Source organism: Rattus norvegicus, chromosome 15 (assembly GCF_021556685.1).
Source record: "Rattus norvegicus strain SHRSP/BbbUtx chromosome 15, alternate assembly SHRSP_T2T, whole genome shotgun sequence".
Taxonomy (NCBI): Eukaryota; Metazoa; Chordata; class Mammalia; order Rodentia; family Muridae; genus Rattus; species Rattus norvegicus.
Genome location: NC_141548.1, coordinates 33,685,279 through 33,757,367, shown reverse-complemented (window position 1 = coordinate 33,757,367; position 72,089 = coordinate 33,685,279). Strand labels below are relative to the sequence as shown.

The window sequence follows — 72,089 nt, the reverse complement described above, 5'->3', positions numbered from 1 at the left end:
CCCAAGAGAGGTATAGCTGGGTCCTCAGGTAGTTCAATGTCCAATTTTCTGAGGAATCTTCAGACTGATTTACAGAGTGGTTGTACCATTCTGCAATCCCACCAATGATGCAGTAGTGTTCCTCTTTCTCCACATCCTAACCAGCATTTGCTGTCAGCTGAGTTTTTGATCTTAGCCATTCTCACTGGTGTGAGGTGAAATCTCAGGGTTGTTTTGATTTTCATTTCCCTTATGACTAAATATGTTCAACATTTCTTTAGGTGTTTCTCAGCTATTTGACATTTCTCAGCTGTGAATTCCTTGTTTAGCTCTGAACCCCATTTTTAATAGGGTTATTTTGCTCCCTGCGGTCTATCTTCTTCAGTTCTTTGTATATTTTGGATATAAGCCCTCTATCTGTTGTAGGATTGGTAAAGGTCTTTTCCCATTCTGTTCATTGCCATTTTGTCCTAACCACAGTGTCCTTTGCCTTACAGAAGCTTTGCAGTTTGATGAGATCCAATTTGTCGATTCTTGATCTTAGAGCAGAAGCAATTAGTGTTTTGTTCATGAAATTTTCTCCAGTGCCCATGTGTTCGAGATGCTGTCCTAGTTTTTCTTCTATTAGTTTGAGTGTATCTGGTGTGATGTGGAGGTCCTTGATCCACTTGGACTTAAGCTTTGTACAGGGTGATAAGAATGGATCGATCTGCATTCTTCTAAATGTTGACCTTCAGTTGAACTAGCACCATTTGCTGAAAATGCTATCTTTTTCCCATTGGATGGTTTTGGCTCCTTTGTCAAAAATCAAGTGACCATAGGTATGTGGGTTCATTTCTGGGTCTTCAATTCTATTCCATTGGTCTATCTGTCTGTCTCTGTACCAATACCATGCAGTTTTTTTCACTCTTACTCTGTAATACTGCTTGAGTTCAGGGATAGTGATTCCCCCTGAAGTCCTTTTATTGTTGAGGATAGTTTTAGCTATCCTGGGTTTTTTGTTATTCCAGATGAACTTGCAAATTGTTCTGGCTAACTCTTTGAATAATTGGATTGGTATTTTGATGGGGATTGCATTGAATCTGTAGATTGCTATTGGTAAAATGAGCATTTTTAATATTTTAATCTTGCCAATCCATGAGCATGGGAGATCTTTCCATCTTCTGAGGTCTTCTTCAATTTCTTTCTTCAGAGGCTTGAAGTTCTTGTTGTACAGAATTTTTATTTTTTGGGTAAAGTCAGACCGAGGTATTTTATATTATTTGGGAGTATTGTAAATATAGGGAATGGCATGGTAAAACAAAGATGGCACCGACATCCGGTCCTGTCTGGTGGTAAACAACAATACTGCGCATGTGCGGGTTCGCCCCTGGAGCCAATGTACATGCCCAGGTTTGCCCCTGGTGCCAATCCGGCCGGGGTGGTACCATGCTAATGATGTGATTCCTGCTCTGCCAATCCCTGAAGGACAAGTAGCACGACCACAGCCTGTTGTGTATATAAGGCAAGCGCCTTTGCCGCTTGAGGTCCCCAGTATCAGCAATGAAGTGGTCCTGCAATAAAGGCTATTGAGAAGAATCCAACCGTGTTGTGTCTTCCTTGCTGGCCGAGGTGGGCTCGACAACTGGTGGTCCATACGGTGACCCGAGGACATCGTCATGGATTCAGAACGCTTCAGTTCCAGGACCGCGAAGTGGGTAAGTTCCCGGGTAAGGGTCGATAAAGTTCTCTGAAGGAAAGCAGAGACTATGAAAGCCTTGGTATAGAGACTATAATGTCTGTGAACTAAAGCAATGTTGTTTTTCTCCAATTGATCCCTTGTGGGTAGGACTTGTAATTTTGTTTCTTTTCTTCTTTGTGTGGTGGATTTGTTTTCTTTTGAATTGCCACCGTCCCGGATGTGAGTTCATTTGCTGGGAATAGCCAGCTAGTGCCAGGCTACGAAGTCGTGTGTAAACAAACAGGCCAGCCCACCCTGCTCATAAAACCGCTCATAAATAAGTGCATTAAGTATGGGAAACTCACATTCCAGCCCACTCCTGACAGCTCTCCAGGAACTCCTCAGTCGGTGTAAGCTCAAAATCAAAAGGAAAATCCTGTCGAGCTTTCTTGATGAATGCGACCATTGTGCTCCATGGTTTATACTATCGTGATCTCTTACCTTGCAAGCATGGGGCAAATTAGGAAAATATCTGGATAAAGAAGCCACAGAGGGCCAGCTTAAGTCCGGATCAAAACCTCTTTGGCGAATGATCCGTGCCTGCTTAGAGGATAGATGATGTGAGGAAGCCATTAGGACAGGTCAGAAAATCCTTGCAGAGCAACAAGAAAGTATGTCAGAGGGAGAAAAGGTCCAGAAGGAAGAAAAGAAAAGAAAAGGAGCCAAAAGGAACAGAGAGAAGGCAGAGATAAAAAACAGGGCATAATCAGGACCAGGAAACAAGATATATCCCTCTTTAAAAGCCTTGACCTTAGGAATATCAGATGATTCAGAGCTTAGTGAGGTTGATGAGGCTGATCTCGAGGAAGAGGCTGCTCAGTATGAGAGAGAGATATATGATCCAGGCTGGCCACACGCTAACGCCACGTGGCAACGAGGCAGACAATTAGTCAAGGAAGGAGTTATACCAACAGCACCTCTGTATAACCCTCAACATAAAAGCATGGTGAAGCCTGCAAAAGGTACTTCCTTTTGCCCAGAGGTGTGGGAAGAGATGGAATTAAGTTTTCTAGTATTTCTGGATGCTAACGGGTATCAATATCATGAACTCATTGATTTTAAGACTATAAAGCAATTGGCAGAATCTGTCAGAACCTATGGTGTCAGTGCAGCTTTTGTTGTGGCTCAAGTTGAGGGTATTGCTAGATATTGCCTCACCCCTGGGGATTGGGGGATTCTGGCTAAAGCCTGCCTATCCTCAGGTCAATACTTGGATTGGAAATCTTACCTTTATGAATATGCTAATACACAGGCCGCCATTAATCTGGCCTCAGGAGTAGACCCTCAGAGATATTGGGACGCTGACATGCTATTGGGTCTAGGGAGATTCGCTCTGGACCAGTCTGGTTATACAGAACAAGTCTATAGCCAAATTAATGAAATAGTCAGGGCATGGAAAGCACTGCCTAATAGGGGCGCAGTCTCCGGGAACCTTACCAAGGTTCTGCAAGAGCCCACAGACCCTTTTTCAGACTTTGTAGCCCGCATGGTAGAGGCTGCTACCAAAATCTTCGGAGACCCTGATACAGCCATGTCTCTCATTAAACAGCTAGTGTATGAGCAATATACAAAAGAATGTAGGACTGCTATAACACCATACAAACATAAAGGTTTAGAAATTTGGATGAAAGTCTGCAGGGAAATGGGAGGGCCATTGACTAATTCTGGCCTAGCGGCAGCTATGGTGCAATTAGGAAAAACCGCCACCACGGATACCTGTTTCAAATGTGGCCATAAAGGTCATTATCGAAGACAGTGTCCTGAAAGGAGTAAGGGGAAAATTAGCGATAGATCCAAGCAGCCTGGACTATGTCCACGGTGTAAGAAGGGAAACCACTGGGCAAATGAGTGTCGATCTGTAAAGGACTTGGATGGCCGACACCTATCAACAGGATTTGGTGGTGCACGGCCAAAAAAACGGACAACGGGGCCCACGTCCCCAGGGCCCTCAAATATATGGGGCTCTGCAGGGTGACAGACAGGGACAGGACAAACAGAGTTCTTGGCCTTTCCTTCGCCACCCGAAGGACCGAGGAGAGCCACTAAAGGCTCCACAGGACTGGACCTTCACTCCACCACCAGACTCGTACTGACCCCCCAAATGGGAGTGCAGCCTGTAGACACAGATTTTAGAGGACCCCTCCCTAAAGATACAGTTGGGCTATTGTTGGGATGCTCCTCCTCTGCCCTGAAAGGTTTACAGATTGTGCCTGGAGTAATTGACCCTGATTATTTAGGCACAGTAAAAGTCCTGGTAGCCTCACCCCAGGGAATCACTGCCATTTCCCCTGGAGACAGAATTGCTCAAATGCTGCTTCTGCCTAGCTTGCATAAGCGCTTTCCTGCTGAAAATAGAATCAGAGGGGACAGGGGCTTAGGATCTACAGGCTCCCGATTTGCCTTTATCTCATTGAAACTGGGTGATCGTCCAATGTTAACATTGACTGTGGAGGGACGATCATTCCTTGGCCTGTTGGATCATAGTATTATCTCTGCTCATGACTGGCCACCTAGGTGGCCTATGTAAACATCATCTCAGGCCCTATGTGGTCTAGGGTACGAAATGGCTCCTTTAATAAGCTCCAAAGAATTGACATGGAAGGATACAGAAGGGAGATCAGGAAAGATTACTCCCTATGTTATAGACATTCCTGTGACACTGTAGGGCAGAGATGTTTTGATAAATCTAGACATGAGACTGACTAATGATTACTCCCCGCAAATCAAGGATATGATGGCAAAAATGGGCTACGTGCCTCGAAAGGGTCTGGGAAAAAACTTACAAGGACGAGTTGACCCAGTACTGTCTAAACAAAAACAACACAGGACAAGTCTAGATTTTTCCTAGGGGCCATTGAGGGGGAATACCCATTACGTGGAAAACAGAGGAGCCTGTATGGGTTCCTCAATGGCCTCTATCCTCTGAAAAATTAATTGCTGCTGCCGAATTAGTATTCGAACAATTACAATTAGGACATATTAAACCATCCAGATCACCTTGGAATACACCCATATTTGTTGTTAAGAAAAAATCAGGAAAATGGCGATTATTACATGATTTAAGAGTTATCAATTCTCAGATGCAAATAATGGGTCCCATACAGAGAGGTTTACCATTACTCTCCAGCATCCCTGCTGATTGGCCTATTATTATTGATATTAAAGATTGTTTTTAGGGTTGGGGATTTAGCTCAGTGGTAGAGCGCTTGCCTAGGAAGCGCAAGGCCCTGGGTTCGGTCCCCAGCTCCGAGAAAAAAAAAAAAGATTGTTTTTTTTCCATCCCTCTTGCTCCACAAGATAGCGTGCGATTTGCATTTACTTTGCCCTCTATGAATAATGAAGACCCTGATAAGCGCTATCAGTTGGTGGTCTTGCCTCAAGGTATGGCTAATAGCCCTACTATATGTCAGCTTTATGTAGGAAAAGCCCTACAGCCTGTACGTGACCAATTCCCAAAATTAAGAATAATACATTATATGGATGATATTTTGCTCTCAGCTAAAGATTGTGGCACTCTAGAAGTGGCCTATGTGAAAGTGGTTAAGGTGCTTGAAAACAATCAATTGTTCATAGCACCTGAAAAGGTTCAAATGGGCCAAATAGGGGAGTATCTAGGAACTAAAATCACTCCTCATAGTATTTCCCCTTAGAAAATAGAATTATTAAAAGATCATTTAAAAACATTAAATGACTTTCAGAAATTACTAGGAAACATAAATTGGATTTGACCCTATATTAAAATGCCCAATGTAGATTTGCAACCACTCTATGAGATCCTGAAAGGGGATCCTCAACTTACTTCACCCCGTGCTTTAACCAAGGAAGCATGATTATCCTTGAGGAAAGTAGAAGAAAGACTGGAAAAGGCAATGCTAAGAACGTACAAGGAAAAGGAGGATCTCCTTTTGTGTTTACTGAGAACTTTTCGTCAGCCTACAGGAGTGCTGTGGCAACAAGGACCGCTTCTTTGGATTTATCCCCATATTTCTCCTAATAAGACCCTTGAATATTACCCTTCTGCCATTGCACAGCTTGCTGTGTTAGGCGTTAAATCTTGCATTCAGCATTTTGGTATTTTACCCAAGAAAATTATTATACCGAATACTACGGCTCAGATGGAAACATTGTGTCCCTTGATAGATGATTGGGCCATGTTATGCTGTAGTTTTGATGGAGAGTTTGACAATCATTATCCTAAGGATCCTTTGCTACAATTTTTTATTGAACATCCAGTGATTTTTCCTAAGGTCACTGCCTCAGAGCCTTTGTCTGGAGTGTTAGATATTTATACAGATGGCTCCAAAACAGGTGTAGGTGCCTATATGGTTGATTCTCAAGAACCAGTATTAATTCAATACAGTCCAGGCACCCCCCCAAATTACGAAATGTAAAATTGTATTGGACGTTTTTAAAAGATTTCATGATTCTTTTAATTTAATTTCTGACTCTGCTTATGTAGTTAATGCTGTGCGCTCACTTGAAATTGCAGGGCATTCGGTCGACTAGTACAGTATGTCAAATTCTTTTAGAATTACAAAAATTGATTTGGGCCAGAAAAAATAAATTTTTCATACAACATATTCAAGCCCATACTAATTTGCTTTGTCCTATGATGAGTAATAACGCCCTGGTAGATGCTAGTACTCGTAGAGAGTTTATTTTTCATGCCGCTCTGGTTGATCTCGCTAGAGAATTTCATCACAAGTTTCATGTTCCTGCCTTTACTCTTCAACAAAAATTTAACATCTCTAGGGCTACAGCCCATGATGTGGTGTTATGTTGCCAGAATTGTGTTCAATTTCACCACCCTCCTCATGTGGGGATTAACCCTCGTGGTCTGATCCCGCTAAACTTTGGCAGATGGATGTCACACACATATCTCAATTTGGAACTTTAAAATATGCTCATGTTTCTGTTGATACCTGTTCCAGTATTATACACGCCACTCTGATGACTGGTGAAAAGGCGCCTAATGCCATTAGTCATTGCTTAGAAGCATGGGTGGCCTGGGGAAAGTCTGATAGTCTCAAGACAGACAACAGTTCTGCCTACACAGCAAAGTCCTTTCAGACCTTTTGCCGGCAATGCAGGTTGGCCATGGCACAGGATTGCCATATAACCCCCAGAGCCAGGGCATGGTGGATAGAGCACATTGTACTTTAAAAGAGCTGATTCACAAATAAAAAGAGGGAATTGCTAGCGGACAGACACCAAAAGAACAACTTTCTTTAGCTCTTTTTACTTTAAATTTTTTAATTTTAGATGTGCATGCCCGCTCTGCCACGGACCGCCATACTGCCATTACCCATATGACTAATGCAGAAGTAAAGTGGAAGGATGTCTTAACTGGTGAATGGTGTGGCCCAGATCCCGTGATTTCAAGATCTAGGGGAGCTGTTTGTGTTTTTCCACAGAATCAAGAAAATCCAATTTGGGTACCTGAGCGCATGACTCGAAATTGCCTTCTGCTCTTCCTGAAGATGAGACTACGAACCCTACTATTACTGGGAATGGTAATCCAGGTTGATTCACTCACCCTGTGGGCTATTGCCAGATCCTGGCCAGTGCCCATGCCAGTTCATAGCAATTCTACTGTTTTGCCAACCTTTTTCTCCACCTCCTGTTTGCAAGATGTTCCCTGTATAGTGCCAAATGGATAATTGCCCCAATGGTATGCCGCCACTAACTTTTCTCTGTCGCATACCTTATGTTTTACTGTTAAGAACTCTTCCCTGCCCTGTGTTTGGTTGTGTAGGGCCACATTAGCTAATTGGTTGGGTCTTATGAGTGGCAGTGCAATGGGCACCAGGATCATCCTGGCTGCTTTGAGTCAAATTACCAAGGGGATCTCTTCAGCCAGCAGAAACATGTCAGTCAATACTTCTGCTGATTTGAACATTACAACACTGAATATGATGCATAATTGTAGCGTTCTATCACACCCGGGGCAAGGTAACTATACACAGGATAACTCTACCCATCGTAAAGTCTTACCCGCTTGCCCCTTGTATCAAGAGTTCCCACTTGATTTTACCCCATGTCAGAATCCATTTCATAGAGCAAAACAATTCTTGCCAGGATTTGAGTTTTCCCCACCTCTTGGCAAAACACAATTTAATTGGAAACAGAATAAGTCTGGCATGGAAAATCTCTGGCCTTGGTTTCAATGGGTGTTGTCCAATGAGCAAGGGGCATATACATCCCTGACCCCCTTTGCTAGGTTGATGGGTGAGAACTTTACACTGCGTAATGTTTCAGCTACCAGAAAAAATGATACCAGGTTGATCAATATTCAATATAATAACCTCTTGGCAAATGATACTGCCACTAATACTTCAGTATGTGTTAGATCACCTTTTTATCTTTCTCATAAGCACTAATGTAAGCAATGATGTTTTAAATTGTAATAGCTCTGATGTAGTCTGCTATTTAGCTGAATGCTGGGATGGCACCAACGACACCGCAGTGATGGTTAAGATTCCCTCCTTTGTGCCAATCCCGGTGGAGGCAAACCCAGATAGCTTTCCTATTCTTAATTTGCTGAGAGCCAGAAGAGATTTTGGAATTACGGCAGCTATAATTTCAGCTATTGTGCTGTCTGCTGCCACAGCTACTACAACTGCAATAACCATGACTAATCAAGTACAGACGGCTGAGACTGTCAATCAGATTGTAGAAAGAACTGCAGTGGCCCTAGAGATACAAGAAGAATTTAATAACCATTTGGCATCTGGCCTTCTATTAGCTAATCAAAGGATAGATTTAATTCAAGAACAAATTGAAGCACTGTATCATATGACACAGCTGTCCTGCGTTTCCTCCCTTAGAGGTTTATGCATTACTCCTTTGCAAGATAACTTTTCTCAGCATTCTCAACAGAGCAAAGAATTCTTGAATTATCTGAAAGGAAACTGGTCCGTGAAAGCACAGCGACTATCAAGACAATTGCTGATGAAAATTGCTGTCCTTAACAGTACTAGGTTGGACCCCATCACAGTTGAAGATTTTACTTCATGGATCACCAATGCTTTCTCTTTTTTTAAGGAGTGGGATGTTTGCCTGGGGAGCTATCGTCCTCCTGGGATGCGGAGTATGTCTCTGGCTTATTGGCCGTTTAAAAAGAGAACATGCCAGACACAAAGCGGTTGTTTACGAGGCTGTGATCGCCATTGAAAATGGTGCTTCTCCCAACATATGGCTGGGCTCTTTGAAAGATTAAGAGTTCGCCCTAGATCATTTTTGTCACTGTCATGTGGAGTCATTGTATCCAGAGACGGGCAACTTTCCGTGAGCTTGGACCAAACTAAGACACGGGGCCCAGTGGCGATAGGGTAACCCAACGACAGGTAATACTAGGTCTTCGCAAGGAACGACCTAAGACAGGAGCAATGACATATTGGCGTGACACCCTGATCTAGACCAGTCATTTTATTAAACAAAAAAGGGGGAAATGTAGGGAGCGGCGTGGTAAAACAAAGATGGCGCCGATATCCGGTCCCATCTGGTGGTAAACAACAGTACTGCACATGGGCAGGTTTGCCCCTGGCACCAATCTGGCCAGGGTGGTAACATGCTAATGAGGTGGTCCGTGCTCCGCCAATCCCTGAAGAACAAGTAGCATGACCACAGCCTGTTGTGTATATAAGGCAAGCGCATTTGCCGCTTCAGGTCCCCAGTATCAGCAATGAGGTGGTCCTGCAATAAAGGCTGTTGAGAAGAATCTGACCGTGTTGTGTCTTCCTTGCTGGCCAAGGTGGGCACGACATATGAGGAGTGTCATTTCCCTACTTCTTTCTCGGCTTGTTTCTCCTTTCTGTAGAGGAAGGCTACTGATTTATTTGAGTTAATGTTATACCCAACCATTTTGCTGTTTATCAGCTTTAGTAGTACTCTGGTGGTACTTTTGGGATCACTTAAATATACTATCATATCATCTGCAAATATTGATATTTTGACTTCTACTTTTCCAATCTGTATCCCTTTGATCACCTTTTGTTGTCTGATTGCTCCGGCTAGAACTTCAAGAACTATATTTAATAAGTAGGGAGAGAGTGGGCAGCCAGCCTTGTCTAGTCCCTGTTTTAGTGGGATTGCTTCAAGTTTCTCTCCATTTAGTTTAATGTTAGCTACTGGGTTGCTGTACATAGCTTTTACTATGTTTAGGTATGGGCCTTGAATTCCTATTCTTTCCAGGACTTTTATCATGAAGGGGTGTTGAATTTTGTCAAATGGTTTCTTGGCATCTAATGATATGATCATGTGGTTTTGTTCTTCCACTTTGTTTACACAATGGATCACGTTGATGATTTTCTGTCTATTAAACCTGCAAGCCTGGGATGAAAGCTACTTGATCATGGTGGACAATTGATTTGATGTGCTCTTGGATTCGGTTTGCCAGAATTTTATTGAGTATTTTTGCGACTATATTCATAAGGGAAATTGGTCTGAAGTTCTCTTTCTTTGTTGGGTCTTTGTGTGGTTTCTGTATAAGAGTAATTGTGGTTTCATAGAAGGAATTCAATAGTGCTCCATCTGTTTCAATTTTGAGGAATAGTTTGGATAGTATTGGTACGAGGTCTTCTATGAAGGTCTGATAGAATTCTGCACTGAACCCATCTGGACCTGGGCTCTTTTTGGTTGGGAGACCTTTAATGAACGCTTCTATTACATTAGGAGTTATGGGGTTGTTTAAATGGTTTATCTGTTCCTGATTTAACTTTAGTACCTGGTATCTGTCTAGGAAATTGTCCATTTCCTGCAGATTTTCAAGTTTTGTTGAATATAGGCTTTTGTAGTAGGATATGATGATTTTTTGAATTTCCTCTGATTCTGTAGTTATGTCTCCCTTTTCATTTCTGATTTTGTTAATTTGGACACACTCTCTGTGTAATCTCGTTTGTCTAGCTAATGTTTTAATGTAGCTTGTTGATTTCCTCAAAGAACCAACTTTTGGTTCTGTTGATTCTTTCTATGGTCCTTTTTCTTTCTACTTGGTTGATTTCAGCTCTGAGTTTGATTATTTCCTGCCTTCTACTCCTCCTGGGTGTATTTGCTTCTTTATGTTCTAGGTCTTTTAGGTGTGCTGTCAAGCTGCTGATCTATGCTCTCTCCTGTTTCTTTCTGCAAACACTCAGAGCTATTAGTTTTCCTCTTAGCACAGCTTTCATTGTGTCCCATAAATTTGGGTATGTTGTACCATCATTTTCATTAAATTCTAAGAAGTCTTTAATTTCTTTCTTTATTTGTTCTTTCACCAGGTTATCATTGAATAGAGCATTGTTCAACTTCCATGTATATGTGGGCTTTCTTCTCTTTTTGTTATTGAAGACCAGCTTTAGCCCATGATGGTCTGATAGGATGCATGGGATTTTTCTATCTTTCTGTATCTGTTGAGGTCTGTTTTATGACGAATTATGTGGTCAATTTTGGAGAAAGTACCATGAGGTGGTGAGTAGAATGTATATCGTTTTGCTTTAGGATATACATGTTGTATAAATATCTGTTAAGTCCATTTGGTTCATGACTTCTCTTAGTCTGTCTATGTCTCTGTTTAATTTCTCTTTCAATGACCTGTCCATTGATGAGCGTGGGGTGTTGAAATCTCCTACTATTATTGTGTGAGGTGAAATGTGTGCTGTGAGCTTTAGTAAGGTTTCTTTATTTTATTTTTTAATTTTTTTTTTATTTTATTTTTTTTATTTTTGTTTATTTTTTATTTTTTTATTAACTTGAGTATTTCTTATATACATTTCAAGTGTTATTCCCTTTCCCGGTTTCCGGGCAAAATCCCCCTCCCCCCTCCCCTTCCTTATGGGTGTTCCCCTCCCAACCCTCCCCCCATTGCCGCCCTCCCCCCATAGTCTAGTTCACTGGGGGTTCAGTCTTAGCAGGACCCAGGGCTTCCCCTTCCACTGGTGCTCTTACTAGGATATTCATTGCTACCTATGGGGTCAGAGTCCAGGGTCAGTCCATATATAGTCTTTAGGTAGTGGCTTAGTCCCTGGAAGCTCTGGTTGCTTGACATTATTGTACTTTTGGGGTCTCGAGCCCCTTCAAGCTCTTCCAGTTCTTTCTCTGATTCCTTCAACGGGGGACCTATTCTCAGCTCAGTGGTTTGCTGCTGGCATTCGCCTCTGTATTTGCTGTATTCTGGCTGTGTCTCTCAGGAGCGATCTACATCCGGCTCCTGTCGGTCTGCACTTCTTTGCTTCATCCATCTTGTCCAATTGGGTGGCTGTATATGTATGGGCCACCTGTGGGGCAGGCTCTGAATGGGTGTTCCTTCAGTCTCTGTTTTAATCTTTGCCTCTCCCTTCCCAGCCAAGGGTATTCTTTTTCCTCATTTAAAGAAGGAGTGAAGCATTCACATTTTGATCATCCGTCTTGAGTTTCGTTTGTTCTAGGGATCTAGGGTAATTCAAGCATTTGGGCTAATAGCCACTTATCAATGAGTGCATACCATGTATGTCTTTCTGTGATTGGGTTAGTTCACTCAGGATGATATTTTCCAGTTCCAACCATTTGCCTACGAATTTCATAGACTCGTTGTTTTTGATAGCTGAGTAATATTCCATTGTGTAGATGTACCACATTTTCTGTATCCATTCCTCTGTTGAAGGGCATCTGGGTTCTTTCCAGCTTCTGGCTATTATAAATAACGCTGCGATGAACATAGTGGAGCACGTGTCTCTTTTATATGTTGAGGCATCTTTTGGGTATATGCCCAAGAGAGGTATAGCTGGATCCTCAGGCAGTTCAATGTCCAATTTTCTGAGGAACCTCCAGACTGATTTCCAGAATGGTTTTACCAGTCTGCAATCCCACCAACAATGGAGGAGTGTTCCTCTTTCTCCACATCCTCGCCAGCATCTGCTGTCACCTGAGTTTTTGATCTTAGCCATTCTCACTGGTGTGAGGTGAAATCTCAGGGTTGTTTTGATTTGCATTTCCCTTATGACTAAAGATGTTGAACATTTCTTTAGGTGTTTCTCAGCCATTCGGCATTCCTCAGCTGTGAATTCTTTGTTTAGCTCTGAACCCCATTTTTTAATAGGGTTATTTGTTTCCCTGCGGTCTAACTTCTTGAGTTCTTTGTATATTTTGGATATAAGGCCTCTATCTGTTGTAGGATTGGTAAAGATCTTTTCCCAATCTGTTGGTTGCCGTTTTGTCCTAACCACCGTGTCCTTTGCCTTACAGAAGCTTTGCAGTTTTATGAGATCCCATTTGTCGATTCTTGATCTTAGAGCATAAGCCATTGGTGTTTTGTTCAGGAAATTTTTTCCAGTGCCCATGTGTTCCAGATGCTTCCCTAGTTTTTCTTCTATTAGTTTGAGTGTGTCTGGTTTGATGTGGAGGTCCTTGATCCACTTGGACTTAAGCTTTGTACAGGGTGATAAGCATGGATCGATCTGCATTCTTCTACATGTTGCCCTCCAGTTGAACCAGCACCATTTGCTGAAAATGCTATCTTTTTTCCATTGGATGGTTTTGGCTCCTTTGTCAAAAATCAAGTGACCATAGGTGTGTGGGTTCATTTCTGGGTCTTCAATTCTATTCCATTGGTCTATCTGTCTGTCTCTGTACCAATACCATGCAGTTTTTATCACTATTGCTCTGTAATACTGCTTGAGTTCAGGGATAGTGATTCCCCCTGAAGTCCTTTTATTGTTGAGGATAGCTTTAGCTATCCTGGGTTTTTTGTTATTCCAGATGAATTTGCAAATTGTTCTGTCTAACTCTTTGAAGAATTGGATTGGTATTTTGATGGGGATTGCATTGAATCTGTAGATTGCTTTTGGTAAAATGGCCATTTTTACTATATTAATCCTGCCAATTCATGAGCATGGGAGATCTTTCCATCTTCTGAGGTCTTCTTCAATTTCTTTCCTCAGTGTCTTGAAGTTCTTATTGTACAGATCTTTTACTTGCTTGGTTAAAGTCACACCGAGGTACTTTATATTATTTGGGTCTATTATGAAGGGTGTCGTTTCCCTAATTTCTTTCTCGGCTTGTTTCTCTTTTGTATAGAGGAAGGCAACTGATTTATTTGAGTTAATTTTATACCCAGCCACTTTGCTGAAGTTGTTTATCAGCTTTAGTAGTTCGCTGGTGGAACTTTTGGGATCACTTAAATATACTATCATGTCATCTGCAAATAGTGATATTTTGACTTCTTCTTTTCCGATCTGTATCCCCTTGATCTCCTTTTGTTGTCTGATTGCTCTGGCTAGAACTTCAAGAACTATATTGAATAAGTAGGGAGAGAGTGGGCAGCCTTGTCTAGTCCCTGATTTTAGTGAGATTGCGTCGAGTTTCTCTCCATTTAGTTTAATGTTAGCAACTGGTTTGCTGTATATGGCTTTTACTATGTTTAGGTATGGGCCTTGAATTCCTATTCTTTCCAGGACTTTTATCATGAAGGGGTGTTGAATTTTGTCAAATGCTTTCTCAGCATCTAATGAAATGATCATGTGGTTTTGTTCTTTCAGTTTGTTTATATGATGGATCACGTTGATGGTTTTCCGTATATTAAACCATCCCTGCATGCCTGGGATGAAGCCTACTTGATCATGGTGGATGATTGTTTTGATGTGCTCTTGAATTCGGTTTGCCAGAATTTTATTGAGTATTTTTGCGTCGATATTCATAAGGGAAATTGGTCTGAAGTTCTCTTTCTTTGTTGTGTCTTTGTGTGGTTTAGGTATAAGAGTAATTGTGGCTTCGTAGAAGGAATTCGGTAGTGCTCCATCTGTTTCAATTTTGTGGAATAGTTTGGAAAATATTGGTATGAGGTCTTCTATGAAGGTTTGATAGAATTCTGCACTAAACCCGTCTGGACCTGGGCTCTTTTTGGTTGGGAGACCTTTAATGACTGCTTCTATTTCCTTAGGAGTTATGGGGTTGTTTAACTGGTTTATCTGTTCCTGATTTAACTTCGATACCTGGTATCTGTCTAGGAAATTGTCCATTTCCTGAAGATTTTCAAATTTTGTTGAATATAGGTTTTTATAGTAAGATCTGATGATTTTTTGAATTTCCTCTGAATCTGTAGTTATGTCTCCCTTTTCATTTCTAATTTTGTTAATTTGGACGCACTCTCTGTGTAATCTCGTTAGTCTGGCTAAGGGTTTATCTATCTTGTTGATTTTCTCAAAGAACCAACTTTTGGTTCTGTTGATTCTTTCTATGGTCCTTTTTGTTTCTACTTGGTTGATTTCAGCTCTGAGTTTGATTATTTCCTGCCTTCTACTCCTCCTGGGTGTATTTGCTTCTTTTTGTTCTAGAGCTTTTAGGTGTGCTGTCAAGCTGCTGACATATGCTCTTTCCTGTTTCTTTCTGCAGGCACTCAGCGCTATGAGTTTTCCTCTTAGCACAGCTTTCATTGTGTCCCATAAGTTTGGGTATGTTGTATCTTCATTTTCATTAAATTCTAAAAAGTTTTTAATTTCTTTCTTTATTTCTTCCTTGACCAGGTTATCATTGAGTAGAGCATTGTTCAATTTCCACGTATATGTGGGCATTCTTCCCTTATTGTTATTGAAGACCAGTTTTAGGCCGTGGTGGTCCGATAGCATGCATGGGATTATCTCTATCTTTCTGTACCTGTTGAGGCCCGTTTTTTGACCAATTATATGGTCAATTTTGGAGAAAGTACCATGAGGAGCTGAGAAGAAGGTATATCCTTTTGCTTTAGGATAGAATGTTCTATAAATATCCATTAAGTCCATTTGGCTCATGACTTCTCTTAGTCTGTCGACATCACTGTTTAATTTCTGTTTCCATGATCTGTCCATTGATGAGAGTGGGGTGTTGAAGTCTCCCACTATTATTGTGTGAGGTGCAATGTGTGTTTTGAGCTTTAGTAAGGTTTCTTTTACGTATGTAGGTGCCCTTGTATTTGGGGCATAGATATTTAGGATTGAGAGTTCATCTTGGTGGATTTTTCCTTTGATGAATATGAAGTGTCCTTCCTTATCTTTTTTGATGACTTTTAGTTGGAAATTGATTTTATTTGATATTAGAATGGCTACTCCAGCTTGCTTCTTCTGACCATTTGCTTGGAAAGTTGTTTTCCAGCCTTTCACTCTGAGGTAGTGTCTGTCTTTGTCTCTGAGGTGTGTTTCCTGTAGGCAGCAGAATGCAGGGTCCTCATTGCGTATCCAGTTTGTTAATCTATGTCTTTTTATTGGGGAGTTGAGGCCATTGATATTGAGAGATATTAAGGAATAGTGATTATTGTTTCCCTTTATATTCATATTTGGATGTGAGGTTATGTTTGTGTGCTTTCATTCTCTTTGTTTTGTTGCCAAGACGATTAGTTTCTTGCTTCTTCTAGGGTATAGCTTGCCTCCTTATGTTGGGCTTTACCATTTATTATCCTTTGTAGTGCTGGATTTGTAGAAAGATATTGTGTAAATTTGGTTTTGTCATGGAATATCTTGGTTTCTCCATCAATGTTAATTGAGAGTTTTGCTGGATACAGTAACCTGGGCTGGCATTTGTGTTCTCTTAGGGTCTGTATGACATCAGTCCAGGATCTTCTGGCCTTCATAGTTTCTGGCGAGAAGTCTGGTGTGATTCTGATAGGTCTCCCTTTATATGTTACTTGACCTTTTTCCCTTACTGCTTTTAATATTCTTTCTTTATTTTGTGCGTTTGGTGTTTTGACAATTATGTGACGGGAGGTGTTTCTTTTCTGGTCCAATCTATTTGGAGTTCTGTAAGCTTCTTGTATGTCTATGGGTATCTCTTTTTTTAGGTTAGGGAAGTTTTCTTCTATGATTTTGTTGAAGATATTTACTGGTCCTTTGACCTGGGAGTCTTCACTCTCTTCTATACCTATTATCCTTAGGTTTGATCTTCTCATTGAGTCCTGGATTTCCTGTATGTTTTGGACCAGTATCTTTTTCTGCTTTACATTATCTTTGACAGTTGAGTCAATGATTTCTATGGAATCTTCTGCTCCTGAGATTCTCTCTTCCATCTCTTGAATTCTGTTGGTGAGGCTTGTATCTACAGCTCCTTGTCTCTTCTTTTGGTTTTCTATATCCAGGGTTGTTTCCATGTGTTCTTTCTTGATTGCTTCTATTTCCATTTTTAATTCCTTCAACTGTTTGATTGTGTTTTCCTGGAATTCTTTCAGGGATTTTTGCGATTCCTCTCTGTAGGCTTTTACTTGTTTATTAATGTTTTCCTGTGCTTCCCTAAGTGTGTTCATGTCTTTCTTGAAGTCCTCCAGCATCATGATCAAATATGATTTTGTAACTAGATCTTGCTTTTCTGGTGTGTTTGGATATTCCATGTTTGTTTTGGTGGGAGAATTGGGCTCCGATGATGGCATGTAGTCTTGGTTTCTGTTGCTTGGGTTCCTGCGCTTGCCTCTCGCCATCAGATTATCTCTAGTGTTACTTTGTTCTGCTATTTCTGACAGTGGCTAGACTGTCCTATAAGCCTGTGTGACAGGAGTGCTGTAGACCTGTTTTCCTCTCTTTCAGTCAGTTATGGGGACAGAGTGTTCTGCTTTCTGGCGTGTAGTTTTTCCTCTCTACAGGTCTTCAGCTGTTCCTGTGGGCCTGTGTCTTGAGTTCACCAGGCAGCTTTCTTGCAGCAGAAAATTTGGTCTTACCTGTGGTCCCGAGGCTCAGGTTCGCTCGTGGGGTGCTGCCCACGGGCTCTCTGCAGCGGCAGCAACCAGGAAGACCTGTGCCGCCCCTTCCGGGAACTTCAGTGCACCAGGGTTCCAGATGGTCTTTGGCTTTTTCCTCTGGCGTCCGAGATGTGTGTGCAGGGAGCAGTCACTCCTGGTTTCCCAGGCTTGTCTGCCTCTCTGAAGGTTTAGCTCTCCCTCCCACGGGATTTGGGTGCAGAGAACTGTTTATCCGGTCTGTTTCTTTCAGGTTCCGGCGGTGTCTCAGGGACAGGGGTCCTGCCGCTCCTGGGCCCTTCCCCACGGGAGCCCAGAGGCCTTATACAGTTTCCTCTTGGGCCAGGGATGTGGGCAGGGGTGAGCAGAGTTGGTGGTCTCTTCCGCTCTGCAGCCTCAGGAGTGCCCACCTGACCAGGCGGTTGGGTCTCTCTCTCACCGGGTCTGGGAGCAGAGAGCTGCTGCGGGCCGGGATCCGCGGGTGTGGGACTTCCGGTAAACACAGAACGTGCCCGGTCCTAGAGAAATTCTGCTTTCCTGTGTCCCAAGCTCACCAGGCAGCTTTCTTGCAGCAGAAAATTTGGTCTTACCTGTGGTCCCGAGGCTCAGGTTCGCTCGTGGGGTGCTGCCCACGGGCTCTCTGCAGCGGCAGCAACCAGGAAGCGTAAGGTTTCTTTTATGTATGTAGATGCCCTTGTATTTGGAGCATAGATATTTAGGATTGAGAGTACATCTTGGTGGATTTTTCCTTTGATGAATATGAAGTGTCCTTCCTTATCTTTTTTGATGACTTAGTTGAAAATAGATTTAATTCGATATTAGAATGGCTACCCCAGCTTTCTTCTTCCAACCATTTGCTTTGAATGTTGTTTTCCAGCCTTTCACTCTGAGGTAGTCTCTGTCTTTGTCCCTGAGGTGTGTTTCCTGTAGGCAGTAGAATGCAGGGTCCTCATTGTGTATCCAGTTTGTTAATCTATGTCTTTTTATTGGGGAGTTGAGTCCATTGATGTTGAGAGATATTAAGGAATAGTGATTATTGCTTCCTGTTATATTCATATTTGTATGTGAGATTATGTTTGTGTGCTTTTCTTCTCTTTGTTTTGTTGCCAAGACGATTAGATTCTTGCTTTTTCTAGGGTGTAGCTTGCCTCCTTATGCTGGGTTTTAGCATTTATTATCCTTTGTAAGACTGGATTTGTAGAAAGAAATTGTGTAAATTTGGTTTTGTCATGGAATATCTTGGTTTCTCCATCTAAGTTAATTGAGAGTTTTGCAGGATACAGTAATCTGGGATGGCATCTGTGTTCTCTTGGGGTCTGTATGACATCTGTCCAGGATCTTCTGGCTTTCATAGTCTCTGGCGAGAAGTCTGGTGTGATTCTGATAGGTCTGCCTTTATATGTTACTTGACCATTTTCCCTTACTGCTTTTAATATTCTTTCTTTGTTTTGTGCATTTGGCATTTTGACTATTATGTGATAGGAGGAGTTTCTTTTCTGATCCAATCTATTTGGAGTTCTTTGGCTTCTTGTATGTTTATGGGCATCTCTTTCTTTAGGTTAGGGAAGTTTTCTTCTATGATTTTGTTGAAGAGATTTACTGGTCCTTTGATCTGGGAGTCTTCACTCTCTTCTATACCTATTATCTTTAGGTTTGATCCATTGAGTCCTGGATTTCCTGTATGTTTTGGACCAGTATCTTTTTCTGCTTTACATTATCTTTGACAGTTGAGTCAATGATTTCTATGGAATCTTCTGCTCCTGAGATTCTCTCTTCCATCTCTTGAATTCTGTTGGTGAGGCTTGTATCTACAGCTCCTTGTCTCTTCTTTTGGTTTTCTATATCCAGGGTTGTTTCCATGTGTTCTTTCTTGATTGCTTCTATTTCCATTTTTAATTCCTTCAACTGTTTGATTGTGTTTTCCTGGAATTCTTTCAGGGATTTTTGCGATTCCTCTCTGTAGGCTTTTACTTGTTTATTAATGTTTTCCTGTGCTTCCCTAAGTGTGTTCATGTCTTTCTTGAAGTCCTCCAGCATCATGATCAAATATGATTTTGTAACTAGATCTTGCTTTTCTGGTGTGTTTGGATATTCCATGTTTGTTTTGGTGGGAGAATTGGGCTCCGATGATGGCATGTAGTCTTGGTTTCTGTTGCTTGGGTTCCTGCGCTTGCCTCTCGCCATCAGATTATCTCTAGTGTTACTTTGTTCTGCTATTTCTGACAGTGGCTAGACTGCCCTATAAGCCTGTGTGACAGGAGTGCTGTAGACCTGTTTTCCTCTCTTTCAGTCAGTTATGGGGACAGAGTGTTCTGCTTTCTGGCGTGTAGTTTTTCCTCTCTACAGGTCTTCAGCTGTTCCTGTGGGCCTGTGTCTTGAGTTCACCAGGCAGCTTTCTTGCAGCAGAAAATTTGGTCTTACCTGTGGTCCCGAGGCTCAGGTTCGCTCGTGGGGTGCTGCCCACGGGCTCTCTGCAGCGGCAGCAACCAGGAAGACCTGTGCCGCCCCTTCCGGGAACTTCAGTGCACCAGGGTTCCAGATGGTCTTTGGCTTTTTCCTCTGGCGTCCGAGATGTGTGTGCAGGGAGCAGTCACTTCTGGTTTCCCAGGCTTGTCTGCCTCTCTGAAGGTTTAGCTCTCCCTCCCACGGGATTTGGGTGCAGAGAACTGTTTATCCGGTCTGTTTCTTTCAGGTTCCGGCGGTGTCTCAGGCACAGGGGTCCTGCCGCTCCTGGGCCCTTCCCCACGGGAGCCCAGAGGCCTTATACAGTTTCCTCTTGGGCCAGGGATGTGGGCAGGGGTGAGCAGAGTTGGTGGTCTCTTCCGCTCTGCAGCCTCAGGAGTGCCCACCTGACCAGGCGGTTGGGTCTCTCTCTCACCGGGTCTGGGAGCAGAGAGCTGCTGCGGGCCGGGATCCGCGGGTGTGGGACTTCCGGTAAACACAGAACGTGCCCGGTCCTAGAGAAATTCTGCTTTCCTGTGTCCCAAGCTCACCAGGCAGCTTTCTTGCAGCAGAAAATTTGGTCTTACCTGTGGTCCCGAGGCTCAGGTTCGCTCGTGGCGTGCTGCCCACGGGCTCTCTGCCGCGGCAGCAACCAGGAAGACCTGTGCCGCCCCTTCCGGGAACTTCAGTGCACCAGGGTTCCAGATGGTCTTTGGCTTTTTCCTCTGGCGTCCGAGATGTGTGTGCAGGGAGCAGTCACTTCTGGTTTCCCAGGCTTGTCTGCCTCTCTGAAGGTTTAGCTCTCCCTCCCACGGGATTTGGGTGCAGAGAACTGTTTATCCGGTCTGTTTCTTTCAGGTTCCGGCGGTGTCTCAGGGACAGGGGTCCTGCCGCTCCTGGGCCCTTCCCCACGGGAGCCCAGAGGCCTTATACAGTTTCCTCTTGGGCCAGGGATGTGGGCAGGGGTGAGCAGAGTTGGTGGTCTCTTCTGCTCTGCAGCCTCAGGTGTGCCCACCTGACCAGGCGGTTGGGTCTCTCTCTCACCGGGTCTGGGAGCAGAGAGCTGCTGCGGGCCGGGATCCGCGGGTGTGGGACTTCCGGTAAACACAGAACGTGCCCGGTCCTAGAGAAATTCTGCTTTCCTGTGTCCCAAGCTCACCAGGCAGCTTTCTTGCAGCAGAAAATTTGGTCTTACCTGTGGTATCGAGGCTCAGGTTCGCTCGTGGGGTGCTCCCCACGGGCTCTCTGCAGTGGCAGCAACCAGGAAGACCTGTGCCGCCCCTTCCGGGAGCTTCAGTGCACCAGGGTTCCAGATGGTCTTTGGCTTTTTCCTCTGGCGTCCGAGATGTGTGTGCAGGGAGCAGTCACTTCTGGTTTCCCAGGCTTGTCTGCCTCTCTGAAGGTTTAGTTCTCCCTCCCACGGGATTTGGGTGCAGAGAACTGTTTATCCGGTCTGTTTCTTTCAGGTTCCGGCGGTGTCTCAGGGACAGGGGTCCTGCCGCTCCTGGGCCCTTCCCCACGGGAGCCCAGAGGCCTTATACAGTTTCCTCTTGGGCCAGGGATGTGGGCAGGGGTGAGCAGAGTTGGTGGTCTCTTCCGCTCTGCAGCCTCAGGAGTGCCCACCTGACCAGGCGGTTGGGTCTCTCTCTCACCGGGTCTGGGAGCAGAGAGCTGCTGCGGGCCGGGATCCGCGGGTGTGGGACTTCCGGTAAACACAGAACGTGCCCGGTCCTAGAGAAATTCTGCTTTCCTGTGTCCCAAGCTCACCAGGCAGCTTTCTTGCAGCAGAAAATTTGGTCTTACCTGTGGTCCCGAGGCTCAGGTTCGCTCGTGGGGTGCTGCCCACGGGCTCTCTGCAGCGGCAGCAACCAGGAAGCGTAAGGTTTCTTTTATGTATGTAGATGCCCTTGTATTTGGAGCATAGATATTTAGGATTGAGAGTACATCTTGGTGGATTTTTCCTTTGATGAATATGAAGTGTCCTTCCTTATCTTTTTTGATGACTTAGTTGAAAATAGATTTAATTCGATATTAGAATGGCTACCCCAGCTTTCTTCTTCCAACCATTTGCTTTGAATGTTGTTTTCCAGCCTTTCACTCTGAGGTAGTCTCTGTCTTTGTCCCTGAGGTGTGTTTCCTGTAGGCAGTAGAATGCAGGGTCCTCATTGTGTATCCAGTTTGTTAATCTATGTCTTTTTATTGGGGAGTTGAGTCCATTGATGTTGAGAGATATTAAGGAATAGTGATTATTGCTTCCTGTTATATTCATATTTGTATGTGAGATTATGTTTGTGTGCTTTTCTTCTCTTTGTTTTGTTGCCAAGACGATTAGATTCTTGCTTTTTCTAGGGTGTAGCTTGCCTCCTTATGCTGGGTTTTAGCATTTATTATCCTTTGTAAGACTGGATTTGTAGAAAGAAATTGTGTAAATTTGGTTTTGTCATGGAATATCTTGGTTTCTCCATCTAAGTTAATTGAGAGTTTTGCAGGATACAGTAATCTGGGATGGCATCTGTGTTCTCTTGGGGTCTGTATGACATCTGTCCAGGATCTTCTGGCTTTCATAGTCTCTGGCGAGAAGTCTGGTGTGATTCTGATAGGTCTGCCTTTATATGTTACTTGACCATTTTCCCTTACTGCTTTTAATATTCTTTCTTTGTTTTGTGCATTTGGCATTTTGACTATTATGTGATAGGAGGAGTTTCTTTTCTGATCCAATCTATTTGGAGTTCTTTGGCTTCTTGTATGTTTATGGGCATCTCTTTCTTTAGGTTAGGGAAGTTTTCTTCTATGATTTTGTTGAAGAGATTTACTGGTCCTTTGATCTGGGAGTCTTCACTCTCTTCTATACCTATTATCTTTAGGTTTGATCCATTGAGTCCTGGATTTCCTGTATGTTTTGGACCAGTATCTTTTTCTGCTTTACATTATCTTTGACAGTTGAGTCAATGATTTCTATGGAATCTTCTGCTCCTGAGATTCTCTCTTCCATCTCTTGAATTCTGTTGGTGAGGCTTGTATCTACAGCTCCTTGTCTCTTCTTTTGGTTTTCTATATCCAGGGTTGTTTCCATGTGTTCTTTCTTGATTGCTTCTATTTCCATTTTTAATTCCTTCAACTGTTTGATTGTGTTTTCCTGGAATTCTTTCAGGGATTTTTGCGATTCCTCTCTGTAGGCTTTTACTTGTTTATTAATGTTTTCCTGTGCTTCCCTAAGTGTGTTCATGTCTTTCTTGAAGTCCTCCAGCATCATGATCAAATATGATTTTGTAACTAGATCTTGCTTTTCTGGTGTGTTTGGATATTCCATGTTTGTTTTGGTGGGAGAATTGGGCTCCGATGATGGCATGTAGTCTTGGTTTCTGTTGCTTGGGTTCCTGCGCTTGCCTCTCGCCATCAGATTATCTCTAGTGTTACTTTGTTCTGCTATTTCTGACAGTGGCTAGACTGCCCTATAAGCCTGTGTGACAGGAGTGCTGTAGACCTGTTTTCCTCTCTTTCAGTCAGTTATGGGGACAGAGTGTTCTGCTTTCTGGCGTGTAGTTTTTCCTCTCTACAGGTCTTCAGCTGTTCCTGTGGGCCTGTGTCTTGAGTTCACCAGGCAGCTTTCTTGCAGCAGAAAATTTGGTCTTACCTGTGGTCCCGAGGCTCAGGTTCGCTCGTGGGGTGCTGCCCACGGGCTCTCTGCAGCGGCAGCAACCAGGAAGACCTGTGCCGCCCCTTCCGGGAACTTCAGTGCACCAGGGTTCCAGATGGTCTTTGGCTTTTTCCTCTGGCGTCCGAGATGTGTGTGCAGGGAGCAGTCACTTCTGGTTTCCCAGGCTTGTCTGCCTCTCTGAAGGTTTAGCTCTCCCTCCCACGGGATTTGGGTGCAGAGAACTGTTTATCCGGTCTGTTTCTTTCAGGTTCCGGCGGTGTCTCAGGCACAGGGGTCCTGCCGCTCCTGGGCCCTTCCCCACGGGAGCCCAGAGGCCTTATACAGTTTCCTCTTGGGCCAGGGATGTGGGCAGGGGTGAGCAGAGTTGGTGGTCTCTTCCGCTCTGCAGCCTCAGGAGTGCCCACCTGACCAGGCGGTTGGGTCTCTCTCTCACCGGGTCTGGGAGCAGAGAGCTGCTGCGGGCCGGGATCCGCGGGTGTGGGACTTCCGGTAAACACAGAACGTGCCCGGTCCTAGAGAAATTCTGCTTTCCTGTGTCCCAAGCTCACCAGGCAGCTTTCTTGCAGCAGAAAATTTGGTCTTACCTGTGGTCCCGAGGCTCAGGTTCGCTCGTGGGGTGCTGCCCACGGGCTCTCTGCAGCGGCAGCAACCAGGAAGACCTGTGCCGCCCCTTCCGGGAACTTCAGTGCACCAGGGTTCCAGATGGTCTTTGGCTTTTTCCTCTGGCGTCCGAGATGTGTGTGCAGGGAGCAGTCACTTCTGGTTTCCCAGGCTTGTCTGCCTCTCTGAAGGTTTAGCTCTCCCTCCCACGGGATTTGGGTGCAGAGAACTGTTTATCCGGTCTGTTTCTTTCAGGTTCCGGCGGTGTCTCAGGGACAGGGGTCCTGCCGCCTCTGGGCCCTTCCCCACGGGAGCCCAGAGGCCTTATACAGTTTCCTCTTGGGCCAGGGATGTGGGCAGGGGTGAGCAGAGTTGGTGGTCTCTTCCGCTCTGCAGCCTCAGGAGTGCCCACCTGACCAGGCGGTTGGGTCTCTCTCTCACCGGGTCTGGGAGCAGAGAGCTGCTGCGGGCCGGGATCCGCGGGTGTGGGACTTCCGGTAAACACAGAACGTGCCCGGTCCTAGAGAAATTCTGCTTTCCTGTGTCCCAAGCTCACCAGGCAGCTTTCTTGCAGCAGAAAATTTGGTCTTACCTGTGGTCCCGAGGCTCAGGTTCGCTCGTGGGGTGCTGCCCACGGGCTCTCTGCAGCGGCAGCAACCAGGAAGCGTAAGGTTTCTTTTATGTATGTAGATGCCCTTGTATTTGGAGCATAGATATTTAGGATTGAGAGTACATCTTGGTGGATTTTTCCTTTGATGAATATGAAGTGTCCTTCCTTATCTTTTTTGATGACTTAGTTGAAAATAGATTTAATTCGATATTAGAATGGCTACCCCAGCTTTCTTCTTCCAACCATTTGCTTTGAATGTTGTTTTCCAGCCTTTCACTCTGAGGTAGTCTCTGTCTTTGTCCCTGAGGTGTGTTTCCTGTAGGCAGTAGAATGCAGGGTCCTCATTGTGTATCCAGTTTGTTAATCTATGTCTTTTTATTGGGGAGTTGAGTCCATTGATGTTGAGAGATATTAAGGAATAGTGATTATTGCTTCCTGTTATATTCATATTTGTATGTGAGATTATGTTTGTGTGCTTTTCTTCTCTTTGTTTTGTTGCCAAGACGATTAGATTCTTGCTTTTTCTAGGGTGTAGCTTGCCTCCTTATGCTGGGTTTTAGCATTTATTATCCTTTGTAAGACTGGATTTGTAGAAAGAAATTGTGTAAATTTGGTTTTGTCATGGAATATCTTGGTTTCTCCATCTAAGTTAATTGAGAGTTTTGCAGGATACAGTAATCTGGGATGGCATCTGTGTTCTCTTGGGGTCTGTATGACATCTGTCCAGGATCTTCTGGCTTTCATAGTCTCTGGCGAGAAGTCTGGTGTGATTCTGATAGGTCTGCCTTTATATGTTACTTGACCATTTTCCCTTACTGCTTTTAATATTCTTTCTTTGTTTTGTGCATTTGGCATTTTGACTATTATGTGATAGGAGGAGTTTCTTTTCTGATCCAATCTATTTGGAGTTCTTTGGCTTCTTGTATGTTTATGGGCATCTCTTTCTTTAGGTTAGGGAAGTTTTCTTCTATGATTTTGTTGAAGAGATTTACTGGTCCTTTGATCTGGGAGTCTTCACTCTCTTCTATACCTATTATCTTTAGGTTTGATCCATTGAGTCCTGGATTTCCTGTATGTTTTGGACCAGTAGCTTTTTCTGCTTTACATTATCTTTGACAGTTGAGTCAATGATTTCTATGGAATCTTCTGCTCCTGAGATTCTCTCTTCTATCTCTTGTATTCAGTTGGTGATGCTTGTATCTACAGCTCCTTGTCTCTTCCTTTGGTTTTCTATATCCAGGGTTGTCTAAGATTGTATAAAAAGTCCAAGGAAAACAAATGAAGTTGCTGGTTAAGTACTTTGTCTTGGGTAGCTCTGCCTTATCCATCCATCCATCCATCCCTCCAAATGTATATGTCTGTCTATATATACAAGTGTAGGTATACATGAATATATAAGCACACATGAATATTTGTGGAGCAAAAGAGACAGGTGGTTGGGCCCAACAAAAATGTGAATGTGTTAATGTGTATGTGAGAATGTAAATGAAAATGTATGCATGAATGCATATGTGTCTGTCCTCTTCATATTGACTATAAAACACATCTTAATTCTTTTCCGTTCCTTTTTCTCTGGTTCACAGAGTTTACCAGCCATTCCAGTGAAGGGCTTCTGGCTTCCTGGCCCTAGATGGGAACAATACTGATAAATCCTTTATCTAAGCACCCACTGTTAGCAACGAGTGTCAGTAAATCCAGAAGTCTGCAGCCTCTGGCTGCAGAGTAACTTAAAGTCAAGATAGTTATATGTTATTATAGAAAGCAATTCAACTGTTGTCCCCAGCTTCAGAGACGACCCAGCCTGGGGCTGACCTCAGGCAATAAACCTTCTCCTCCCCTGAATTCCCACCCTCCACTTTTGCAACCTCTGCTGCTCAACAGAGAAAACTATCTCATTGTGGACTCAGTAATGTGCTGCAGTGTGTCCTACAGTGTACCCTTTTGTACACCTCTTTACTTGCAAACATTCATTGCAATGACTCATTGTTCTGCTATGAAGCCTCTAGGTTCTGCTACTCTATTAATACTGGAAGCTCACTGGGACTTCTCTCAGATATTCTGTTCCTTCCCTGCATCATGGAGATCCTATAGTTTTACATTTGTAGGACAGCCTCTTTATGTACTCAGGCAGTTCATTGATGTTGGGACAGATCAATTCAAAGCCCTGAATCTTGGCCTGAGAGGCATCTGAGATGTCCAGCCTGCTGGCTCTCAGCTTTCATGCCCTTCAGGCCAGCTCACTTGTAATTCCTGCAATCAGGGGCAGCTTTACGCTTCTGCCCAGGTGAGGTACAGGGTCTGCTCAGGGTGCTGCCAATGAGGGATATGGCCAGCTCTTTGGTCTGCCATAAATGGGAGGGTTAAGTGAGAGGAAAAGGTGTCTCTCCCTCCCCAGCACCACTCTCCAGAAGCCAAAAGGCAGAGCCAGCTCGTCTGTACTCAAGTCCTGTGGTTGGATCTCCTGTAATTATAGATCCAAAATTAGCTCTCCTGTCCTGCACAGGTGAAGTACAGGGCTTGGTTTCCAGAGTCCTGTAGCAGGTTAGGGGGTAGGGAGGGCTTCCTCTCCTACCCTAATGACCCCAGAGCTGGTTCTTGCACCTGGCACAAGTGGTGAGGGGTGAGGGGAAAGAAAGGTATCTTTCATTCATTCATGTCACCACAGAAAAATGAGTGATAGAGCCAGATCTTCCACGCTTGCATCCTCAGGGCCAGATCCCTCACAACTCCTGTAATTGTGTGCAGCTCAGCTCTCCTGAGTACTGCAGCAGGAGGGTGAGGTCTGCTCTCCTGCTCTCATGCCTCTAGGGCCAGTTCTCCCATCATGCCCAGGTGAGGGGTAGGACCAGCTCTGCACAGTCTTCAGACAACGAAACATCCCTGGGTAGCAGACCAGACCAAGGACATCCACCTGGCCTTTGATGGTAACAGAACCCTGCTACTGCAGGGCCATGGACCCAGATGTGCCCCCCCCCCAGTGGCAGCATAGGCTCTGTGCTCATCAGGTGGCATTAGCAGGTATCTACAACAGGCTGTTTCTCACTACCTTGAGTCTTCAGTTCTGCTTTTCTTCAATGTGCTCACATCTTTCTGTTTCTCTTTTCTTTCATTTCTCCACTACTTACTTGTTTTTCTTAGTAGTGCCCATGGTCTCTGAGTGTCTGGGGTCATCCAGGAGTAGTCTCAGGAGTGCTGTGCACTGCTCATACATTATGGTGCCACACATGGGTCATCTGCCCACTTCTAGGCCTGCATGTTGCCAGACTGTTGTTCATCTCAGGCTAACTCTCTGTCTGGACCCTTGGTGCTGTACTGGAGGTAGTCTTAGTCTTCCTTTCTGTAGTGAATGTTACATTAATCATTTAGATATTCATAGGTCAGAACACTGACTGTGGATATAGCCCCTGTCCTCTCGGCCACCTATTGATGTACATGTGAAAGAGCAGCCACATCTACAATGCCTCTAAGGGCAGCAAGCAGGAAACTTTTTAAAAAATCTTTGGTGTACATATGAAATTTCCACACCCATGGTCCTGGTGTTTAGGGGAAGAAGACCACGAAAAGGGAGAGAGATCCCATGCTCAAAAATAGGTGGGAAATTTTAGGCTGTTGATTGACAGAAGTCAATTTGGAGTTCATTTGATCTGTATGAGGTAGATTAGGTCCATTTATGAGAATTCTTAGGTTTATAAAAAGAGATAAAATTGTACCATTTTTTGTAATCTTGATGAAATATATATTGTAGAAAGAGCAGTAAATTTATATCTTTGTGTTAAAGTAATTCAAACAATAGCATAAACAGAAAGAAAGAAATCTTAAACACCTTTTTATTTATTTCAGATTCATAAATAAACCTTCACAACTTACTTAAGCTTCCACATCCTTAGACCTTAAAACACTACCTTAGACCATCTTACAGGCTCTCGCGGGTTAGCTTTTATAGTCTCAGATCTTTACACTTGCATTTTATACCTTAGAACATTGTTTTAGATTTTATAACTTCAAGCCTTTATAACTTGGTGTGTAGGAATACGAGGGCATCATACAGTGGAGGTGGTAATATTTTGCTGACATACATTGCAGGTTTGAGTTAGGTTCTTTTCAAAAGGTCTTATCTAATGAGGTGAGAGTCAGATGGTTTTGAGGAAAGGATAAAAGTGATTTATTATTAGAGTGAAATATTTGGTGTAAGTAGAAGGTTATGTCCTGTGCTAAAAGACCGTTATATATGTTGTTTTCTGGGTTTTGTAGTAGGGTGGTCCAGAGAGAAGGGTGATGAATTGTAAGGGAGAAAAAGGCAGCTTGACAGGCTGTCATGTTGGTGTGATTATTGCCTTTACTGATGATGGAGGGGTCTGCCTCATGTGCCTTGCAATGAACCCAGACAATTTGAGAAAACAAAAGTAAGACTTTGATGAGTATATGAAGAGTTAGTAATTGAGTGGTCTTTTGTGTTTGAAGTCCTTGTTTCTTCCAGATGGTCAAGTGTGTTAAGGAAAATATATATAGAGTCTGTATACTCCATCAATAAAGTACATTTGGCAATTTGGAAGACTCTGGTGAAGGCTATTAATAATTGATAGTGTGTGGGGGTGAAGGAGGCCCCCTTGATGATAGCATAATCTGGAAGCACTGTGTATCCTGCAACATTGTGGCCTCTTGGGAGAAGAGAGGGGCATATGTATAAAGAGTATAAGAAGAAGTTGCTAGAGGAGCCTCTTTATGTGAGAGGGATGAGGGAGGAGATGATTGGGAGTCTCTGGATAGGAGTGAACAGGGTCTGGGAAATGTTGTGTTGTGGTAAAGGGAAAACACGGAGGAATTGCATTAGGACAGGAAAGAAATGAGGGTAATGAGTTTTTGATAAGAGAAGTTTGGAGGGATAGACTCTAAGGGAGGTGATGAGAGGGTTTGGAATCTTTGTAAGTCAGAGAGAGAGAGAGAGAGAGAGAGAGAGAGAGAGAGAGGAATACAATGTGAAGGGGAATCCCAGTTAGTTTGTTTGATTTAGAGATGAGCAGAGATTTGTGGCAAGAGCCCTTAGGCAGGGATGCCACCCTAGAACAATGTTTCTTAGATTCTGAAGAGGTAAGTTACAGGGGTAAAAGTCAGTACTAGAAAGTGTTCCAAGACTTATGGGCATTGCTCTTTGGAAGTGTAAAGATGGAAAGTTCTGCATAGATTTGGAGGCTGAGGGCCAGGGTTGAAAAAAGCTTTTGTATGTTTGTTTAAGGAATTGCTTATCAAGAAATGTTCATGCAGAAGCAACTTAGTATAGAGGATGTAGAAGTGAGTATCCAGAGACCCATGAACAGAGGAAATAGATCCCCCCTCCCATGAAAAGCTGTTCCCATTTTGTTGAGGGCAGAAATAGGCAAGGGGATTTTGAGTGAAGTGTTTGTGGGTTGGAGTGAGAGAAATTCCAAGATAGGTGACTTTAGGAGAGGAGAATTTAGCTTTGGAACCCCTGGAACTGAGGAAAGTAATGAGTGAGGCAGTATTGGCTGTCTGAGAGGGAAGGACTACAAAGGAGGAAGCTATTGACATATTGTAGCAGGCAGGAGAATATCCACATACTAAAGCAGGAGGGAGGTCATCCACATACTGTCGCAGGCAGGAAGGAAAAGGGGGAAATAGACCAGTACCTTAGTGATTGCCTGGCCAGAAAAGGAGGAACTGTGTTTGAATCCTGGGGAAAAGACAATCCAGGTTGTTGGGCTTGGTAATTATGAGAATCTGTCCAAGTAAAGGCAAAAAAATTATATCAAGTATGAACATCTAGGGATATTGAAGGGAGAAAACACCTTTAAGGTCTAGGATTAAGAAGTGAGTAGGGTTTCCAGTAGTCATGGAAAATATAATGTAAGGTGGATAGGGACACAGGCAGTGTTGATGAAGCAGAGGCCTTGAATAAGTGGAAGGTTCACTTAGGCTTTTGACTGACCATGGGAGTACTGTAGGTGAAGAGGTAGGATGTAGAATCCATTTAGTTAAAAGATATTGAATGATGGGTTGGAGGCCTCTGAGACTGGTGAAGTGTAAGGGGCATTGGAGTTTGGAGATATAGGCAGAAGGGTCTTTGCACAGAATATCAAAAAAGCTTATGAACAGAGAAGAAAGTCTGAGTGGGAATTAGACGAGCATAAGAGGGGTATGAGTGGGGGTGATTGTGGGTAATCAAATAATCAAAATACGTTGAAAACATGTATAAAGTTGTCAAAGAATTTCATAAGGTTCACAGGATAAGATCATTTCCCATGTCAAAAAGTCTTAAGGAGTGACTGGGCTGACTCTGGTGACATCATTCTCATTTCAGTAGGATGGCCAAGCTGAGGATACTCTGGCAGCAATATCAAGTTACTTATTTATCACAAAATAAACAAAATCTGGAACAGACTTCACAATGAAAACTTAGTTGCCACTTTAACTTTCCAGTGTATTTAACTACTCATTTCATCTTTAAGGTGAAATTCAACTTGCCATGAATAATCCAGGTGAAGAAGGAATTATGGTGAGCTCAAATTAAACCCAATTAAATATATGCATGTCAACCCAGCAGAATGGAGTTTTGTGAACAGTGATGTAGCCTTGGTTTGACACTTAACATGAGAATTTAAAATCATATTTCAAGAAGTCCAGAAATATTGTCACTAGCTTGGTATTTTCATAAGTCTGTTTTTGGTCCTTCAAATGGGATGCATAGAACTATAATCCTTCATTCAAATTAAAAGTATTTTTATCATGTCCCTTCATGACTTTTATGGGGCTTTTATGGGTCTTTTTCAGGCACAGATGCTCACATACTAGCTTCACACTGTATGCATACTACCACTTTTCACAGCACATACACTTGTGAGCAACTAGTCTCAAGAACTGAGCAGAAGGGACTGCACACAGGACTCAGGAGTCTTAGAGTATACGCCGCATTTTCAGACCGCCATGTTGATAGCTCCTCATCACTTGTAACTTCAGCTCCTCTGGCTCAAAAATTTACTAAGATCAGAGCTATGTCCATCAAGCCATAGAGTGAATCATTTGTTTTTCAAAACAACATAGAATATCCACCCTGATCCTTTTGTCCTCCTTTGTTAGTATGATAAAAGCAAACCAAAATAAATGTTATTACTTACAGGTTTTCAGAGAACACAAACATGGACCCTGCTCCATGGTTTTAAAAGATTCTCTCCAAATGGACTCTCATATAATTAAGATTATTTTATTCTGTAGGCTTTTGTTGCTTATCTGTGTGTGCACATATTGTATCAGTTATACACAGTCCCTTTCAGGGTAAACAATGAACATTCATTAGAGCTTGTGTAAGCAGTGTGCATCCCCAAACAATAGCCATTCAATGTGGAGCAGAGAAGCCGAAATGTTGCATATCCATTGACCAGATGACTAATTTTTAGGCAATTAATACTTTTAATTGCATAAAGACTTTAATCCGTAACTGAGGAAAAACAGCCTTTCTTGGTCCCAAAATATGAGAGGAGAAAGTTCAAAGTATCTGAAATCCATGAAGCAGTGATAAGAAAGCAGGATCTGGTAGCTCTGTGGTTTTCTGGATGTACACACACACACACACACACACACACACACACACACACAGACACACACACACACACACACACAAAATTAACTATGTATGACAGTAACACATGATCATGGTATATGAGACAAACACTTGCCTTTAAAATTTTCTCTTGTGACTTCCTAGCAGTTGTCCAGTTGTAACTCTTTCTAGGAGAGTCAGAGTTAAGATTAATTCATGAGAATGTTCAAAGAGATTGTTCTACAGTATGATCAATAGTCCCAAATATTAATAAGATGATGTTCTGCATTGCAGCATGAACTCTCATTAAGTGCTGTGTTACTGTGTGTTTAACAGTGAGTAAGAGCAGTATTATAACTGCTGTTAGGATAAATTTTGTGTCAGTATTGTTTTAAGAAAGAAAGAAAGACAGAAAGACAGAAAGACAGAAAGAAAAAAGGAAAAAGAAAAAAAAAGAGAACAAGCAAAATCGTACCGGAATGTAAAAGGGTGTAAGAGTTAGAAAAGGACACACTTGTGTCTCCATCCAGTCACGATGGACATCCTGAGGTCTCAGGCCTACCTAACCCCACCCTACAACCTTGTACATTTTTGGTCTTTATCCCAGTTTAGCACATAGGAGGTCAATGTGGTGACAGCATCATTTTTAACCAAACCAGAAAACTTCCTTAAGTAATATGATGCTGATCAGAAGTGGAGGTGCATAGGTTTAAAATGCCTGTGAGATCCCTGAGCCCACACATCGTTCATCTCCATCCAAGGGCTGTGTCTGCTCTGCCCTCCTCCAATCTGAACAGCCTTGCTGGGAAGATGCCACCAGTCCTGATACTCCTGACCCTATTTCTGTCTCATGGAGCCAGAGCAGGTGAGTGAACACCCCTGTCCCTGACGTGCCACTCCACGTCAACTTCTGCTGCCTTTCTGCCCTGCAGTGGTCAGGGATTGTCCTGACACTGAACCCAAGAGATTTCTGAACATCAGGTTCCATACCAAACCAGACGTGGAAATCTGACACTGGACTGATTTCCAACAAGGTCTGAAGAAGGGAGATGCTTTCAGAAAACTTAGTAGGCACTAGTTCTCCTGCTTTTTCCCATCTCCTGGAGACTGGATCATCCTTAGAAAGAGATGTGGCAGAGAATGCAAAGATACAAAAATGTACATCATTAACTTGACTTCAGACTAGGGAAAGGGGAGCTTTAATGAGATTTAATATTCAGCCATGATTATTTGATGTGCAATGAATCCAGTCTTCAAAAGCCTTGGGGAACTGCAGGCTCCATTTTCAATCACCCACCCTCCACCCCCCAGATCTACCCTCCTGACCTCAAATATTACTCCAAGACACTAAATATTCTAGCCTTTTCTTTCAGAGGAGATCATCAGAGGCAATGAGGTCAGTCCGCATTCCGACCCCTACATGGCATATTTTGAGTTTCTCAATGATAATGAGAAGAAGACATTCTGCGGAGGCTTCCTGGTGAGAGACAACTTTGTGCTGATGGCTGCTCACTGCAGAGGAAGGAGAGGAGTAGCAGCCAGCCCACATTTTCTCAGACACACACAGGAGCTTCTGTGCTCCCTGTCCCCTTCCGGGCCACCACTAGTCGTCTCTATCTCCGTCCTGCAGAAAGGAGAGACACCACGACATTCTTCTCAAAGCAGTTTATTCAGGAACCTTTCTTTCTTCATGCAAGCAGCTCCCTGTGAGTTCTCACTAGAAGGCAGGATTGTGAAAATTGATGTCTGACAAGAGGCACATTTGAGGTAGAAGAGTGAGAGGTTACAGCAAGCAGTAAGCTTTGTGGGGAGTGGGTGTGGTAGCAATCCCTAGATGGCACCCGGGACAGTTGCCAAGTCTTATGACTATCACCTGACTTCCTCATACATCCAAAAGTAAGCCACGCCCATTGTGAGAGCTGCACAGGCACACCATGACACAAGATCAGGCCATTTGGCATGGACCTATGAACTGAGACTATGTAGACTGGACTGATGGGGCGTGTTTATGGGTTATTTATTAGGGAGTGTGCTTGGGCATAAGAGATTGCTGCTTGCATGCAGAAAGAAAGTTCCTGAATAAACTGCTTTGAGAAGAACGTCGTGGTGTCGCTCCTTTCTGCGGGACGGAGACAGAGACGACTAGTGGTGGCCCGTAAGGGGACATACGTTCAGAACTCATCGCAGTCAGGGTGGCAGTAAGTTCCCAGGTAAGTGGGATGAGCTACGCTCTCGGGTTGAGACTATAAGGTTCCCAGTTTTGGGACAAGTTGCACCAAGCGCAATGGGGAACTCGACCTCTGCTCAGACAGTTCGCCAGGCCCTCAAGGATTTGTTGAAAGCGAAAGGAATCGGGCTAAAGAAAGACATAGTGGAGAATGTTTTAAAAGCAGTGGACCAAGTTGCTCCATGGTTTCGTATAACAGGACACCAGACAATGCCCAGTTAGGAAAAATTAGGGAAAGACTTGAGGTTTGCCGAGGAGCAGGTGGTTTTACTAAAAAGAGTAATGCCAATATAGAAATTAGTGAAAAATTGCATAGGAGACGAGGAAAGATGTGGTGCAGAGCTAAAAAAGGGCAATGAGGAGATAAGTCAGGTTAGAGAGGAACGCTCCCAAAAATCGGAGACCGAGGGAACTTCTAGCGAGGGAGATATGTCGAAAGACGATCTGGAGAGCATTGCAGACAGCTTAGAGAAAGTAAAACTGAAGGTAAAGCCATCAGCTCCGAGGCTGCCTCATCCACCACTGTACAATTATGGCGGGGTAGAAGGATGTAATCTACACCCAAACACCTGGAGGGAACTGTGATCCCAATGCTTCCCTGTGTTTCAGAATGCACAGGGCAATTGCACACATGAGCCCCTAGATTGGAAGATTGTCCAAAGACTGGCCGAAGGAGTTCGAGCATACGGTGTTACTGCTGCTTATGTAGTGGCGCAGTTAGAATCCTTACATCGCTTTTGTATGACTCCTAGCGATTGGCAGAATCTGGCTCGTGCCTGTCTGACATCAGGACAGTATTTGGACTGGAAGGCATACTTTATTGAGTTTGCCGCCAAGCAGGCTGTGGTCAACGCTCGTAACGGGCAGCAAGTTTGGGATCAGGACATATTGCTAGGACAAGGGAGATTTGCGGCAGCTCAGATCAATTATCCTCTTCAAGTATATGAACAAAACAACACCATAGGGACTAGGGCATGGAAATCCCTTCCTAATAGAGGAGAGGTGAGCGGAAAATTGACTAAGATCATCCAGGAACCCAACGAGCCCTTTACAGATTACGTGGCTTGTATGGTGGAGGCAGGAGGCCAGGTCTTTGGGAATCCTGATATTCCCATGCCACTGTTGAAACAGCTTATCTTTGAGCAGTGTACTAAAGAGTGCAGACAAGCTATTACTCCATATAAGGGTAAAGGCTTAGAGGTGTGGATGAACTCTGCAGGGACTTGGTGGGGGGGGCTTTGTCTAATTCAGGGTTGGCTGCTGCCATCATGCAGATGTCCCAAGGATGGAAAGGCCAAAAGAATAATAACTGCATAAATGTGGGCAGCCTGGCCATATGAGGCACCAATGCCCACAGCTAAAAGGAACAGGGGGTCAACGGCCTAAGATCCCTGGACTATGTCCCAAATGCAGAAAAGGTAATCACTGGGCCAATGAGTGCCGGTCGGTTAAGGACATTCACGGGCAGCCACTTAATAATGGTGCCCGGCCAAAAAACTTAAGGAGGGGCCCCCAACCCCAGGGCCCGCAAATATATGGGGCAGTATCAGAAGGATGGCCCAACCTGAATCCTCCGATGCAATGGGGCCACCCCGGAGAGCAACAAAAGGAAGTGCAGGACTTGACCTCAGTTCCACCACCAGACTCATATTAACGCCCCAAATGGGAACTCAAATAGTGGATACAGATTTTAAAGGCCCTTTACCTGCTGATACAGTGGGATTGATTTTAGGAAGAAGCTCTGTTACCATGCAAGGGTTAATGGTTCATCCCGGGGTGATTGATCTGGATTTTACCGGGCAGGTTAAAATAATGGTGTCTTCCCCTAGAGGCATTGTTGCTATATCTCCTGGTGATAAGATAGCTCAATTGCTCCTTTTACCTAGCTATCACTCTAAATTTCCTGCTAAAAATTTGAAATGAGGGCTTTGGCTAACCGGGGTCTCTAACATATTTTGTTCCTTGGACCTTGACACCCGGCCACTCTTAAAACTGTCTATTGAAGGGAAATCCATATCTGGCCTCCTAGATACTGGTGCTGATCGTAGTATCATCAGCATCAAGGATTGGCCCACTGGCTGGCCAAGACAACAGTCAGAGCAAACACTGAGAGGACTAAGATATACTCAAATGCCGGAAATGAGCTTTCGTATCCTACATTGGAAGGATGATGAGGGACATTCTGGTGAGTTTCAACCATATATATTGGCCATTCCAGTGTCTTTATTGGGTAGTAACCTGATGAAAGAAATGGGCTTTATTTTAACTAATGAAGGGCGCTACAGCACGCAGGCCCGCGTTATGATGATGGGAATGGGCTATGTATCTGGAAAGGGGCTAGGCTACTCTTTACAGGGCAAAGCCTCTCCTGTGATTGTCCACAAAACGACTGATCGTGGCGGGCTGGGTTTTTCATAGGGACCACTGAGGGAGCTTTACCCATTACATGAAAAACTGAGCATTTGGTGTGGGTTCCTCAGTGGCCACTTCCCTCAGAAAAGTTGAATGCTGTCCAGGAATTGGTACAAGAACAGCTAAAATTGGGCCATATACGCCCTTCTACTTCCCCCTGGAATACTCCTATATTTGTTATAAAGAAAAAATCAGGGAAATGGAGACTTTTACATGACTTGAGAGAAATAAATAGACAAATGGTTTTGATGGGCTTGGTACAGAGAGGGCTGCCATTGCCATCTGCTTTGCCCAAAAATTGACCTATAATAGTTTTAGATATTAAAGATTGTTTTTTTCTCAATTCCTTTGCATCAGAATGATACATTTAGGTTTGCCTTCACTGTTCCTTCTCAAAATCATGAAGAGTCTGATAAAAGGTTTGAGTGGACGGTTCTGCCACAGGGTATGGCAAATAGTCCTACTATGTGTCAACTATATGTTGATACAACCTTAAAAGAAGTTAGACAGAGGCTTCCTAAGGTGAAATGTTATCATTACATGGATGACATCCTTATTGCAGCTCCCAGAGAGGAGTTGCTTGATGAGGCGTATAGCTGGGTGGTTGCACAGTTAAGGGAAAAGAACTTAGTTGTGGCCCCGGAAAAGGTTCAAAAGGACCTGGTAGTAAATTATTTAGGGACAAAAATAACTACAAACTCTGTGTCCCCTCAAAAGATCCACATTCACACTGATGAATTATGTACATTAAATGATTTTTCAAAAATTATTGGGAGACATTCAGTGGATCCGCCCTCACTTGTCTTTAACCAATAAACAACTACAGCCACTATATGACCTCTTACCAGGCGATACCGATTTGAATTCTCCCAGATGCCTTAATGATGCTGCCACAGTGGCTTTGAGTTTGGTGGAGCAGGGCATTCAAGTTGCTACTTTGAAGCGCTGAGATGAGTCACAGCCTATTGCATTGTGTATCCTGCCAACAGAATTACAGCCAACTGGGGTCTTATGGCAAGGGGCTCCCTTGCTCGGGACACATCCAAAGATATCCCCAGCCAATACACTTGTTCATTATCCCACCTCAGTGGCTCAGTTAGCCTTGCTTGGCATTCAGCAATGTATGCAGTACTTTGGCATCCCAGCGAAGGATTTGCTAGTTCCTTATAATGTAAAGCAGCTGGAAGTGTTGTCAGCCTCAATAGATGATTGGGCTATAGTGAGGTGCAGTTTTCAAGGTAACATTGATAATCATTTTCGCAAGGATCCAATATTGCAATTGATTACAGCTCATCCTGTGATTTTTCCTTATATTACTTCTAAACATTCCTTAACGGATGCTCTGCTCATCTTTACAGATGGTTCCAAGATGGGTTGTGGAGCATATGTAGTTGCAGGAGCCGCACCACTTACTATACAATTTCCCCCTGCATCAACCCAAATTATTGAGTTACAAATTGTGATTAAGGTGTTTGAATTATTTCCAGGCCCCTTTAATTTGATCTCTGATAGCCAATATATTGTTAATATGTTACAATGTTTGGAGGTGGTGGGCAAAGTTAATTTAAAATCTACCATTGGAAAATTGGTTCTAGCATTACAAGACTTAATTTTGTATAGGTCTTCACCTTTTCTTTGCACAACATATCCATGTTCATACCAGGTTGCCTCGACCCCCAGCTGAGGGGAATGGTATTATAGATAAAGCCTCAAAGGCATGCATGGCCTTTTTCGTTGCTTCACCTGTTGCATTGGCTCAAGATTTTCATTCACATTTTCATGTTAATTCAAAGACCCTGTCATCCCGCTTTAATATTTCTCAAGCAGAGGCAAGAGATATTGTAAAAATGTGCCAAACATGTGCCCCATTATTGCCTCAGACTGGAGTGGGGATCAATCCAAGTGGGTTGGGCCCTCTACACCTATGGCAAATGGATGTTACCCATTTTCCTGAATTTGGAAAATTAAAATATCTTCATGTACCCATAGATACAGCTTCGGGAATCATTTTTGCCTCTCTACATACAGGAGAGAGGGCACGTCATGTGATCGCACATTGCTTTGAAGCTTGGGGTGCCTGGGGCCAGCCTAAAGAATTAAAGACTGATAATTGACTGGCTTGTATCTGCCTCTTTTGTGTCTTTTTGTAAAATGATGGGTGTTCGATTGACCCATGGATTACCCTATAACCCTCACGGTCAGGGTATTATTGAACGAGCCCATCGCACCCTAAAAGAATGTTTAATTAAACAAAAGGGGGGAATTGCCTCCGCTGGCTCCACCCCTAGGGAATGATTAGCCATTGCTCTCTTTACCTTGAATTTTTTAAATGAAGATAAGCAGGGTCAGGTTGCAGCTGAGCGTCCCCGCAACCCTGATGCTTCTTTAAAAGGCATGGTCATGTGGAAGGACATCCTAACTGGTACTTGGCAGGGCCCTGATCCAGTGTTGATTTGGGCACGGGTGTCTGTTTGTGTGTTTCCCCAGAATCATCGGCAGCCGCTGTAGGTCCCGGAGAGGCTGACCAGAGTGGTCCAAGTTGAACGGAAGGAGGATACTATGGATGTTCCTAGGGTTGCTGATGCTTCCTGTGGCGATGGATGAAGACCTACGCTGGGGACTTTTATCTGTATTTCCCAAACCCCTGCCATTGATGTATTCGGCACAAGTGTTTCCCCGGTTTTTCTCTTCTATTGCTTCGTTGCAGTTACCCTTTTTGTCATTGGATGGAGAAATAGCTCCTGTGAATGATTTATTGCAGCTTCAGCTGAAGGGATTGCTATGCTTTCAGATGATTCAAAATATTTCTCAGAATAGTGATTGCATTCAAATGTATAATCAATCAGCTACATGGTTTGGCATGCCTATCGATAGTTCTACCAAAGCTAATGCCACATGGATTCGAGGGGTGTGGCCTGCAAGTATTTCAAAAGGCAATGATACCATACCTTCCCAACCTAGATGGGCTCCCTTTTGCAAGGGAACCCGTGAGTCACTTCTGCCATGGACTGGGTGTCAGGCTAGAAAGGCAGCATGGGCTGTAAAGAAGTATTTTACCTTTTCTCTTTATATTAGCACAGCCCATAATGAATCATTTTCAGGATATAATTGGACCTATCCAAATCCTGCTCAGTCAGTAGCTTGTAATCCTTTCAATGTGTGGTTGTTGTGTGGAGTGAATGGTAGTTGCACAGATATCTCTCCTCTGAGCATGTTAGTGGGAGGGGGTTGGGGTAATGTAAGCTTTCATTAGAATGGATTCATAGGGTTTAAAACCTCTGTTTCTCAACTTGCTTATGGGCTTAATGTTTCCTTTAAGGCTACGCCTGTCTGTATGTGGCCTCCTTTTGTGTTTATTGTCTATAATGGGAGTTATGATGATAATGTTGTTAATTGTAGTAGTGGTAGTTGTTCGATAGTATGTGTTGGAATGCATCTGCATATTCTTTAGTTGTTGTGACTAGGATGCCTCGTTTTGTACCCTGGCCTGTTCATGCTTCTTCTGCTATGACTTTGTTTAGGCAAAAAAGGGATTTTGGCATCACTGCAGCCATTGTTTCTGCTATAGCAATCTCTGCTGCCTCAGCCACAGCTGTGGCCGTATCCCTTACCTCAGTAGTACAGACTGCTGCTGTTGTGAATAGTTTATCCGCAGGTGTTGCAGAAGCTTTGAATTTTTTGCACAACTCATCTCAGTATATTACAGGAAATTGGTCTCAACATTTTGACGGACTAGATCGGGAGCTTAGATGATCCATCGTCCATATCAACTCCACCCGTGTGGATGTGTCTTAAGCTGGAGGTCTGGCCGATTGGATCACCACAGCTGCCCCTCGGCTATAAGAATGGGCAGGACTTGCTGGCCTCACCCTGTGCTTGATTCTAATGAGCGTTCTGGACTTTTGGTGCATTTGCTGTATGTGGTTTCATCAATACAGAACTCAAGCCCTAACGATTCAGGCTTTTGCAGCAGTGGAGACAGGACAGTCTCCTCAAGTGTGGCTTGGCATGCTAGAGAAGTAGTCAATGATGGGTAAGACTCCCTGGATGTGTCACCAACCTAAGACAGGGATCAAACCTAAGATGTTTGTCTCCCGATGATGGGTAAGGGGCATTGCTGCAGGGGGCAACCTAAGACAGGCATTCTCTGTGCCAAAAACATAAAGAAGGGGGAGATGTGGGGAGGGGGTGTGGCGGCAATCCCAAGATATTGCCTGGGACTGCCGCCATATCTTATGACTATCACCTGACTTCCTCATACGCCCAAAAGTAAGCCACACCCATCGTGAGAGCTCCTCATGCACACGATGACACAGGATCAGGCCATTTGGCATGGACATATGTACTGAAACTACATAGACTGTACTGATGGGGCGTGGTTACGGGTTATTTATTAGGGAGTGTGCTTGGGGGTAAGAGATTTCTGCTTGCATGCAGAAAGAAAGGTTCCTGAATAAACTGCGTTGAGAAGAACGTCGAGGTGTCACTCCTTTCTGCAGGATGGAGATGGAGACGACAACACTTGAGTTGATCAATTACACTGGCAAAAGGAAAGCAGTGGTTGAGTTTGAAAGTTCATATTAGAAATTGATGCAAATTTCAGAATATTGCCTAGGTACAAGAGGGAGCCCCCAGGGATCTTTTGTTCTGAGAATCAGAGAACAGTAGGTCAAATCCTGAGGTCCTCCTGTGTCCTCAGGTCCCTGCAACTAGAATCTTACCCTGTCTATCTTGCCTTTTGCAGCTCCTGGACTGCGTCCGCTCTGACTCTGTCTCCCCTCCACATTCTGCTCTATTCACAGATCAATGACAGTCACACTGGGGGCCCACAACATCAAGGCTAAAGAGAAGACACAGCAGATTATCCATGTGGCAAACGACACTCCCCACCCTGCCTATAATCCTGATAAATGTTCCAATGACATCATGCTATTAAAGGTGAGACCTGCCATTCTCCCACCCCATACCTCCACACATCCTTCAGTCCTCACTCCTCATCCCAGTCCTAGTGACTCTGCTCTGCTTGGTGCAGGACTTCTCCCTGCCCTCCTTCTCTCATCTTACTTCTTCCCTCCTTCCATCCTGAGTTTCAATGTAACCCAGAGCGCCAGCCTCTTGGTTGAGCTGCTTTCTTCTGTCTTTTCTCTATCAGCTGGTGAGAAGTGCCAAGAGGACTAGAACTTCAACCTGCCCAGGCGCAATGCCCATGTGAAGACAGGGGATGTGTGCTACATGGCTGGTAGGGGAAAGATAACCCCACAGGGGGAATTCCCAAACACACTGCAGGAGGTTGAGCTGACAGTACAGAAGGATCGGGTCTGTGAGTCCCAGTTCCAACGTTCTTACATCAAAGCGAGTGAGATATGTGTGGGAGACTCAAAGATCAAGGGAGCTTCCTTTGAGGTAAGTTGGATTGCCTTCAACTCTGGGCTCAGTTGGAGGGTGAAGGAATCTGGGGGCCTACAGAATCAAACCTAAAGAGACTCACTGGCTATTATCTTTCTCTCTGGTAACAGCAGGAACCAGTAATGAACTATGGTCCCAGAGTTAACTTGAAGGCTTTGTTGAAGGTAGATTGTATAAAAGGATGTGTTTACAAAACAACACTTGACTGAAGGTTCAGGCTTCAGAAAGCTGGACTCCTGAGTGTGTCATAACCATGGCCAGATGTCTCCTCTGAGCAGACACATACTTTGTCTATGGGCTTCCCCTACATGCTGTGAGTCTATGTCCTTAACAGCCTGGAAACAAGAGTCCCACACACCTTCATAGAGAGTGGATCAGAGACCTGGGAAAAAGGCAGGGGCTGGCCTCAGGAGAGAGTTGCAGCCCTAACCATATCCAGTCACAGCTGAGAAGGCCAAAGACCCGGGCCTCCCCTTTGACCTCCCACAAGCAGAAATTAAAAGCTATGCTTCTCTGGGAATAGCCATAACATGAGAGAGGGCGAAAAAGTGCTTACCGTGTGCCCCCTCAATATACAGGAAGATTCTGGAGGGCCTCTTGTGTGTAAAAGAGCAGCTGCAGGCATTGTCTCCTATGGGAAAACTGATGGATCAGCTCCACAGGTCTTCATGAGAGTTTTAAGCTTTGTATCCTGGATAAAGAAAACTATGAAAAACAGCTAATTACAAGATGCAACATGGATCATTTCATGATTAACCATGTTCCTTATAGCTGAGTCCAAGATTGCTGTAGGACAGATAGCAGCAACTGAATAAAGTACGTTTTGTTTTTTTTTTTTTTTTCTGACTGGAAAGTCTGGTTCCATGTCCATTCACAGGGACCAACTCTGTTACGGTGGCCAACAGCACATTTTTACATTCTACTTGCCCCGTCTCCATAAATACATATATTCAAAGCTCAAGCAAGTCCAATGTTCAGCTCATTTTTTATTTTCCTAGTCTCTCCAGTACCTGCCCTTCTGACAGGACTAAAGTGAGCACCATCAAGAAAAAAGTTGGGTGTCTCCTGTCTTGGGGCTCAGAGTCACCTACTACCTACTCTGTGTCATATGGAAAACATGAGAGGGAAAGCTCGATTGTCTGTGAGACACAGAAGAGATAGCTGAAGTCACTGGTAGATAGGCCTTCATGGATAGGGTGTCTCTCTCCCATAGCTTCACCATTATTGGACAGCTATTGCATTGACCCTGTTTCTCCTCTAGGAATAGTTTTCTATCCTCCTGTGGAAACAAAGCCTGGCTTTCTTTACCCTCCCAGCTCCACCCCATCTCTTTCATTCCCAGTCAGCTAAGTCTAGAAACTTCTGTGCTTTAAAGTCCACAGGGTTCTGAGCAGGTCCTATCTCTTCGCCCTACTAAGGACACTCAATGCTGCATGTGATTTAGTCCATTAGGGCCTCAGCCCTGTGTTGACAGACCAGCTTGTCCCCTCTTAGAGAGGGTTCTCCCAAAAGCCCAGACCAGAAGTGAGATCACAGAGGGACCATGGAGGCCAGGACTTCAGTGTCTCTCCCCAAAACCTGTACCCCAACTCCCACCAATGCCCAGACCTAAGGAAGCCACTCCCAATCAGCTCCGTACCCTCCTGTGTGTTCAGTATCCATAGCAACACGGTGGTTCAGCACCATGGGTCCCTCTGAGCTTCTTCATCTCAGTCACTGCTGCCTCTAGGCTAAAATCATCTGAACCACATCCATCTTTTATGTCCCAAAGGTTAAAAGAACTAAAAAATTCCACTTCTTCACGAGTTATCACAGAAAGGTATGAGGTTTGGAAATAACTTCAGTCACTTACCTTCTAGTGGGAAGCTAGAGAGAAAAGCATGGTTTTACCTAGGGGAGGGGGCCATTGCTAGCAACCGCACAGCTGGGAAAGCCTGGGTGTGTTTATTCTAAAGAGAACATACATGACAAATGTGCAGGTTTAAGTCCTAAGAGATGCACATGGGCAAAAGCATAATTCATAAGCAGAAATGAGTGTGAATCAAGGAGGGGGTTAAAAAATGAAACTTGGGATGGAGAAGTAACTCTCCTATTTAGGAACTCTCAATGACTGCTGTGTCCATAGTGTGCAAAGTGTCCTGGGATTCTCTTCATGTTAGTCAGGTCTTGGCTTGAGGTTGTAGGAAGAATGTGTGCCTTTGTATTAAAAAATAGTCTCCCTTTGTTGGCTTCACATGCCTAAGATGCCGAAGCTTCCAGACTTGGGGCTCATACCTGTAATCCAGCACTAGGAATTCAGAAGCAAGCAGAACCCCATTAGTCCACTAAAAGGTGCTTGATTTAACTTAAGAAAAATGAAAACTCCAAGCAGCCTTGGTTTGAGGGTCTTGTAGCACCAGAAACGTCAGAGATGACATGACTTGTAGCTACAGCTTAATGTCTCTCCGCATTCCTACTAGGCACAATGATACATTCTCTTGTGAGATGCAGTAGAATTTCCCTTTGGATCCCATAACCTCCAAAGGCATGCCTGTACGTAGGAAGAGAAGTTAGTGCCACACAGTTTGAAAGGAAACTGGAAACCAATCTTTGCCCCGTTGACCCGTTATGGACCTAGCTCCTAAAGCAAACACAGATACAGAATCAAAGAACAATGCATGTTTGAAAGTCATACAAATATGTATTCAATGTAGGTGCTATATTACTTTGAGGCAGTGGTTCTTTGGCTTAAAATATTTTTGAAAATCACAATCATGTATCTTTAAGAAGGAGATAAAATATTTCTACAAAAGGGTTGTAGTTGAGCCAGCGTCAAACATACTAGGATAGAACCTGAACTGAGCCTAGGATTCCCTGGCTATTGAGACACAGTTACCTTCAAGTGTCATCTACTCTATAGTCAGTAACTTCCTGGCATCCCACACACAGGATGAGCCCATGCTCAGACCCCTGTTTCCTCCCACAGTTGCATGTTTAAAGCTATGCAAAGCCAGCTGGACTTTGAGCCAGTTGACTCAGAAACAGGTAAATGCCTTAAACACAGCCTGCTTCAGATCTCTCCATCCTTACCATTGGCAAAAGAGGACACTGTCCTCCCTTAACATCTCTGTGTTGATCCAGCTGAACCTAGGAAAGAAAATGCTTCAACTGATCAAGACCCAACTTCTCTGCTCTTCCAGGCCATTGCAGTCCCATGACAGCAAGAGAGGACTGTAAGATACCCCTGAAGGACACAGTCCAGAAGCAAAACTCCTCAAGATTTTCCAGGTTTGTGCTTAGAAATAATATACTGCTATACTTCCTTTCTTCTGCCCCTGTTCATAATCTGCAAGCAGCATTTTTCTACGGAGTTAGATAATACATAGCATCTGGTCTCTATTTTTGTCCCATCCTACCTTTATTTGGTGAATATTTCAGTGAGCCTCATGGGCTCATGTATTTGAACACTTGGTTTGCAGTTGTGGGTGCTATTTGGAGAGGTTTAGGAAATAGACTTTGCAGAATATTGCTGGGGGTTTGAGGTTTTGAAACTCCAAACCATTCTCAAGCCTCCCCTCCCCTCTCTTTCTTGCTCGCATGCTGTGTGTGTGTGTGTGTATGTGTGTGTGTGTGTGTGTGTGTGTGTGTTTACAGTAAATGGTTTGAGCCCCTCAGCTCCCTCCTCTATGTCTGCCACTTTTTGCCTTGCCTCTAACCGCGATTGATTCATAGGCCTTTGGAGCTGTGAGTGCTAGACAATCTCCTAGAAGTTGACTTCATAGTGTTCTTTAACCAGTGATACAAAGGTAAGAAATCACATGCTTTCACCCAACGTGGTCAGGAAAGACTAACAGGAATCGGTTTATTTGCCATATTGCTCAGGGCTGCCTGGCCTGAAAGCATTATGAGATTGCCCAGGAGGAAAATAGCCACAGCAGAATGACAACTGTCTGCAGGATGAGGCTGCTGGTCTACTCGAAGTAGTTTATCCTTTAAGCCAAAACTGTCTCCCCATTAGCTGCTATCCATGGTTTCCATATCAAAGGTGTGTGCAGACAAATCATCCCTCTGAAGATGATTACGTTCAATTGTTTTGAATTCTGAGTTAAGTATGGTGATATTTACCTGTCATTCTAACTCTTTGTGGACTGAGATAGGAGGATAGACCTTCAACATCACCCTTAGCATAGAACATCATTTGATAACACCTCAGGCTGAAGTCTGAGCCTGCCACTTGGTGTCGTTTGGTTCGGTTTGTGGAGTGCAGCTAGGTCTTAGTTTATGCTATGAACCTCAGCATCAGGGATGACAAATTAGCACTTAGTTTGCCCTAGTACGGAATCCCCTTGGGGTTGGGGAAAACCATGCAACTAATAAAACAATTCTCCCTGCCTACTAGACTTAAAGGGACAGTGTGTGTTTTCCCCTTGAGAATCTGAAATTAATTTCTTTTTAAAAAGTGAAATTTGCCAGACATTGATGTACCAATAGGTTGTAGAAAAATTTTAATCCTATGCCATGGTTTCTATTCTGACTTTCACCATCCAGGACCCAGGTAAAGCACACACAGTCTTTATATTTACAATAAGCCTTAAATAGCACAAGAGCTGGGCAGATACCTACCCTCTATGCTATTATAATCTATTTTTCTACTGATAATCCCAAGTTATTACTCTATTTCATCCGGGCTGCTCTTAACTCTAATTGGCCAGCCCTCCCGGCCAGCTTTACTAACTCCTAACCCATGGCAGATACTCCTTCCTCCTCTTGAACCTTCTTCTGCTCCTGATTCTCTTCTGACCCTAAACTGGGGAAACCTAAACACCAACTATGTCTCTTCTGACCAGCTATTGGGTATTGGCATCTTGATTTACCACTCAGAAATAACTCAGGGGGCAGGGTCACAGGTCTATATCCAGCTTCAGGTCTTGGGGACCCACACCTAGCATTGCAATAGACAGCAAGACCAAACCTCAACAGACGGATCTCAAGCTTTGCCAGGTATTGGTTGGCTTTACCTCCATCTCTCTTCCATCCCCCATCCCTGAATTTCCTGTAGACAATTTTATTGTGAGTTGAAAGTTTTGTGGGTGGGTTGGTGTTCCTATAGCTTCGTTGGGGTTCCTGCTTGTCTACCTAAGGTGTCCTCTTCAAGTTCCATATCCCCAGTGTTGTGTGTCACAGCTAAGGTGCCTCCCTTATCCCAGGTCTCTATCACATCCTGAAGATGCCCTCCCTACCTCACCACCCCTGCTGGATGCAGATTTGAATTTATTCTCATGGCCAGATTGCCATCTCTCCTGTCCCTTCCCACAACTGATCCTGACCATTGCAATTTCCCTCCCCATCCACTCGCTCACTCAGTGCCCTCCCTCCATCTGCCTCTTATGGCAAATTTATTTTCCTTTTTAAGTGAGATTCAAGCTTCCTCACTGTGCCTTCCCTCTTGTTTTGCTTCCTTGGGTCTTTGGAGTGTAGCATGGGTAGCCTGTATTTTATGGCTAATATTTACTTATAAGTGAGTACATACCATGCATGTCTTTTTGGGACTGGCTTGCCACACTTGATATGAAATTCTCAAATTCCATCCATTTGCCTACAAAATTCACAATGTCCTCATTTTTAATATCTGAATAGTATTTCATTGTGTAGATGTACTACATTTTTTGTTCCTTCTTCAGATCACCATTGGCTAAAGCTGGATTTCAACAAGGGAAACACCAGAAAGCCTACACACTCATCAAAAGTGAACAAGTCTACTGAATGATCTCTGTGTCAGGAAGAAATAAAGTAATTAAAGTCTTTCTATAATTCAATGAAAATTAAGACAAACATCCTCAAATTTATGGGACGCAATAAAAGCAGTTCTAAAAGGAAAACTCATCGCACTAAGTGCCTTCATAAAGAAATTAGAATGTTCCCTTACAAGTGATTTATATGGAAAGCTCTGTAAATAAATGAAACCAACACACCAAACAGGAGTAGAAAGGAGGAAATAATCAAAATCAGGGCAGAAATCAATCAGTTGGAAACAAAGAAAACAATACAAAGAATCAAGGAAACCAAAAGCTGGTTCTTTGAGAAAATCAATAAGATACAAAACTCCTTAGCCAAGCAAACCAAAAGCCAGACGGTATACAAATAAGCAAAATCAGAAACAAATAGGGAGACAGAAAACAGAAACTGAGAAAATTGAAAGAATTATTAGATCTTATTTCAAAAGCCCGTACTCCACAAAATTAGAAAATGTTAACAAAATGATGATTTACTAGACAGATGTCATGTATCAAAGTTAAATCAATCAAGGAAATTATTTAAACAGCCCTATAACACCTAAAGAAATAGAAATAGTAATCAAATGTCTCCCAACCAAGAAAAGCCCAGGGCCAGATGGTTTTAGTGCAGAATTGTAGCAGACGTTCAAAGAAGAGCTACTTCCAATACTCTTCAAACTATTCCCCAAAATAGAAACAGAAGGAACACTGTCAATCTCATGCCATGAAGCCATAGGCACCCAGATACCTAAACCACACAAAGACTCAACCAAAAGTGAACCTCAGACCAATATGTTTTATAAACATTGATGTGAAAATACTCATTAAATTTTAATATTATACATCCTAAATCTATTCATTTACCTGCAAATTTTAACTTCATTTTATCTTTAGAGTTGAGTAATATTCACACACACATGCACACACTCATACCAGTGATTGCATGTATCCATTTTTCATTATCCATTAATATGTTGATGGAAAACTAAGTGGATTCCAATTATTTGGTGTAGTGAATAATTCATTAATGAATATGAAGGTACAAATACCTCTCAGATAGTTTACTGAGATCTCTGGGTATATTTCTAGGAATAAAATAGCTGGGTCCTATGGTATTTCAATTTTTGATTTTTGACCAATCTCCAAATTGATTTTCTTTCTTTCCTTCCTTCTTTCCTCTTCAAATTTTCTATTTCATTCATTTGCCCATATCTGGATTGGCAGTTTTATTTCTTTGGTGTTTAATTTCTGAAATTCTTTGTAAGTTTTGGATAAGTCTGTGATGGCTAATCTTGGTTGTCATCTTGACTGTAGTTGGAAGTAACCAAGCCCAAACAGCTTGGCAAACCAGTCTTGATTAGGTTATTTGACATGGACAATGGACCCTAAATTTGGGTCAGCCCTTCTAGTGACAGCTCACATAAAAGGACACAGAGATAGGAAGGTTTTCTTTGGCTGCTTGTCCCTTCTTTTCTGGCTCCATCTATCCTGTTGCTAAGGTTTCCTTCCTTGGTTGGAGAACCCACTTCTTCAGGTCCCCATCACAGATGAGTGCAGCAGATCTCTAGGAATCCTCAGGAGCTCCAGCATCAGACAGGAACAGCTGAGACATCTTGGACAGAACAACAGGTTCCTTGGCTTCCTGTCAGGAGTCAGCCATGATGGTTTCTTTTGCTACACAGCATCTTTGATTCAATTAATCTGGCCTGTTGATACTTACGTTAATTCTTTTGCTTTTGGTGTTTTGTTTTAAAAATTCTTGCCTTTCTCAATAGCTTGAAAGGTTTTCCCTTTGTTTCCTTCAAAAAGTTTGTATTTCCTGTCTTTTAAATATTAATATAGATATTTATTTTTAATCCTTATATTGTGAATTGGTCACATTCAACAATTCCTTAAATAGAAAAAAATTAAAACAGTATGAACCAACATATAATTAACACCACATATAATAACTCTCCAAGTTAGAAGAGCCCTACTTTTTAGATTCAAATTTGTATTTTATTGTTTTTTTAATGAACGGATACAACAATTATTCACTGTATTCAAGATCTCAAGCTAAATATAGATGGTTAATAGTCAACATTTTTTATCTTGTGACTTAATTAAACCATTGGATTACAAATCACTGAAAAGCAGAAATGAAAATAAAATGCAAAATGTAGGTGATTTATGGAAATAATTATCACTTTAACTACTGCCTAGTTAAAAATATTAAATTAAAATAAAAAGCAAAACAAATCAAACTGAAAGTAGGGATCATCTATGAAAACACTGAGTTATTTTATAGACACCCCTTCCAGAGTGGGATTGTTTTCAATCTGCTCAGTCATCACTGTCTATCTGCAACTGGTCATTATTCTCAGAAAGCAAAATTTTCATCCACTAAAATAAAGGCTATGACTAGGCTGAAGAACCAAATCAGAACTAAGAGCTCTTACTTCGTTTATGAAGGACACAATTTGACTTCCGAACATCTCTAAGAAAACTCCTAACCACCTGTCAGTCATGCTCCAGGGGTTTTATTACTCTCTTCTGGCTTCTGTGTGCACCTGCATTCATTCATGGGCATGCATCTGCACATAGACACAGAGGTATACACATACATGCATAGTTCATAATTTTTTCTGTTTTCTGTTCTTTTATTGAATATTTTCTTTATTTATATTTCAAATGCTATCCCCTTTCCTAGTTTCCCCTCCAAGATACTCCCCATCCCATCTCCCCACCCCCTGCCTCCATGAGAATGCTCCCCCATTTACCCACTCTCTCCCTCCTGCCTCCCTACCCTGGAATTCCCCTACACTGGGACATCAGGCCGTCATATGACCAAAGGCCTCTCCTCCAAGTGATGCCCTACAAGACCATCCTCTACTACATATGCAGCTGGAGCAGTGGGTCACTCCATGTGTACTCTTTCATTGGTGGTTTACTCCCCTGGAGCTCTGGGGGGGTCTGGTTGGTTGATATTGTTGTTCTTCCTATGGGGATGCAAAGACCTTCAGCAACCTCAGTTTCTTAATTCCTCCATTGGGGACCCCACTCTCAGTCCAGTGGTTGACTGTGGGCATCGTCTCTGTATTTGTCAAGTTCTTTCAGAGCCTCTGAGGAGATAGCTATATCAGGATCGTGTCAGCACACACTTCTTAACTTCCCTAATAGTGACAGTGTTTGGTGACTGCATGTGGGATGAATGCCCATGTGTGGCAGTCTTTGGGTGGCCTTTCTTTCAGTCTCTGCTCCACACTTTGTCTCCATATTTGCTCCTGTATTTTGTTTCCCCTTCTAAGAAGGCCTGAAGCATCCACACTTTTGTTTTTCTTCCTCTTGAGTTTCATGTGGTCTGTAAATTGTATCTGGGCAAGAGCTTTTTTTTTTTTCTTATTAACTTGAGTATTTCTTATTTACATTTTGATTTTTATTCCCTTTCCTGGTTTCCAGGCCAACATCCCCCTAACCCCTCCGCCTCCCCTTCTATATGGGTGTTCCCCATCCCATACTCCCCCCATTACCACCCTCCCCTCAAGAATCACAGTCACTGGGGGTTCAGTCTTAGCAGGACCAAGGGCTTCCCCTTCCACTGGTGCCCTTACTAGGCTATTCATTGCTACCTGTGAGGTTGAGGTTGGAACCCAGGATCAGTCCATGTATAGTCTTTGGGTAGTGGCTTAGGCCCTGGAAGCTCTGGTTGCTTGGCATTGTTGTTCATATGCGATCTTGAGCCCCTTCAAGCTCTTCCAGTCCTTTCTCTGATTCCTTCAATGGGGGTCCCATTCTCAGTTCAGTGGTTTGCTGCTAGCATTCGCCTATGTATTTGCTGTATTCTGGCTGTGTCTCTCTGGAAAGATCTACATCCGGTTCCTGTCAGCCTGCACTTCTCAGCTTCATCCATCTTGTCTATTTGGTGGCCGTATATGTATGGGCCACATGTGGGGCGGCTCTTAATGGGTGTACCTTCTGCCTCTGTTTTAATCTTTGCCTACCTATTCCCTGCCAGGGTATTCTTGTTCCTCTTTTAAAGAAGGAGTGAAGCATTCGCATTTTGATCATCCATCTTGAGTTTCATGTGTTCTATGCATCTAGGGTAATTCAAGCATTTGGCCTAATATCCACTTATCCATGAGTGCATACCATGTGTGTTTTTCTGTGATTGGGTTACATCATTCAGAATGATATTTTCCAGTTCTAAACATTTGCCTATGAATTTAATAAAGTCATTGTTTTTGATGGCTAAGTAATATTCCATTGTGTAGATGTACCACATTTTCTGTATCCATTCCTCTGTTGAAGGGCATGGGTTCTTTCCAGCTTCTAGCTATTATAAATAAGGCTGCTATGAACATAGTGGAGCACGTGTCTTTGTTATATGTTTGGGCATCTTTTGGGTATATGCCGAAGAGAGGTATAGCTGGGTCCTGAGGTAGTTCAATGTCCAATTTTCTGAGGAACCTTCAGACTGATTCACAGAGTGGTTGTACCAGTCTGCAACCCCACCAATGATAGAGTAGTGTTCCTCTTTCTCCACATCTGTGCCAGCATTTGCTGTCAACTGAGTTTTTGATCTTAGCCATTGTCAGTGGTGTGAGGTGAAATCTCAGGGTTGTTTTGATTTGCATTTCCCTTATAACTAAAGATGTTGAAATTTTCTTTAGGTGTTTCTCAGCCATTCGGCATTCCTCAGCTGTGAATTCTTTGTTTAGCTGTGAACCCCATTTTTTTAATAGGGTTATTTGTCTCCCTGCAGTCTAACTTCTTGAGTTCTTTGTATATTTTTGGATATAAGCCCTCTATCAGTTGTAGGATTGGTAAAGATCTTTTCTCAATCTGTTGATTGCTGTTTTGTCCTAACCACAGTGTCCTTTGCCTTACAGAAGCTTCGCAGTTTTATGAGATCCCATTTGTCAATTCTTGATCTTAAAGCATAAGCCATTGGTGTTTTGTTCAGGAAATCATGTGTTTGAGATTCTTCCCCATTTTTACTTCTATTAGTTTGAGTGTATCTGGTTAAATGTGGAGGTCCTTGATCCACTTGGACTTAAGCTTTGTACAGGGTGATAAGCAGGGATTGATCTGCATTCTTCTACATGTTGACCTTCAGTTGAACCAGCACCATTTGCTGAAAATGCTCTTTTTTCCCTTGGATGGTTTTGGCTCCTTTGTCAAAAATCAAATTACCATAGGTGTGTGGGTTCATTTCTGAGTCTTCAATTCTATTGCACTGGTCTATCTGTCTGTCTCTGTACCAATACTATGCGGTTTTTGTCACTATTGCTGTGTAATACTGCTTGAGTTCAGGGATAGTGATTCCACCTGAAGTCCTTTTGTTGTTGAGGATAGTTTTAGCTATCCTGGGTTTTTTGTTATTCCAGATGTACTTGCAAATTGTTCTGTTTAACTCTTTGAAGAATTGGATTGGTATTTTGATGGGGATTGCATTGAATCTGTAGATCGCTTTTGGTGAAATGGCCATTTTTACTATATTAATCCTGTCAATCCTTCAGCATGGGAGATCTTTCCATCTTCTGAAGTCTTCTTCAATTTCTTTCTTCAGAAGCTTGAAGTTCTTGTTGTACAGATTTTTTACTTGCTTGGTTATAGTCAGATCGAGGTGTTTTATATTATTTGGGACTATTATGAGGGGTGTCATTTCCATAATTTCTTTCATAGCTTGTTTCTTTTTTGTGTGTAGAGTAAGGCTACTGATTTATTTGAGTTAATTTTATACCCAGCCACTTTGCTGAAGTTGTTTATCAGCTTTAGTAGTTCTCTGGTGGTACTTTTGGGATTACTTAAATATACTATCAGATCATCTGCAAATAGTGATATTTTGACTTCTACTTTTCCTATCTGTATCCCTTTGATCTCCTTTTGTTGTCTGATTGCTCTAGGTAGAACTTCAAGAACTATATTGAATAAGTAGGGAGAGAATGGGCAGCCTTGTCTAGTCCATGATTTTAGTGGGATTGCTTCAAGTTTCTCTCCATTTAATTTAATCTTAGCAACTGGTTTGATGTATATGGCTATTACTATGTTTTGGTATGGGCCTTGAATTCCTATTCTTTCCAGGACTTTTATCATGAAGGGGTGTTGAATTTTGTCAAATGCTTTCTCAGCATCTAATGACATCATCATGTGGTTTTGTTCTTTCAGTTTGTTTATATAATGGATCACGTTGATGGTTTTCTGTATATTAAACCATTTCTGCATGCCTGGGATGAAGCCTACTTGATCATGGTGGATGATTGTTTTGATGTGCTCTTGGATTCGGTTTGCCAGAATTTTATTGAGTATTTTTACGTCAATATTCATAAGGGAAATTGGTCTGAAGTTCTCTTTCTTTGTTGTGTCTTTTTGTGGTTTAGGTATAAGAGTAATTGTGGCTTCATAGAAGGAATTCGGTAGTGCTCCATCTGTTTCAATTTTGTGGAATAGTTTGGATAGTATTGGTATGAGGTCTTCTATGAAGGTCTGATAGAATTCTGCACTAAACCTGACTGGACCTGGGCTCTTTTTGGTTGGAAGACCTTTAATGACTGCTTCTATTTCGTTAGGAGTTATGGGGTTGTTGTTTAAATAGTTTATCTGTTCCTGATTTAACTTCGGTACCTGGTATCTGTCCTGGAAATTGTCCATTTCCTGCAGATTATCATGTTTTGTTGCATATAGACTTTTGTAGTAGGATATGATTATTTTTTGAAATTCCTCTGATTCTGTAGTCATGTCTCCCTTTCATTCCTTTGATTTTGTTAATTTGTACACACTCTCTGTGTCCTCTCGTTAGTCTGACTAAGGGTTTATCTATCTTTTTGATTTTCTCAAAGAAAAATTGTTTGATTCTGTTGATTCTTTCTATGGTCCTTTTTGTTTTTACTTGGTTGCTTTCAGCTCTGAGTTTGATTATTTACTGCCTTCTACTCCTCCTGGGTGTATTTGCTTCTTTTTGTTCTAGAGCTTTTAGGTGTGCTGTCAAGCTGCTGACATATGCTCTCTCCTGTTTCTTTCTGCAGGCACTCAGAGCTATGAGTTTTCCTCCTATCACAGCCTTCATTTTGTGCCATAAGTTTGAGTATGTTGTACTTTCATTTTCATTAACGTTCTTTTTGCTGTCTCTCATTCCTTCTGGTGTATTTTCTAATTTGTTACTCTTAAAAGGGGAGTTGTGTAAAGGTAAAGGGGAGGTGGTCTCGTGGGAGAGAGGTCAGGAGTAACAGTATCTCAAAGTCTAGAAATCCCTTTTGATGGTCAGGCAACAAGCAATGGAGAAACAAATGAGTGAGACTAAGGACACCAGGGGAAGTGCTCTGAGCAAAGATAAGTTTCAATGTTAGAGCCAAAGAGAAAGGCAATCCCTGCTGCCTCTTGCTCCTGATGAACAGGAACAGGAAATATGACTTTTATTCCTACTCCTGAGAATTAGCATCTGGTGGGAGCCCTCGCCTCATCAACCTGCATTCATGAAAGAGCATCCCAGGCAGTAATGACTCTGATACTAGAGATGATCTGATGCAGCAGGGCTCCTGGGTGTCTCTCCTGGTTGTTTCCTTTCTTTTGTAAGTCTTGCAGAGTAAAGAGAGAGACTTAAATAATTACCAGTGTTTTAATATTTATATTGTGTGACAATGATTCTATTGAGAATATACCCTAAACACAGGCCCCAACACACACACACACACACACACACAGACACACACACACACATACACACACTTTTTGTCTCCTCCCACCATACACACTCCTCCTCATACATTTTCTCCCCCACCACTCTTCTCCTCCACTCCCTTTAACACATACTCACCTTCTCTCTCTCTCTCTCTCTCTCTCTCTCTCTCTCTCTCTCTCTCTCTCTCTCTCTCTCTCTCTCACACACACACACACACACACAATGTATACAAAAAATTGTTTGATTCTGTTGATTCTTTCTATGGTCCTTTTTGTTTCTACTTGGTTGCTTTCAGCTCTGAGTTTGATTATTTACTGCCTTCTACTCCTCCTGGGTGTATTTGCTTCTTTTTGTTCTAGAGCTTTTAGGTGTGCTGTCAAGCTGCTGACATATACTCTCTCCTGTTTCTTTCTGCAGGCACTCAGAGGTATGAGTTTTCCTCTTAGCAGAGCTTTCATTGTGTCCCATAAATTTGGGTATATTGTACCTTCATTTTCAATAAATTCTAAGAAGTCTTTAATTTCTTTCTTTATTTCTTCCTTGACCAGGTTATCATTGAGTAGAGCACTGTTCAACATGTATATGTGGGCAATCTTCCCTTATTGTTATTGAAGACCAGCTTTAGGCTGTGGTGGTCTGATAGGGCGCATGGGATTATTTCTACTTTCTGTATGTGTTAAGGCCCATTTTTTGACCAATTATATGGTCAATTTCGCAGAAAGTACCATGATGTGCTGAGACAAATGTATGTCCTTTTGCTTTAGGATAGAATGTTCTATAAATATCTGTTAAGTCCATTTGTATCATGACTTCTCTTAGTCTGCTAACATCTCTTTTTAATTTCTGTTTCCATGACCTGTCCATTGATGAGAGTGGGGTGTTGAAATCTCTTACAATTATTGTGTGAGGTGCAATGTGTGCTTTTAGCTTTAGTAAGGTTTCTTTTTCGTATGTAGGTGCCCTTGTATTTGGAGCATAGATATTTAGGATTGAGAGTTCATCTTGGTGGATTTTTCCTTTGATGAATATGAAGTGTCCTTCCTTACTTTTTTGATGACTTTTGTTTGATAATCGATTTTATTTGATATGAGAATGGCTATTCCAGCTTGCTTCTTCTCACCATTTGCTTGTACAGTTGTTTTCCAGCCTTTCACTCTGAGGTAATGTCTATCTTTGTCTCTGAGGTGTGTTTCCTGAAGGCAGCAGAATGCAGGATCCTCATTGTGTATCCAGTTCGTTAATCTATGTCTTTTTATTGGGGAGTTGATACCATTGATGTTGAGAGATATTAAGGAATAGTGATTATTGCTTCCTGTTATATTCATATTTGGATGTGAGGTTATGTTTGTGTGCTTTTCTTCTCTTTGTTTTCTTGCCAAGGCGATTAGTTTCTTGCTTTTTCTAGGGTGTAGCTTGCCTCCTTATGTTGGGCTTCAGCATTTATTATCCTTTGTAGTGCTGGATTTGTAGAAAGATATTGTGTAAATTTGGTTTTGTCATGGAATATCTTGGTTTCTCCATCTATGTTAATTGAGAGTTTGCTGGATACAGTAACCTGGGCTGGCATTTGTGTTCTCTTAGGGTCTCTATGACATCTGTCCTGGATCTCCTGGCTTCTTGCCATCAAATTATCTCTGGTGTTACTTCGTTCTGCTATTTCTGACGGTGGCTAGACCGTCCTATAGGCCTGTGTGTCAGGACTGCTGAAGACATGTTTTCCTGTTTTCTTTCAGCCAGTTATGGGAACAGAGTGTTCTGCTTTTGGGCATGTAGTGTTTCCTGTCTACTGGTCTTCAGCTGTTCCTCTGGGCCTGTGTCCTGAGTTCACCAGGCAGGTCGCTTGGAGCAGAAAGTTGGTCTTACCTCTGGTCCCGTGGCTCAAGTTTGCTCGTGGGGTGTTGCTTTTGAGCTCTCCGTGAGGGCAGCAACCAGGAGGGCCTGTGCCGCCTTTTCCAGGAGTCCTCATGCACCGGGGTCCTAGATGGCATTAGGTGTTTTCCTCTGGAATCAGAAATGTGGGCTGAGTGTAGTCTCTTCTGGCTTCCCAGGCGTGTCTGCCTCTCTGAAGGTTTAGCTCTCCCTCCCACGGGATTTTGGTGCAGAGAACTTTTGATCTGGTCCCTTCAGGTCTGGGCGGTTTCTGGATCGCAGGGGACCTGCAGCTCCAGTGCCCCTATCTCATCGGTAAGAGCTTTTGGGCTAGTACCCACGTATCAGTGAGTTCATATTATGTTTGTTCTTTTCTGATTGAGTTACCTCACTCAGGATGATATTTTCTAGATCCATACATTTGCCTAAGAATTTCAGGAGGTCATTGTTTTTAATAGCTGAGTAGTACTCCATTGTGTAAATATATCACATTTTCTGTATCCATTGTTCTGTTGAGGGACATCTGGATTCTTTCCAGAATCTGGATATTATAAATAAGGCTCCTATTAACATAGTGGAGCAGGTGTTCTCATTATATGTTGGAGCATCTTTTGGATATATGCCCAGGAGTGGTAGAGTTATTTCCAATTTTTCTGAGGGACCTCCACACTGATTTCCATCATGGTTGTACCAGCTTGAAATCCCACCAACAAGGGAGTAGTGTTCCTATTTCTCCACATCGTCAACAGCATCTGCTATCACTTGAGATTTTGGTCTTAGCCATTTTGACTAGTGTGAGGTAGAATCTCAGGATTGTTTTGATTTACATTTCCCTGATGACTATGAATATTGAATATTTCTTTAGGTGTTTCCCAGCCATTTGGCATTCCTCAGCTGTGAATTTCTTGTTGCAGGGTGGCTCCACTGTAGGTCCAATGGCAGCATTGGCCTAATGATGCCAACTGCTCTCCCATGCCTGTCACCTCATGACTCTAGTTCTGCTTCCCTCCACCAAGGACACTGCACCATCTCCCCCCCCCCAACACCCCAATTTCATAAAACTGCTTTTTAAAAGCATCATTCCTTAAGAAAGAACTTCCTTTTTAAAAGTTGTTCTTGAGCTCTCAGAGTTTGAGGCACAAACCAAAGAGCATACATGGCTGAAACAAGCCCTCCTCCCACATATGTAGCAGAGGTGAAGCTCAGTCTCTGTGTGGTTCCCCCAAAATCTGGAGTAAGGGCTACTCCTAAAGCTGTTGCGTGTTTGTGGAATCCATTCCCCTAACTGGGCTGTATTGTCCAGCCTCAGTGGGAGAGTATGTGCCTAAAACTGCAGAGACTTGATGTGCCAGGGTTGAGGGATACCCAAGGGGCACCCCACCATCTCAGAGAAAAGGGGTAGGGGAGAGAGACTCTGAAAGGTGGTAACAGGGAGAGGGGAAGAGATAGATGTAAAAATATGTTCTGGAGACATTGTGCTCCCTGCAGGCTAATCCTCTGCTACTCTGCCCGCCATCTTTCTCCTTTTCTACTGCTACATGAGTTTTAAGACTAAAATGCTTTCTTTATACACGCATCTTAGTTGCACAGTTTTAAAATAAGTTCCATTATAATTTCATGCAAAGCATTATATATCATATTAACTTCATTTATATTTGTTACTTGAAACTATGTTTCCACTTTTCTAAGATTATAGAGATTTTCTAGTTACCCTTATTAATTTTACAACGCATATGTTGTGACCAGGAGATATTTAAAACTCTTTACCTTTAGAATGCCTCAAGATTCATTCTATGGCTCAGTATGTAATTTTTTGGGGTGTTTTTAAGTGTATTGTGGGGCAGTATTTGCATGGTGGGTGCCAAGTCCCAGCTATTGGGTTCAGTGTGTCAAATGTTAGTTAAATCCCCAAGGTATGATTGTTTTGGTTCATTCCTTAGAGCTCCTTCAACTTCTGTTTGATATGTTTTATGGTCGTATAATTCTAGGCATGGCATCCAAACAACTATTTCTTCTTGATGAACAGGAGTAACCTGTGTCTGTGTGAAGTGACCACTTACAGACATGATCCTTACAGAAGTGTTTTCTTAAAGTCAGCTTTCCCTGCTACTGATACTCACCTATGAGCACTTTCTCTTTCCTGTTTTCTGTCTTTATTTTTAGGTGTTAGACCTGATGACAGGACAGACTTGTGCTTTTGTAGCTGAAATGACTCCCTCTGACTTTCAGCTAGGGCTTAAGAGCACATGTATTGAATGTAGTAATTCTCTTGTTTCTCTTCCCTGTCCTGATCACTTCTATGGAGAGGGTTGTTTTTCTTGTTTTAAAGTCCCCTGGGTTTTACACATTTTTAGGTTCATAGAAAAATTGAGAAGATGGTACAAAGTTGTGCTCCATGGCCCCTGGCCACACAAGTCACATGTATAGCCTCCTCTACTCTCATTGCTCTTCCCCAGCAGTGTGGTTTTCATTTTTAACAGTGAATCCATATATTGGCACATCACCAAAATCATGTAGCATCACACAGAACAGCCTCACTGCTCCCAAAAATCTAGGCTCACATTTTCATGACTTCTCACCCTCCCACACACTGAGCATCCACTCTGCCAACCATATGATCCTTTACTGTCCCTGTGTTGGTTTTCAGTATTTCTACTCGGAATCTTAGTTCACAGTCTTTTCAGACACTCTTTTCATCTGATTCTAAACATTTACAGTCCCCCCATCTCTTTCATGGTACAATAACTTCTTTTCTTTCCTTCCTTCTCTTTTCATTCTTTAGTTTCTTGTCTATTTTCCTTGCCTTCATTGGGTGGATTTTGTTTTTCACTTTGCCTTTCTCTTCTCCTCCCCTTATTTGGAGGTCACATGCTTTAAGTAGTTACATAAAATTACAGCACCAGCTACACCACTCCTGGGCATATACCCAAAAGATTCTCCAACAGATAACAAGAACACATGCTCCACTATTTTCATAGCAGCCTTATTTATAATAGCCAGAAACTGAAAACAAACCAGATGTCCTTTAATAGAGGAACGGATACAGAAAATGTGGTACATCTACACAATGGAGTACTACTCAGCTATTAAAAACAATGACTGCATGAAATTCTGAGGAAAATGGATGGAAGTAGAAAATACCATCCTGAACAAGATAACCCAATCACAGAAAAACACATATTGTGTGCACTCACTGATAAGTTGATATTAACCCAGAAGATCAGATTACCCAAGAAACAATCCCAGACCATATGAAGTTCAAGAAAAAGGAAGAACAAAGTGTGGATGCTTCAGTCCTTCTGAGAAGGAAGAACAAAAATATTCACAGGAGGAAGTACAGAGACAAAGTGTGGAACAGAGACTGAAGGAAAGGCCACCCAGAGTCTGACCCACCTAGGCATACATGCCATATACAGCCCAGACAACATTGCAGATGCCAAGAAGTGGATGCTAGCAGGAGCCTGATATAGTTGTTTCCTGAGAGGCTCTACCAGAGCCTGACAAATACAAGGCATATGCTCACAGTCAACCATTGGACTGAGAATGGGGTCCCCAAAGAACTGAAGGAGTTTAAGGGGCATGCAACCCCGTAGAAAGAACAACAATATTAACCAGCCATATCCCCCAGAACTCCCAGGGACTAAACCACCAACGAAAGAATACACTAGAAGAGGCCCTTGGTCCTGGGAATGCTCGATGCCCAATGTAGGGGATGCCAGGGTGGGGAGGCGAGAGGAAATGGGTAGGTGGGGGAGAGCACCCTCATAAAAGCAGGGCTAAGGGGGATGGGATGTGTGTTTCTGGAGGGGAAACTGGGAAAGGGGATAACATTTGAAATGTAAATAAAGAAAATATCCAATAAAAAAAAAGAAAAAAGTTAAAATTTAATCAAGGAACTCAGGACTTTTAACCTAACACATTTTTCTCTGGACATTTATTCATTTAGGTCTATCCTTTTCTTAATGCCATTAGAAACTGTTTATAAATTACACATGTATAAACAATACTAATTTTCCTTTGGTGGCTTTTAATTGCTTGTGTAGTTTTAGCTTTCTGCAGTGTATTCCAGCGATGTCTTCTGATAGCTCTTCAGGTTAATGATTATCCTGTCTGTTGTCTTTTGTTTTAATTACATAATTTTTATTATTTTAAAAATTCTCTCACTCTTTTTCCATGTGTGTGTTTGTGGGGGACACGCACATGCATGGTGCATGTGTGGAGGTCAAAGGACAATCTTGGGTGTTCATCCTTATCTTTAAGCAAGATCTCTTTGTTGTTCACTGCTGTATAATCCTAGCCTTGGATCTTATGGGATTATCCGGTCTTGACCCCCTATCTCACTGGGATTACAGGTGAACAACACCTAGCTGTACATGGGTGCCCAGGACGCACACTCAGTCCTCACACTTGTACAGCAAGTGATCTCACCGACAGAGATATCGACCTATGCTCCTGTTTGTTATTTCTTGAAAATTATGGAAAGAAGAGATGGTTTAGTGGTTAAGAACATTGGTTGCTCTCCCAGAGGACCCAGGTTCAATTCCCAGCACCTACATGGTGGCTCACAGCTGTCTGTAACTCCAGTTTCGGGGGATCCAACACCCTCACACAGACATGCAAGCAAAACACCAATGCATATAAAATAAAAAAATCATAAAAGGAAATCATATTTATCACTTATAATTTTTAAAGGAAGTTATGACCTTTCATAAATTCCTATTCCCTCCATTATCTTCAGTTTTGTGATGATTTGGCTCAGGCAATTCCAAAATCTCAGGCACTTGCTGATCCATCTGCCCTAACATTCTTTTTGCTGTCTCTCGTTCCTGCTGGTGTATTTTCTAATTTGTTACTCTTAAAAGGGGAGTTGTGTAAAGGTAAAGGGGAGGTGGTCTCGTGGGAGAGAGGTCAGGAGTAACAGGATCTCAAAGTCTAGAAATCCCTTTTGATGGTCAGGCAACAAGCAATGGAGAAACAAATGAGTGAGACTAAGGACACCAGGGGAAGTGCTCTGAGCAAAGATAAGGTTCAATGTTAGAGCCAAAGAGAAAGGCAATCCCTGCTGCCTCTTGCTCCTGACGAACAGGAACAGGAAATATGACTTTTATTCCTACTCCTGAGTACTAGCATCTGGTGGGAGCTCTGGCCTCATCAACCTGCATTCATGAAAGAGCATCCCAGGCAGTAATGACTCTGATACTAGAGATGATCTGATGCAGCAGGGCTCCTGGGTGTCTCTCCTGGTTGTCTCTTTTCTTTTGTAAGTCTTGCAGAGTAAAGAGAGAGACTTAAATAATTACCAGTGTTTTAATATTTATATTGTGTGACAATGATTCTATTGAGAATATACCCTAAACACAGGCCCCAACACACACACACACACACACACACACACACACACATTTTGTCTCCTCCCACCATACACACTCCTCCTCATTCATTTTCTCCCCCACCACTATTCTCCTCCACTCCCTTTAACACATACTCACCTTCTCTCTCTCTCTCTCTCTCTCTCTCTCTCTCTCTCTCTCTCACACACACACACACACACACACACACAAACACACACACACACAATGTATACAAAACTTATCTTCACATGGTAAATTCCTTCCTCATGACTTATTGCCCATAAAGACCTTTAGAGCAGAGGATTGTAATAAACTAGTCTACCTTCACAATGAGGGAGAGTAGTATCATCTCTCTGAATGCTTGAAAATATTCCGAAGAAGTACTCCTAAGATTATGCTTGCAAAGAGAAAAATGAAAGGATACAAACAGAGCACTTTATCAGCAATATGCATGCCCACACACCAATATACATATACAACCACATTATAGAATTATATATAGCTTAATACACACATTATATAAATACATATGTAAAAAGTATAGATATGGTTTAATTTAGTTGTGGAGAAAAGTAGAATGTATATGATATCAAATGATACCTTGAATCATGTATATTTATATTTTATATATAATTTTTACACATCATGTATATTTATATTATATACATAATTTAATTGAGGAAATGACCACACGGTGTAAATTTTTAATCTATACTGTAGTCAACACTGCCTTTTGATAGATAAAGATCATACAGTTTGAACTTGGCAATCAAGTCTCATAACTGAAGAGGCAATCAAGACCCCAAGGCCTCAGAACAACCAGGTGAGAGATATTCAGAACTGAAGAAGGCCCCAAAGTGATTTGGGCTCACATTCATGGCCACCTCTCAGAATGAAGACTGAGATGTTCTCCAGTTTTATAGTTCCCTAGAGAGAAAGCACTTGGCCTCCCCAGGGCAAGCCTTCTCAAATGAGCTCTGATTATTAAGAATGCTTTTCTCTACTGAAATCTGCCCACTGTGGCTTCAACTACTTTGAGAAGTTGTAAAGAAGAAAATTTCACTATGGTGGGCACATATTTTACACATGTATGTTCCCATATTTCTGAAACCTTGTGGTCTTTGGGTACATCACTTAGTGTTGTTGAGTGTGGAAAGCCGCAATAACATTCGCCACCACAAGATGGCGCTGGCTTCCACTGCACCCCACATGGAAAGCCGGGATAGCATTCACCATTACAATATGGCGCTGGCTTCCGCCACGCCAGTCCGACTTCCTTTCAGGAAGTTAGCTGTGTGTATATGTGCAAGAGTCTTCACGCCAGGTCTTTGCCCACTCCAGGGTGTGCCTATGAGATCATGGGTAAGCGACCAATCAGGTGTGGATGCACCGTGCTAGGGTGTATATAAGCCACGCCATTCTGGAGTTTGGGGTCCTCGTCTTTAAGATGCAATAAACACTTTGCTGCAGAAGGATTCGTGTGTCCACGCATGCGTTCTTGCTGGCAAGACGATAGCGCGGGACATCGGGTGCTGAAACCCGGGAGAAACGCCACACCATCACCAGGCACTGAGGGGGCCCTCCGTTCGCGGAGAGAATCCAAAAGCTGCAGGACGCGGGTAAGCTCTGAGAGATATGTTTGGTCTTGATCTCTTTCACTTCTCTCTCCCATTAGAAGATGCGGCGGAGGCTTTTGTTATCGTTTTAGCAGCCCTCATTCTTTCTCTTTTGGTTTTTGATTTTGCAGCTGCTGCTAGGCACAGTCAGAGGTCGTGCCTAGAAGATGGGAAATGCCGTCCGACAGTGATAGCGGGACAGGGAGTGCTAGGGGAGTTACAAGACAGCATGTCAGAAACAGAGCGGGATGAAAGATTAAAGAGCTCAAAGAGAAAAGGTGCACGTAAGAAAACAGACCCTTCCAAAGACTTTAGATCAGAGGAAGTGAGAGATAGGGGAAAGAACGCCCCCGGGAGAGAAACAGGGAAAGGAGGAGAAAGCTCTGAAAAGGAAAAACCTTTATCCGGTAAAGGAGTTAGAGGCTTTGGAGCTTGATAGTTCAGAAACAGATGAGCTTAGCTCCTCTGAGGAAGAGGATTTAGAAGCTGAGGCAGCTCACTATGAAGAAGAAAGATATGGGCCTACGTGGAGAGCCACTGTGAAGAAACCGAAAGTTATGGATCCTTTGTGGGCAAGGCTGGTAATTTTGTCTAAACTTCACAGAGTCATACTGATCAGATTTGATAGAGGTAGACCGCCTGAAAAATTTATTCAGGAGAATCAAACAAAAGATATCTCAATTCTAAACTTTTGTCTTCAGAGCTGTATTTTGCAGAGTGTGCCTACTTGGATTCCTGGTCTCAAGGACTTTCAGCTGAGACCAGTCAGGTTTCATTTTTCCTACCCCCTACCCCCAAGGACATCTCAACGCCCATGCACAGCTTGATGGAGTTAATGTAATTGGGTTGTGAGTGGAAATATTCAGGACTGTGTTTCACTTCCATACCATTTGTGAATGTCAGTCGTGATGCTCAGATATCCCATAATATATCTCAGTATCTTACAGGAATTTGGTTTCAACACGTTGATGGACTAGTCCAGGAATTGAGACAATCCATCGTCCATATCAACTCCACTCGAGTGGATGGTCACCGTGGAAGTGGTGGGAAAGGGGAAATCCTACCTCTCTGCTGACTCCTATTGGAATCTGGGTCCCCTTGGTGGGGCACCATCTAGTTTTTCCCCTTTGTCTATTGTCTGTCCTTGGTGCACCAAGCTGTCCATGTCTGTCAGTTTATGTCTGTGGTTCTTGCTTCTCGTTGTTTAAATGTTTTATGTTTCATGTTCAAAAGAGAAAATGGTAAAAACTTTATCTGCCAATCGTTCACATCTTGATTTGGTTTTAACTCTTTTCAAAAAAGGAACAAATGAATAAAAAGCAGTTTCAATCAGTCCTTGGAGCCCTGTATCTGTAGCCAGGAGTCTAGGTCAGCTGGAGAAGCTGCCCGGGGATGAACGTCTGCATGAGCTGATTATTAGACTTAGCAGGTGACAAGGTGCTTCTCTTAAAATCACAGCTAGAAAAGTCATAATGTTGTTTGGTCTAAATATTAAAGATATGTGTAGCCACTTCAATTTTGTTTCTCATTGCTTTTAAATGTATAAATATGCTCTACATGCCTTGGTTATGGACTATTGGCTTTTAAGTTATTGGATATGGTTAAAAAGGTATAATATTGGTAACAGAAAGTTGACATAAAGCTGGTAATTTGGACAAAGTCATTCTAGACAACATGTGACATGAGCCAACCTAGGGAAACAGGTCTAAATTGAGATAATATTTTTATGGAATTCTTATTCTAGAAACCAGGCTTCTAAAAGAATTTAGGGCACTGTCTCTTTGTTGAGGTACTGGAGACTACACCATCATGCGTTCATATGTAGGAATTAGCAGTCAAACTTTGTAGCATGAAGGATAGACTTGTTGTTTTGGAGACTGGATTTTGGAGACTAGATTGTTGGAGGTTGAGTTTTGCTTTCCAAAGTTGTGGTTTGCCCTGAAGTTACTGTATTTTGATGCTAATTCTACTGCCCCAAGAACAGCTGCCTAGTCACATACTCAGAACTCAGGTGACCTTGTGCTTGTGCTCTGGTGTTACAAGGAGAACTTAAGGATTGTGATTAAGGATTGTCAGTGTTACATTGACTAACTCAAACTTATTTGTAATTAAGAAAAAATCAAACAGATAGAGATTGTTACAAGATTTACAAAGGATTGATGAGGTTTTAGAACTTGTGAGAGCATTACAGCCAGTTTGCATACTCCAACTGCCATTTCAAGACAAAAGAATGGCTAACAGTCTTATATTATGTAATTTTGTTGCTTCTTCAATGTAAGAAGTTAGAACTTTAAATCTTTAAGTCTATATGGAAATTTTTACTACAAACCTTTGCTCTCAAAATGAGCTTTAATATTTGGGGAGTAGCTGTTACACTACTCCAGAAAAGAATATTTAAAACTAATTTTAAGCTTCTAAGGATATGTGAATTGGCTAAGTACCTCACCTTACCAGAGGACTTAGGTCTTTCTTTGTTATCCACATTGGAGATAAAGCTTCAGTTGTGTTAATACAGAATTGTAGGCTAGAGTCATGGAAGTATTTTAAAAAGAAACTGTAAATTTGTGCATGCAATCCATAGAAAATGCACTTAGTGTATTTATAGGTGGTTCATCTAATGAAAAGGCTACATGTATGATTGGATCACTTGTTTATTCTCTTGAGTTTCCCCTGCTTCAACACAGACTATTAAATTACGTGCTGTAGCCACTGTTTTTAAAATGTTTAAAAAAATCAAGCTTTCAATTCATATACTGATAGCCAATGTGTAGCTTGTGGTTAACAATTGATTTCAATTACTTAATGCTTTACTAGAGGCAAGTTTTCTGCATGAAATCAGTGAGTGATTTCAGTGTGAATTGTCTGACAACTCACTGTCCTTTCAGTGCCCTGGCTCAGACAACTAAACAAAACCATAGACCCAGCTCTTTGAAAATGGTAATGGAGTTGATATGAAAAGAGGAAGACTCCATTTGCTTACGTTCAATGCCCAGCCTCACCCTGCCAGTTCAGGGATTTCTAGTACGACTGAATCTGGACAATATTTACAGGATTTGGCATTTCTAATTCATGCTTATGTTTAGGTAAATAAAGTTTGTGAGGTGCTGGAGAGATGCCTTAGTGGTTAAGAACACTAAATACTGTTACTTTATAGGACATTTAAGAACCCAAAATTTTGATAGTACCATACACAGCCATTCAGGTTCAAACATTAGCTGCTACCTCAAATGCTTGGGCAGTGTTAGTTACTTCCTTTGCTGGACAGATTGATAATCATTATCCAAAACACCCGATCCTACAATTTGCTTCAAGCCAAGCCATTGTGTTCCCACACATGATGTCTCAGGAACCACTTGTTGATGGGGTTGTAGTGTATACAGATGGGTCAAAAACTGGTGTAGGTGCTTATGTGGTCAATAATAATGTAGTATCTAAGCAGTATAATGAAACCTCACCTCAAGTTGTGTAATGTTTAGTGGTGTTGGAGGTCCTCGAGGCCTTCCCAGGCCCGCTTAACATTGTGTCAGATTCCTCCTATGTGGTTAATGCAGTTAAGGGTTCTTGAGGTGGCTGGATTAATCAGGCCTTCCAGCAAACTTGCTCAAATTTTTCAACAAATTCAATCTACCCTTTTCGGCAGGATAGCCCCTGTATTTATAACACATATTAGAGCTCACTCGGGCCTTCCTGGTCCAATGTCCCGCAGAAATGACCTAGCAGACCAAGCTACAAGAGTGATTGCGGTTGCCTTGTGTAGAGAGCGGCGCGGCGAAACAAAGATGGCGCCGACATCCAGCCTTGTCTGGATATAAACTACTTACTGCGCATGTGCAGGCTTGTCCCCTTGCTAGGGCTCCCTCTAGTGGTGAACAGCGGTACTGCACATGTGCGGTTTATTCACCAGGTGTTAGTTGACTGTTAATATGCTAATGAGGTGATTCATTCTCCGCCAATCCCTGGAGGACAAGTAGTGGGGTGATCCAAGCCCCACCAATCCCTGAGAGATAATTAGCATACTGTTGTCTATATAAGCCGAGCGATTTTGCTGCTCGGAGTCCCTGTTCAAGAGAGCTGTAACACTAAGAGAGCTGTAACACTAAGAAGAGCTGTAACACAGTAAAGGCTTGCTCGCAGAAGAATCCTGTTGCCACGCGTCGTTCTTGCTGGCGGGACATTGGGCGCGCGACAAGTGGTGCCGAGACCCGGGAACCAACATCGCCGGTGCCAGGGGACCCTTCAGTGTGCTGAAGAGGATTCAGAACTGCGAGAAGGTAAATTAAAAGGTAAGCTTCGAGAGGCATGCCCCTTTTTGGAAGAGAGCATGTCAGAAACGGAGCAGAGTGAGAAATTAGGCTTCGAGAGGCATGCCCCTTTTTGGATTTAAGAGAGCATGTCAGAAACGGAGCAGAGGCAGAAACGGAGCAGAGTGAGAAATTAGGAGCTCAAATTAGGAGCTCGCAAAAAGAAAAAGGTTACTAAAACAAAAGTGAAAGAGATACAAAAGGCAGAAAAAATGCCGCTGGAGGAAAAAATAAGAGTGCCCCGGAGGACGAAGTACAAGTCATCCGGAGAGGATACTTTGTATCCATTAAAAGAATTAGAAGCCTTAGAACTGGCTGGCAGTGACTCTGAGCAAGAGTTGTCAGAGTCCGAGGAGGAGGAATTAGAGGAAGAGGCAGCCATATATGAGGAAGAAAGATATGGGCCTAGGTGGAGAGCCACTGTGAAGAAACCTAAAGTTATGGATCCTTTGTGGACAAGGCTGGTAATTTTGTTTCTTTTTTTCTTTGTGTGGGATAGAGAAGCCACAGACGGCAAGCTTAAGCCCGGACCAAAACCTCTTTGGCAAATGGTCCCTGCCTGCTTAGAGGATAAACAATGTGAGGAAGCCGTTAGAGCCATTAGGACAGATCAGAGGGTCCTTGCAGAGCAACAAAGTATGTCAGAGGGAGAAAAGGTCTCCAAAGAAAAAAAGAAAAGAAAAGGAGATAAAAGGAACAGAGAGAAGGCAGAGATAAAAAAAGAGGATAATCAGGACCAGGAAACAAATAAGATATATTCTTTAAAAGCCTTGACCTTAGAAATGTCAGACAATCTAGAAAGCATCACTGACAGCTTAGAGAAAGTGAAACTAAAGGTAGAACCATCGGGTCCCGGGCCTCCCGCAGAGCAACAAGGGAAGCGCAGGACTCGACCTCAGTTCGACCACCAGACTCATATTGACCCCTCGAATGGGAACTCAGGTGGTGGATACAGATTTTAAAGGCCCCAGTAAGCAGAATTCAGAAGGATCACAGAAACTGAAAGCATGTGCAAAGATAAAGATTTGGGGTAGTGGTAGTGGACAAGGTAATAATGGTAAAATGTTTTTGTGTATGTGTTCTTTTAGAGTTATGTTAAAATCTAGAGAAGCAAAGTTGATTCTCATAGATGCTTCTAGTCTTTGGACCCTGACTAGAGACAGTTTACACCGTGGACAAGAGAGAGAATGGGGTTGAGAAAAACATTCCTCCCGAACTCTCCACAGATGCTTTGGCAAAAGAAGGAAATGAGCTTAAACTTTTTGGAGCTCTCCTGGGAACAGAAGGAGGTGGGAGACGTCTTGCCTCCTTGCTGGCTCCTATTGGAGAAGTGCTTATTTCTGGTTCTGGGTTCTTTAGGTAGGATGTTTGGGTCCTTTTGGTGGAACACCATCTAGTTCTTTTCCTCTGTGTCTATTGTCTGTCCTTGGTGCACCAAGCTGTCCATGTATGTCAATTTATGTCTGGGTTTTGCTTCTCCTTGCTTGAATGTTTTGTGTTTCATGTTTAAAAGAAAAGGTTAAAATTTTAAATGCTGGTTGATTCACCCATTGATGTAGCTTTAACTCCTTTCAAGAAAGGAACAAATAAATAAAAAGTTTCAATTGGCTTTTGGAGCCTGCATCTGTAGCTAGAAGCCTAAGTCGGCTGGGCAAGCTCCCCAGGGGGCTGGCTAAATGTTTACACTAGCCGATCCTAAAGACACAAGGAGCTTCACAGCTTCTAAGGTAACGGAACTGATTGCTGTCTCTCTTAGAAAAATCTTTGACTGTGATTATTGGACTCAACAGGTGACAAGGTGTTTCTCTTAAAACTACAGCTAGAAAAAGTAAAAATGGTGATTGATTTAAAGGTATGTGTAGCCACTTCATTTTTGTTTTCTGATTGGTTTTAAATGAATGAATATTCTCTACATGCCTTGGTTATGGACTATTGGCTTTTAAGTTATTGGATATGGTTTAAAAAAATGTAACATTGGAGGAAAGTAGAAGATTAGAAAAGGCAATGCTAAGAAGGTACAAGGAAAAGGAAGATCTGCTTTTGTGTATACTAAGAACCTTTTGTCAGCCTACAGGAGTGCTATGGCAACAAGGTCCACTTCTTTGGATTTATCCCCATACTTCTCCAAATAAGACCCTTGAATATTACACTTCTGCTGTTGCACAGCTTGCTGTGTTAGGCGTTAAATCTTGTATTCAGCATTTTGGTATTTTACCCAAGAAAATTATTATACCATATACAACAGCTCAAATAGAAACATTGTGTGCCTTGATAGATGATTGGGCCATATTACGCTGTAGTTTTGATGGAGAGTTTGACAATCATTATCCTAAGGATCCTTTGCTACAATTTTTTTTTTTACTGAACATCCAGTGATCTTTCCTAAGATCACTGCCTCAGAGCCTTTGCCAGAGCCTTTGTTAGATATTTATACAGATGGCTCCAAAACAGGTGTAGGTGCCTATATGGTTGATTCTCAAGAACCAGTATTAATTCAATACAGTCCAGGTACCCCCTAAATTACAGAATATAAAATTGTATTGAAAGTTTTCAAAAGATTTCATGATTATTTTAATTTAATTTCTGATTCTGCTTATGTAGTTAATGCTGTGCACTCACTTGAAATTGCAGGGCCAATTTGGTCAAGTAGTACCGTATGTCAAATTCTTTTAGAATTACAAAATTTGATTTGGGCCAGAAAAAATAAAATTTTTATACAACATATTCGAGCCCATACTAATTTGCCTGGTCCCATGACCAGTAATAACACCCTGGTGGATGCTAGTACTCGTAGAGAGTTTATTTTTCATGCCACTCCGGTTGATCTCGCTAGAGGATTTCATCAAAAGTTTCATGTACCTGCTTTTACTCTTCAACAAAAATTTAAAAATCTCTAGAGCTGCAGCTTGTGATGTGGTGTTACGTTGCCAAAATTGTGTTCAATTTCACCACCCTCCTCATGTGGTATTAACCCTCGTGGTCTGATCCAGCTAAAACTTTGGCAGATGGATGTCACACACATATCTCAATTTGGAAATTTAAAATATGCTCATGTTTCTGTTGATACCTATTCCGGTATTATACATGCTACTCTGATGACTGGTGAAAAGGCTCGTAATGCCATTAGCCATTGCTAAAACTTTGGCAGATGGATGTCACACACATATCTCAATTTGGAAATTTAAAATATGCTCATGTTTCTGTTGATACCTATTCCGGTATTATACATGCTACTCTGATGACTGGTGAAAAGGCTCGTAATGCCATTAGCCATTGCTTAGAGGCATGGG

At 42.7% G+C, this 72,089-nt stretch overlaps 1 protein-coding gene, 1 non-coding gene and 1 pseudogene across 2 annotated transcripts; 2 read left to right on the top strand and 1 right to left on the bottom strand.

The window, feature by feature from the left end:
* Positions 1–2,642: 2,642 nt before the first annotated feature.
* On the top strand, positions 2,643–3,674 carry LOC148000961 (igE-binding protein-like). Its single transcript, XM_087586883.1, has one exon. It carries the CDS (start codon positions 2,643–2,645, stop codon positions 3,672–3,674), a length of 1,032 nt encoding a protein of 343 aa, XP_087443009.1.
* Positions 3,675–28,000: 24,326 nt separating this feature from the next.
* LOC120097250 (small nucleolar RNA SNORA17) lies at positions 28,001–28,129 on the bottom strand. The gene has a single exon (XR_015639207.1). It is a non-coding gene; the product is annotated as a small nucleolar RNA SNORA17 (small nucleolar RNA).
* Positions 28,130–32,946: 4,817 nt separating this feature from the next.
* Gzmc-ps1 (granzyme C, pseudogene 1) lies at positions 32,947–42,974 on the top strand (annotated as a pseudogene).
* Positions 42,975–72,089: the final 29,115 nt, after the last annotated feature.

Bases quoted from the DNA above. Each gene is read 5' to 3' on its own strand.
- LOC148000961 (XM_087586883.1), top strand. From the start codon at position 2,643: ATGGTGAAGCCTGCAAAAGGTACTTCCTTTTGCCCAGAGGTGTGGGAA.